This window comes from Apium graveolens, chromosome 2 (assembly GCF_009905375.1).
Source record: "Apium graveolens cultivar Ventura chromosome 2, ASM990537v1, whole genome shotgun sequence".
NCBI lineage: Eukaryota > Viridiplantae > Streptophyta > Magnoliopsida > Apiales > Apiaceae > Apium > Apium graveolens.
In genome coordinates this window covers 220,886,727-220,958,815 of record NC_133648.1, presented here as the reverse complement: position 1 = coordinate 220,958,815, position 72,089 = coordinate 220,886,727, and the positions used below count along the sequence as shown (strand labels likewise).

The following is a 72,089-nucleotide window of genomic DNA, read 5'->3' as shown; positions in this document are numbered from 1 at the left end:
TTTAGCTACAAACTTAACAGGATTTACCTTTGGCTTAGTAATCTGTTTAACAATAATTCGCTTAATTTGTTCAGTTCCTATTTCACTTTTATCATCTCCATAGCCTAAGCCCTCTTTCCAGTTTCCACTACTTAACAAATTCTGAGTTGTTCTGCTAGAGTTAGTCCAAGTCCTGATAATCTCTCTTTCCTTTTCTAACTCAATTTTTAGAGATTGATTCAATTTTAACACTTCATCTCTAACATAAAAAGCATCATCTCTTTCTTTCCGAGTTTGATGGAACATAACTAACTCTTTTTCTAAATTGTCATTCCTTTTCTTAAAAGCCAGATTTTCAGAAGTTAACCTATCACATTTTAAGGTCTGATCTCTATAGCTAATAAATATGGTTTTAAGATAAGATCTCAACTCAGTAATATCATCAGTATGAAAAGCATAAGTTATTTGAGGTACCTTTAACTCAGCAGCTTCAGAACTGCAATCAGCATTTGCCATCAAGGCATAGTTCACCTCATGTTCAGAATCTGAAGTGTCTATCCAGCTTTTCTTCTTTGTGACAAGTGCCTTGCCTTTGTCACCTTTTCCTTTCTTGCAATCAAGAGATATGTGTCATTTCTCACCACAATTGTAGCTTTTAACATTTGAGTAATCTCCTCTGTCAGACTTTCCTGCTTTGCCTTCAGATTTTCTGAATCCCTTCTTATCAGAACTTCCACTTTTCCTGGAAAACTTCTTTCCCTTTGTGAATTTCCTGTAAGCTATCTTTGTGATGCCCTTCACCATAAGAGCACACAATCTCATCATCTCTTCATCAGCATCCATCTCAGATAGACTTTCAGTTTCTGAATCCTCATCATCATCAGAACTTGATGAATCTGAATCAGACTTTGTGATGAGAGCCTTTCCTTTGCCTTTCTTTGAGGCAGCAACTTTGGGGGATTCCTCCTCAGCCTTAAGAGCAACTGTTCTTGACTTTCTCCCAAGTCTCTTGCTTCTTTGATCCATCTCAAGTTCATGAGTTTTGAGCATACCATAAATTTCATCAAGAGTAGTTTCATCAAGAGCATAGTTGTATCTTATAGTAGTTGCCTTCAAATCCCAACTTTCAGGAAGAGCTAAAAGGAATTTAAGATTAGTATCTTCAAGATCATATTCCTTATCCACCAGTGACAGATCATTCAAGAGTTTGATAGATCTGTCATATAAACCCGTTAATGACTCATCAGGTTTTGAGTCAAAGTGCTCATACTCTTGAGTGAGTATAGTCCTCCTGTTCTTCTTAATTGCATCAGTTCCCTGGCATCTTGTCTCCAAGGCATCTCATATCTCCTTTGCAGTCTTGCAGTTAATTACCCTGTTTGATATGACATTGTCAATGGCACTATGCACCAAATGCCTTACCTTTGCATCCTTGGCAATATATGAGATATCTTCAGCTGTATATTCATTTTTCTCCTTTGGTACAGTCATTGCTGGCTGGTCTGCAACTACAACAGAGAGCTTGGCTTATGTGGTCCTTCATTAATTGTGTCAAGGTATTCTGGATCTGCTTCCAGAAACATAGTCATCCTCACTTTCCATATGGGATACTCAGAAGGTTTCAGTATGGGAACCCTAATAGTCTCATATCAATTATGGATTTGAGTCTTTGGAGTTTCTTCAGTTTTGGTGGGCTTGGTTAGAGTTTGTTCTTCTTCAAACATGATTATTTTGGATCTTTACTGTATATGTGCTAACAGATAGGCTCTGATACCACTTGTTAGGTCACACACACTATAGAAGGGGGTTGAATACAGTGTATACTACAATCAAATCGAATTAAGAACACAAGTATGAAACACAGAATAATCTTATTAATAAAACAATATTGCAATGGAACTGTTCTCTCTCAATGATGAACAAATATCACGAGAGCTGCTAGGGTTACATTGAATAATATTCTCAATTAAGATAACACATCTAGTGTAAACCCTATGTTGTGTTTATATACTACACAATTACAAGATAATATTCTAATTGATATCGAATATAAGTCTGCATCCTAAAATATATCAATTACTTATCTTTTCCTCCAAGTCTTCTATTCTTCATAGAATTCTTCTCCATGCATATCCCTTCTTGTATTAGACTCAATCTTCTTTTCTTTCAATCAGCCGCCTTCCTTATTTGAAAGTCTTTTTAAGTCCTGATATTATCTCCTGATGAATATCTTCTGATATCTTAAGTTCTGATAACTTAAGTTCTGACTTCAGTATAAGTACTGATTTCCAGTTAAGTCCTAATTTGTCTTGTTAGTCAAGATCTGAAAACTAAACACAAATCACTATTAAACTTGACATCACAAATATATCTAACAGGAAGGACCCCCTCCTAATTCCATAAATTTGAAGGGTTGGACACCAAATACCTTAAGTTGTGTTCCTGTTAGAACCTTGGGCTTTGACTTGACACGCTGTAATGTTTTGGCTCCTTGTTGCCTTAATTTTTGCAAAGTTGTTATATTGCAGACGTTAACATCTAAAACTTTGAAACCTAAGCTTCAGGTGTACTTAAAACACAAATAAGGAGAGTTTATTGGCTTTCTTTGTATTTTTTCTATATTTCACTTCGTCCCACATCGAGGACTTTATAGGGTAAAAGGTTTTATAGCATTTATATAAGTAAGTGGGTTTTATGACTTAAGCAAAACTCACATAGTCTTGGCTATAACCTTGGGCTGAGATGATTATACAGGTTCAATTTTTTTGAGTCCTGAGTATCCTTGAGCTTTTGAATTATAATAATGTAAGTGCGATGCATTGATGTGCTTTTCCTTGGCGACTTGCTCTCTAAAATGAGTTGTAACATATCTTGTAATTAATAGAGATTGATGGAAGCGATGTAGTACATAAACACAGAATAGGTCACCATTATTGGTGTGCATTACTCGAGTATTTTGTTAACTAGAAGCTCTCAAGAACATACATATTTCTTGAGAGAGTTTTATAACAGTTTACACCAGAAATTATTAAACTGTTATTGATCTATTTGTTCTCATTTTCCGATATCAAATTATTTATATAATTGTATCCAACCCCCTTAAACAATCATCTTATTACTGGGTAACAAGTGGTATCAGAACAGTCTAATTTATTTTTAATTAGAAAAGATCAAGATGTCAGAAAATAAGTAAGAAAGCATGAAGATCCCAATCCTGAAGAAGGCTGATTACTCTACATGGAAAGTAAAGATGATAGCTATGTTGATATCATCAATGATGGACCACCCTATCCTACAAAGGTTATTGCAATGACAACCACTGTTCTTGAGCATTACATAAGGAAAGAAAAATCTGAATGGTCAGATGTTGAAAAAGATGCAATGCTTAAAGATGCCAAGATCGGAATTATTCTTCACAACAGTTTGAATAATGTTATGTCAAACATGGTGATTTATTACAAAACTGCAAAAGCTATATGGGATGCATTGAAAACTCAATGTCAAGGAACCCTAGAAATCAAGAAGAATAGAAGGGATGTTCTTGTTCAAGAGTATGAACAGTTTGATGCTAAGTCTGATGAAACCATTACAGACATATATGACAGATTCATGACACTGTTCAATGATCTGTCATTCATTGGAAAGGAGTATGACAAGGAGGACTCCAATCGTAAGTTTTTAAGGGCTTTACCTGAGGAATGGGATACACAGATATCCATTATCATGTATCAATATGACTTGGATCATTTTCACTGGATGAAATCTATGGAATGCTGAAAATCCATGATTTGGAAATTCAAAAAAGAAAGAACAGGAAAGGACAGATGATGAAGTCTGTTGCACTCAATGCTGAAACTCAAAATTCAAAAAAAGGGCTGGTGAGAATTCATGAAGAAGGATCCTGACAGTGATACCGATGAGAATTTTGAGATAGAGCTGAATGATCCTCAAGTAATTTAGATGGATGCAATGTTTGTAAAAGGCTTTAAAAGAATGAGGTTTGGATAGCCACATAGAAAAGGTGGTTTCAACAAGAAGTACTCTGGTGATGGCAAGGGAAATTTCAGGAAGAATAAAGGTCAGTATTTTAAGGGAAGGAAGTTTGACAAGGCCAAGGTGACATGCTACAACTACAATGAAAAGGGGCATCTGGCTATTGAATGTCCAAAGTCAAACCGGAAGGCAATCATTACCTCAAATTTAACCAAACATTGGATGGACTCATCAGGACCTGACAGTGATGATGAATTATATGCTCTAATGGTAAATCATGGAGAGGATGTGTCTCCTACTGATAAGGTACAAATAATGTTGAAAAGATTTTTGAAATCTCTGCATGTTAACTTCAAAAATAAATCTATTGAAAATGATGGTCTAGTCCTTGAGAATAGAGAGCTTAAAAAGAGAAATGATCATTTAGAAAAGGAGTTAATTTGTATGCATGAAAATGAAGCTGCATGTAAAAGGGATAAGCATAATGAAACTCAGATGCACATTAAATATGCAATGCTAGAGGAAGTTCTATAAAAAGAGAGAGAGAAGTGTTTTAAAACTTGGATGACTTCGGGCTAGAAAGTTCACAGCTTTATTATTGATAAAAACTGGAAAGAGTGTTTAGGTTATAATAAATACACTGATAAAAACATTAATAAGGTTATTACCAACACAACACCACTTAAATTTGTTGGTACTGATGAAAATATAGTCAAGTCCGTCTATGAAGTAGGGTCAACCTCTAAAAATCCTGGAAAACAAAAGAAAGTTGTGTTAAAGGCTATCAATAAGAGAGGTAAAAACATAGGTCTTCTCTCTGAAGGTCAACTAGAAATAAAAATTTATGAGGTAACTGGAAAGGCTTACAAATAAAGTGTAAAAAGAGGTAGGAATGGAAAGTAAGGTATCAATAAAGCTAGTAACTATAAGTACATTCCTGATGCTCCAAGAAATACTTGCTTTAAATGTGGAAATACTAATCATATTGCTATTGACTATAGGATCATTAAAAATAAGGTTGTTGTTAATCCTGAGTCAGATATTAGTGGTAGAAAAGTATTTTATAAACCACAGAATCCCTGTTTTCACTGTGGTAGTATTTGACATTCAATCTATACTTATAATGAGTATTAAAGTCTGTATCACAACAATTATGATTCTTTTTCCAAGTTTAATAAAAAAATTATTTCTGATAGAATTTCCAAATTGAATACTCATGCATCTTATAAAATTAAGACTGACAGGAAATTTCCTAATGGAGCAATTCCTGATGGAGTAAATCATGATGGTCAAGGTCCTGTCAGAAAATCTTCCACTGCAAAAAAACATAAGATGTCAAAAAGGACCCAACAAGTGTGGGTTATTAGAAATGCTAATTGATCTTCTTATTTCTGATTGAAGGAAACAAAAAGAATGTGCTTGTACTGGATAGTGGATGTTCTGCACATATGACTGGAAATAAATCCCTGTTATTAGAATATAAGGTGAAGGTTGGCCCAATGGTTTCTTATAGTGATAGAAATGTAGGAAAAACATTGGGATATGGTAATATTATCATTGAAAATGTCATCATCCAAGATGTAGCTCTAGTAGATGGACTGAAGCACAATCTGTTGAGCATCACTCAAAATACTGAAAGAGCATACTATGTTGTATTTTATGATACTCACTGTGAAGTAGTTCATAAAATCACAAAGAAAGTTGTTTTGATTGGATGTAGACATGAAAATATCTATGAAGCCAAACTTCATGCAAATGTTGATGGACCTGAGACTCGCTTGATAAGTAGAGCATCAGTTGATAAAAGTAGGAGCTAGCACAAAAAGCTTTCTCATCTCAGTTTCAATAATCTTAATGAATTGGTGAGGAAAGATTTGGTAAGAGGTCTACCAAATATGTACTACTCCTCTGATGGTTTTCGTGATTCCCTTCAACAAGCCAATCAAAGAAGGATTTCTTTCAAAAGCAAGTCAGAACCATCCATCAAAAAGCCATATCAAATGTTAAATTTGGATCTTTTTTGTAACACCCCCAAATCCGGGGTCGGGGATCCGGGTTGTCACGAGTTCCATTTCCCTTAATAACATCCAATCTTAATAAATAATCAACTACTCTGTACTGTGACTCCACAATAAACACACACACCACAAGTTATAGCCTCAGAGATGAATATCCAAAAATAATCACAAGTCGTTTTATTCCACAATTATATGCCAATGCACCTTAAACAGGTTTCTGAATAAATTTACATTTCTTTGCCATTATTACAATTCATAATATACATAAGTCTGGTACATCATTAGTTGAAAACTTAGCCTATTGGTAATTTCTACCTCAGCTACAGCGGCCTCAACGCTTCCAGAAAGCTGCGGAACGTTTCCTATCCGCTTGCGAATTGGGAGCTTGGTCATGTTCATCTTATTTATCTGATGTTGTGTGATGAAAGAAGAAAGCAAGGGTGAGCAACAAGCCCACCGAAATAATATGTATAACAATTTACAATATATGAGCATTCTCATAGTACTCAAGAAAGTCTTGGTTAAGAAGAAATGAACCAAGTTGATATCTTAATGCGATGAAGTCGTAAAATATTCAGTATATATATATACATATATACTTTTCAAAATATTGGAAGTCCTCTTCCATGCATAATACACGCAGAGTTCCAGTGTATAACTGTATAAAAATACCGTTGCAAGGTGATCTCATATATCTAACCATGTCTCAACATTTTTCTGAAAATCTTTGTCATGCATAAGATAATCATTTACTAGATATAAGTTTAAAAGATGAAGTTACAAGATACTCCAATATACTTATATATTTTCCAAATACTACTTGAACTACCATCGTTCAAGTTATAATTAGTTCAAAAGTTCATCACATAGATGAGACTACAAGATAATACTTGAATAGATTCAACCTTTAAAATATCATCAAAATAAAATGAAGTTATGAGATACTTCATTTGATGCAAACATCATTTTGAAAACTTGACCCTGCCAACACTCAACATCGCCCAACCGAGCCTTTCTATCGAAGTGCTCTGGGTAGTGTTGCAGAAATTATCCAATTGGAAGATGAACTCATTACGGGAGTTTGCCACGCCAAGAAGACCACTTACGATGATCAGTCGTAGTAGTATAACCCCACCATTTTCTTCATGTAGAGGAGAACTTGTCGGATTTACTTGTCAACCGAACACTGAACTCCTAAGGAATGGACCGCCTTAGCGGAACTTCCAGGCCATTTGGGCCAATATAATAAGGCTGGGCCGGCGCTACTCGACCACTTACGCCACTCCTAGTTCAGATGAAATCCATGACTCTGAAACGTAAAGCTCGTCCCCACTTTCCCCAAGTAGAAACTTGTTGATACGGCTCCATCAAGAAGTCGTATCTAGTTGGAAAGGAAAACTCACCGATATTTCCCAGGCGATGCCTGTTAATGGATTAACTTGTTCCAAGAATTTTACTTCCCGAGTGTTGGGTAAGTAATCAAAAACTCTTTTATCAAGACAACAACCTTGTTGCGAATATAAAATACACCACAGAGCCGGATCCCTCCGGTTTTGAGCGAGTATTTAAATCCCCTTTTTAAAAGGAAGATCTTAAATATAAAAATGAGTTTTGGGATCCGTTCTAACTTTTGAAAATCATTTTAATGACTTGAAAACACTTTAGAGAGTGTTTGGAATAATGCTAATTTAATAAAGTAAATAAGTCTTAATATAAAAAAATATCTGAATATTATTATTTAAATAATATTCCCATAAAGAATAATCTTTATAAAAATAATTGAAGTAGAAGTTGTAAAACTTATACTTGAAATGAATAGTAAATAATCAAAGATATACTTATACGAAAGTAATATCTTTATTTGAATATCAAAAGTAAGTTTGATTATCGAACATTATTCTTTAATAAAATAAAGAATATTAATAAATAATAAGCGGAGTCATAATACCTCGAATGAATATTATAAATAATATTCATTAAATAAAATAAAGGAGTCATACATCCTCAAATGAATATCCAAGTAATATTCAATAAATAATATAAAGGAGTCATATGTCCTCGAATTAATATTCAAGATAATATTCATTAATAAAATAAAGTTATCGAATAAACCTTATTCAATTAATAGTTTTGAAAACTATAACCATATATATATATATAAATATATATATATAAAATCTACTCGGGATCCTCGACTCCCGGTTTTAGAAAATGTTTTCACCTTTGGGTCCCTATACTAAGGGTATATGCAAATTACCGCTATTCTCTAGCATAGGTATTATCAACTGAACCAACAGATATATATGGCAAGAATACGAAATAGGCATGCATATGTACCATATCACATACTACAATATATCGCAAGAATTTGCTAATATAACCATCATGCATCTATTACAAGATAATGCATATACAAGTGTATACATCACAACAACAGTATAACGGGTAGAAAACTTGCCTGAGCGACTGAGGGTGATAAAAGGCTCGGGACGAGTCTGGTAACCTATAAACAACAAGTAAGTTGGAATTAAACCAAAGTCACTTGTAAATCTATACCTTAACTAACTTAGACTCTAACGCTTGTTTTGCGCTTACTGATTCTCTTAAGTCACTCGAGTACCCTCGGCTCCACCATTTTTAATAATTTAACCATTACGAGTTTTAAGGCGATTCCTTCGCGAGTGTCTTACCAAATGCCTAACACTCTTACCATAATTGTTTCATACACTAATTAACCCTTTTTGGTCTTTAACCTATGTTTCAAAGTAAGGCGAGGGGAAAAGTTTTGTTCGCGAAACGCCGTTACTTAATACGGTCGTTTCTCCTAAACCATACATCGGAATCAAACGAACTACATATCAAAACGAAGCTCGTAACATGAACTATCTAAACATGGCAATGGTCATAATCTAGCAGGGAGTTCTCGGGTCCAAATGTTATGAACAAAAGCAGTCTAAAGTAAATCGGACATTACGACGGCTATGTTTACGCGATTTCCCAAATTTAAACCAATTCAAAACAACCACAATTCAACTCCAATTCACAACCCAATCAAAACTCCATCCATATTACTTTACAACAGCCCCAAATCAACTCATTATAATCAATTTACTTAATCCTAAAACTTGAATTTAAACTATACTACATTCTTTAATCAAATTATAAGATTTCAACATTCCAATCTCCACAATTTCAACCCAAACTCTTAAACAAACAAGTTTCAAGCTACTCTTTACTCTAACAACCAAAATCAACCTAATATACAAATTAAAGCTAGGGTTTGGAGATGATATACCTTCCTTGAAGTGGTGTGAGTAGCTAGGAAGCCTTAGGAAGCCTTGAGGGGTCTTAGGAAAGCTTGGATCTTAAAGGAAAAGCAAGAAAAAATCAAGTTAAAAACCTTGAAATCACTATTCATTGTCTTCTTCATTGATTTATTGGAGAAGATAGAGAATGAATGGGATGCTTAAACTCATAATATAGTCATATCTATGCATAAGGAACACTAGGGAATTATCTTACCAATTTAGGAAGTTTGGATCTTGGATTTTGAAAATTTTCCCTTTGAAATTGAAAAAAAGTCGAGAGCAACCTTGGTGAAGAGAAATATTTTGTGTTTTGTTTGATGAAAATGAAATGATTGGCTTGGTGGATGAAGTTTTGTTTTTGTTTTGGTTAATTACCTTTTTAGCCTTAACTTTGTGTGGTTTTAATTCAACCACATCTCCTTCCTTCCCATGTCATGCTTATGTCATGCTCATGATGTCATCCTCCCCTCCTTGTCCTCTTCTCATTGGTTGGGTGACATCATCCTCTCTAATCTCTTTGATTAACTTCCTAATTATTTGCCTAATGACCGCTGATCTGTTATACGGTTCGCTTAACTTTCATTTTCATTTATCGTTTGAGGGATCATACCCGGGATCTTATTACTTAGGTTCCCTTAACCTTTCTCAATATATTGTATTCCTTTTATGATCCTCTCTTATAATCCTTTAATTTAAATCCTTTTTATCCTGTTACCTTATACTCAATTCTTTCCGTATCTAGTGGATTTCCGGGAAAAATCAAAGTGTTCGGAATTTGGATTCTGACGATCTTTACATACACTTATATCCCATATAAAGTACTAATAAAATCTCTGAATATCCATACCAGAACCCCTACATAGTGTGGCATGAAAAGTTTTCTCATTCAGCATAATATACAAAATCACTATTCATAAGGGTTTCAAAAATTTCCAAAATTTGGGGTTATTACAGTCTCCCCTCCTTAAAAGGATTCCGTCCCGGAATCAGATAGAAAATGAATAGGGATACTCTCTCAGCATTGCACTTTCTAACTCTCGAGTAAATTTTCCCACATTGTGGTCCTACCACCAACTCTGCCTAGTTTAATAACCCTTCTCCTAAGCACTTGTTCCTTTTCACTCTCTAACCCTTCCTGGTTGCTCCATATAGGTTACGTCGGGTTGCGTGTCTATGTGCTCATATGCCCCTATTTGTCTGGCATCCGAATTACACTTCCTTAACATTGATTCGTGAAACACGTTATGACTTGCTACATGTTCTGGGATAAGGCTAGCTCATATGCTAACCTCCCAATACTTCTTAATATATCCAAGGGTCCAACAATTGGTGGACTTAGCTTTCCTTTCTTTCCGAGTCTCATTAACCCCTTCCAAGGGAATACCTATAACAACACTAGGTCCCCTAATTCCCATTCCTTGTCCTTTCATGTCAAATCAACATACTTCTTATGTCCATCTTGGGCTACTACCAGCCGTCCTCTGATTAAATCTATTAAATCCTTGGTCGTTTGGACCACTGCTGGTCCGAGTATCTTGCGCTCTACAACTTCATCCTAACATAAGGGAGATCGACATTGTCTTCCCTCAAGGATCTCATAAGGCGATATCTCGATAATGACATATGATCTATTGTCGTAAGAAAACTCAATCCGCATTAAGTGATCATTCCAAATTCTTTCAAGTCTATTGCATCGAATTTTTATCACAGCTTCTAGCACTATAGTTTTGGTGTCTCAATACCCATTCTTTTCCAGTTCGTAATCGCTACTACCTTCCGTTCCTAATATTATACTGGTTATACTTTTGCTCGTTAGCGTTCTATAACCTTTTAATAACCACGTCAACCTTAGTATCACGAATGTGTTTCCATTCCGAATACTACCACAACTTTATTACTCCTTTTTCAGCTGTTTCTATTTCCCAAAGTTTGATCAATCATATAGAAGTAAATGAATTTGTTGAGAGATCACTATGATCATGAACACTTGTTATATCGCATAGTTAGTACAGAAGGTGGCCAGCCTTTAGTACTTGACAAGCAATTAAACAACATGTGGTATCCTACTAGGCTTCAATCACACAGATAGATAGTCATTCGGCAATACCTCCCCTTCTCGAAGGGTTGTTCTTCTCAGCTTACATGAAATGAAAAGAAGAGAAAAGAACGAATTGAAGAGAATTGTATATTCGTAAAATTTTTATTGCCATAAAATATCTGGCTTGGAATCTACCTCTGAACTATAGAGGTCTGTCATAGGAGAACAAAACATATATATTTATATCAACAATAAGTGTTATAGCATCGTATTTCACATGCCTAAATATTTTCTCTATTCCGTCCATCATTCTATGGACCCAGGCTCTTCCTCGAGCTTATACACAATCACCCTTGAAACTCCCTCGATATCCAAAATCGAATCTGGGATCTCATTCTAGACATCATCGTTACTAGAATTCTATGCTTGTACCGCAACCTTCCTCATATAGTAATATGACTCTCTTTCATAAGAGGGAATAAATATTCAATAGGTAGATACTCTACTTAATTAGTCTATCAATGATAACTTATACACCACCACGACCCGATTAGTGGTACTCAATCTCAACATTCATTCCAATACAACTCTCATGGTTGTAATCGACTCATTACTCGCAGAATCATTGTTGCATTACTATGGTCCACCACTGACCTACTGTCATCATTCACTTTCCATGAAATCTTAATATCTAACCATAAGGAGTCCATATATGTCGTATAAAATTCTTCTAAGGAGGTAACATAATCACCATTCATGATTCATGAAGAACACTCCTGATCCTGACATACATATATGACATGAAGCAGATAAAATTGCAGAAGAGTTTCAGTCAAAGCAATGATAGCAGGTTAATACCATTCTTACTCGTATGCCTTAAATAGAAGACTTAACTCAAGGGTTCGTCTAGTCCTTTTTGAAATATGGTCCTGGCTTATCTCAAGATAGTATCTTCTGAGATAGATAGCCTGCTTATGGCGATTACACGAATTAAACCTTTACCAACTACCATTACGGTTGGGTATTGCGCAGTCATCAGAAGGAATGTCAATCTTCCAAACCATAATACAACCTTCATAGCTTTAACCATCATCACTGTAATCCTTTGGCACAAGCGCCTATAATTATCCTCTTACCTTTAAAGTGTCGGCCACCTCTTTGGCCTTTCCTGATAGTAAAATTTCCTTACAGTCATTGTCATTTTAACAACCTCCAAATAAATTTTCTACCTTATTTCAATCACAGCTTATGTGAAGATGTTTTCCTTAAAATCTGATGAGTAAAAAAAATTACCATTTTTCCATAAGTTATTGCCTCAATCTTTAGAGGTTAATCACTATCACGACTGACTCTCAATCACAATTAGAACATCTTTTTATCTTAAGTCCTAATTACCCTGAACAACTTCGACCATTACTGGTTCGATCCATACCTTCTCGTGGTTTAACACGTGCCCCACTTGGCATCATTATAATTATGTCATATTTCCTTTATCAACATTTCTATTTTTGAGAATTTTGAATATTACCTTTCTCCTTGTAAAACCTCTAAGGTTATCCTTGAATCGTTCCTCCTGTATTCCCTAGATACAGGGCATATCAAGATACCATTTATTAATACCAGAATCATTGTTTATATACTTCTGAAAAAATTTCTCCACTGATTCTTAAAGGTTGTTATTACCTTAATCCTTTCCAATTCATACTGTCAAAACTCATACTATCCCTATTAAGGGTGAAATGCCAGCCTTTATGCATTCCCCTAGGATTTGTTTTAAGTTACCGATGTTCTATCCTTAATTCCACCTTTAAAAAGGTACATGCATCCTTCCATGGATAAATCAAGTCATATATCCCTGATAAGGGTGTCTTATTCAATCATTCCCACCTCGATAGTATATGCCTAATTTTCACAATAACATCTGTATTCAAAATGAGGTCAATCAATATGGCCTCCAAAAGATAACAACGGTTATCCGCTTTTCTAGCCTAATTAGGTAACGATAACAAGGATGTTCTGGAAGATATTGGTCGTGTTCAACATGAACTTCTTCTTAATAATTCCGTATTTACTTTTGTTGTTTATCTCAACAGTCATCTCAATGTTAGGATATCTTTCATACCTGGTGTCTCCCTTTCTGGGTATCAAGCCACCGGTCTTACACTTCACATTCTTGAAGGTCACTTCCTTCATCCAATTTTCCTAATTTCTTACTTCCTTGTCTCCTCAGTCTATCTGTGTCTCATTATTTATCCTTCGAATTATCTCAAGGTTTCCTCGAATCCTCCCAACTTACAGGGGATAAAACATATGTATCTCTTATACCTTCAACCATCAATTTAACTCATGGTGAATCACCCTCATCCTGACGATCACATACTTTTCTATTTCTATTACCACGAGTCTTTAGGGTTCCCTCATACCCAACTCCCTTATCATTCCTCAAACTCTCTTACCTTTATATTCCTTTCCACTTCAGTTTCCTTTTTATTTTCCTTTCTCTTATCATTATTTCATGAACCAACACAACATAAGCATTGATTTCATACATCCCGTCATTCTGGATTCGTGTCCTCAGAACGAATCTTGACAACTTTTACAACTTAGATTCATAATTCATCATACTCGTCTGCCTTTGTTCTGGCTCTAAAGCTTTTACACTATCTCCTTATCTTTGGGAATTACTTTCCCGAAAACAATTGACTGAACTTAAATCAGTTTATTATAATTTCTTGCTTCGTGCCTTCCTTGGCCTTTCACCAGCGGGTGGTCTCTCTCTTAGGAGGGTAAGTGACAAAAACAGTCTTTTGTGGTTCGTCAATCATTTAGAATCTCAAATGATTCCTATATTTCCTTTAGCCAGGCTCTTGCCTCGACTGGGTCAACTTGTTCCTTGGAACACTGAGAGCTTAGCGATTTAAAGGTCCTGAAAGAATTTCCCACTACATTGTTTCCCTCAAGGTGCTGGTTGGGAATAAAGTATAAGTTCTGTTTAGACAGGTCCATAAATTTCCGTATAGGAGTACCGTCTCGGGTCTCCTTATCTCGCTCGATTTTTGTTTTCTTAGTCTAAATATTTCTTCCTACTCCCCATAATTGGGGTCATCTTTTAATTTAAAATCCTCATTTTTCACTTTATTATATTCTGGGTTCCTTATATCTTAACTGTGACCTCCCTGATTATCACATTCAAGGTTTGACCCTAATCTTATTCCTTGTGGGGGCATATTACTTGGAAAAATTTTGAGAATCTCTGGATATTTGTCTTACTTACTTTGCTTAAGTCTTTCCCTCGTTTAGTCCTTGCACGATTGCAAATTATGAATTCTTAAGTTCGATAAACTTCATGACACTCTCTTAAGTGTTAATAGTGCAATTAACAATGTGATCTTATCACAAACAAACTGATCTGAACTGAAATTAACGGATATATACATAACCATTTGTTCGAGGGTACAACAACTGAACATATTAAAGAGAATTTCATCATTTGATCTGATCGCTTATAACCCAAAAGTACTACCATAGATAATCATCTAGTCATTAAAACTAATCATCCATAACTTAGGCTAATCCTCCAAAAGCGGTGCTGCATGCAATTCTTGTCAGATTGTTCAGACTCTGCACACTATTATGGATCAAGAAATGCGGGCACGCACGACATCCCTAACCTGCTCCATTAAAGCGGTGATGAGGTCTAGGATAGTTGCAAGTAGAGCTGGATCAATCTGACCCTCAAGATGGCCTCTAGCTGTAACACGGGTGGTAGCCTCAATCCTTTCCATGCTATGAGCTAATCCTGCCGGAAGTACCCCACCCTCAATCCTCGGTGCAGTAAGTCGATCCAACAGATCACTCCTAACATTACGGGACTCAGACAGGCCACCCAAAGTCATATGATAATTGGCGATAAGAGAAGCCTGAGTGGTAGCATCTAGCAGTCAATGGGGTGCAGGTGGCGCAGACCCAGGAGATCCAAACGGATAATCAAGCACGGTATCAGGTGACAATGGTGCAGGAGATAAAGGTGGCATTTCCTCATTATGTGTTGGGCTCTGTACAGGGGAGGGAACAGGAATCGGTGGAACCTCATGGATGTCTACAGGAACCTCTGGAAGAGGGTCTGATACTGGTATAATTGGGGTCGTGAAAGGCCCCACTCCTTCTGCCCTCATTAACCTTTGTGCCCTTGGTAACTCTTCATCCTCTATTGCCACCCTCGCGGCCATTCTTGCTCTGGTAGTCACCCTGACTACGGTCATCAATTCCTCAGCGATCCTCTCTTCATTCTCATCAGGATCCTCCATGAGATCCTCCTCAGCCACAATCCTTTCCGGAATAACATCCTCAACCGCAACATTCTCAATATGAATCTCATCCGGTCCCTCATTAGGGTACTCCATCGGATTCACAATTTGATCTCCAGCTTGTAATAAAACATCCTCATGTTGATGCTCCTGAACCTCAGGGTTCGGTGCCCCGCTGCCCCATACGAGAACGAACTATGTTACTATCACGATATTTATATGGGTTCCCATAAGGGTTTTAACTGTTCGTACTACGTTAGGTAGCCCGACTATGAACTTGGCAAGAGTTCTTATTATCTTAGTGAACTTATTATCTTTACGTCACATCATCTCTGAGATTTATAACGCTTCGCTCTGATACCACTTCTGTAACACCCCCAAATCCGGGGTCGGGGATCCGGGTTGTCACGAGTTCTATTTCCCTTAATAACACCCAATCTTAATAAATAATCAACTACTCTGTACTGTGACCCCACAATAAACACACACACCACAAGTTATAGCCTCAGAGATGAATATCCAAAAATAATCACAAGTCATTTTATTCCACAATTATATGCCAATGCACCTTAAACAGGTTTCTGAATAAATTTACATTTATATGCCATTATTACAATTCATAATATACATAAGTCTGGTACATCATTAGTTGAAAACTTAGCCTATTGGTAATTTCTACCTCAGCTACAGTGGCCTCAACGCTTCCAGAAAGCTGCGGAACGTTTCCTATCCGCTTGCGAATTGGGAGCTTGGTCCTGTTCATCTTATCTATCTGATGTTGTGTGATGAAAGAAGAAAGCAAGGGTGAGCAACAAGCCCACCGAAATAATATGTATAATAATTTACAATATATGAGCATTCTCATAGTACTCAAGAAAGTCTTGGTTAAGAAGAAATGAACCAAGTTGATATCTTAATGCGATGAAGTCGCAAAATATTCAATATATATATACATATATACTTTTCAAAATATTGGAAGTCCTCTTCCATGCATAATACACACAGAGTTCCAGTGTATAACTGTATAAAAATATCGTTGCAAGGTGATCTCATATATCTAACCTTGTCTCATCGTTTTTCTGAAAATCTTTGTCATGCATAAGATAATCATTTACTAGATATAAGTTTAAAAGATGAAGTTACAAGATACTCCAATATACTTATATCTTTTCCAAATACTACTTGAACTACCATCGTTCAAGTTATAATTAGTTCAAAAGTTCATCACATATATGAGACTACAAGATAATACTTGAATAGATTCAACCTTTAAAATATCATCAAAATAAAATGAAGTTATGAGATACTTCATTTGATGCAAACATCATTTTGAAAACTTGACCCTACCAACACTCAACAATCGCCCAACCGAGCCTTTCTATCGAAGTGCTCTGGGTAGTGTTGCAGAAATTATCCAATTGGAAGATGAACTCATTACGGGAGTTTGCCGCGCCAGGAAGACCACTTACGATGATCAGTCGTAGTAGTACAACCCCACCATTTTCTACATGTAGAGGAGAACCTGTCGGATTTACTTGTCAACCGAATACTGAACTCCTAAGGAATGGACCGCCTTAGCGGAACTTCCAGGCCATTTGGGCCAATATAATAAGGCTGGGCCGGCGCTACTCGACCACTTATGCCACTCCTAGTTCAGATGTAATCCATGACTCTGAAACGTAAAGCTCGTCCCCACTTTCCCCAAGTAGAAACTTGTTGATACGGCTCCACCAAGAAGTCGTATCTAGTTGGAAAGGAAAACTCACCGATATTTCCCAGGCGATGCCTGTTAATGGATTAACTTGTTCCAAGAATTTTACTTCCCGAGTGTTGGGTAAGTAATCAAAAACTCTTTTATCAAGACAACAACCTTGTTGCGAATATAAAATACACCACAGAGCCGGATCCCTCCGGTTTTGAGCGAGTATTTAAATCCCCTTTTTAAAAGGAAGATCTTAAATATAAAAATGAGTTTTGGGATCCGCTCTAACTTTTGAAAATCATTTTAAAGACTTGAAAACACTTTAGAGAGTGTTTGGAATAATGCTGATTTAATAAAGTAAATCAGTCTCAATATAAAGAAATATCTGAATATTATTATTTAAATAATATTCCCATAAAGAATAATCTTTATAAAAATAATTGAAGTAAAAGTTGTAAAACTTATACTTGAAATGAATAGTAAATAATCAAAGATATACTTATACGAAAGTAATATCTTTATTTGAATATCAAAAGTAAGTTTGATTATCGAACATTATTCTTTAATAAAATAAAGAATATTAATAAATAATAAGCGGAGTCATAATACCTCGAATGAATATTATAAATAATATTCATTAAATAAAATAAAGGAGTCATACATCCTCAAATGAATATCCAAGTAATATTCAATAAATAATATAAAGGAGTCATAAGTCCTCGAATGAATATTCAAGATAATATTCATTAATAAAATAAAGTTATCGAATAAACCTTATTCGATTAATAGTTTTGAAAAATATAACCATATATATATATATAAATATATATATATATAATCTGCTGGGGATCCTCGACTCCTGGTCTTAGAAAATGTTTTCACCTTTGGGTCCCTATACTAAGGGTATATACAAATTACCGCTATTCTCTAGCATAGGTATTATCAACTGAACCAACAGATATATATGGCAAGAATACGAAACAGGCATGCATATGTTAGGAATATGTGTATTAGTTTGATGATCAGTTAAGCAAAACACTTAAGTAGAAATCTAGTGTTTGTAGCCTCAACGGATAAGACCATCTTGGCTATCCGTTGAAGGAGTAGCCTTACTTAGCAATAAGTTTGGTATTGTAGCACATTTCACTCTCTGGTTTCAAGCTGTAATTCTTAGATGTTGTTAGGAAATAATCAGTCATGTTGACTACTAATGGATGTACAAATAGGAGGGCTAATTGTAAATATTTCATGCCTTGTAATTTTGTATAAGTGAAGAAGTGTCAACGGATATTGAAGACCTTCAACGGATAAGAAACAAAGCTTCAACGGATGTCTCTAATGCTTCAACGGATAATATCCATCAACGGATTAGTGCTTCAACGGATAAAGCTTCAACTGCTAGAGCATCAACGGATGAAAGCTTCAATGGATGCTCAGTCTCATAGCAGTTGATAGTGACAGTTAACAAAGCTGACAGAGGCACATGGATTGACAGAGATGTGGTAGCCTATTTCAGGAACAGCAGAAAAAGCAGCCGTTTTTAGTCTGGTTCAAAATGGAAAGTCAACAGATAATTCCATATTACACTGGATAAAAATGGAATAGAAACAAGTGGAGAACTATTTTCTTATTGTACTTTATCTTTGTCTTCACTAGTAAACTTGGTGATATATAAACCAAGTAGTGGCTAGTAATTAGATGTGAATTTTCCCTGAGCTGTTTAGAAATATCAAGAGAGAAAATCATCTAGTTTGTACTAGGAAGCGGCTGTGATTTAATTTTGAATCACAGATTTTCTGAAATAACACATCTCTGGTGGAACAACAAATCCACCAGAAAAGTTTTTAAGTTCTTTGTGTTCATTACATTTGTGTTTGAATATATATCTGTCTGCATCAGCTCCAAGCAATTCACACACATTTGATCACTCAAACACTTAGCCTTACAAACTGCTCAAAACTTGAAAAAGTTTTGAGATTTACATTCAACCCCCCTTCTGTAAATCTCATTGTTAGTCCACTGGGAATAACAATTGGTATCAGAGCAAGCTCTTAACATATAAAGAGTTTAAAGATCTATTCTGCTAACATCATCAGTGCACAGAAGAACTCTCCTGTTATCATCATGAATAGGAAGGATATTGGTGTAAAGATTCCAGTCCTAGGAAAGGATAATTATCATCACTGGAAAGTGAAGATGCATTTACATCTTCTTTCTCAAGATGAAAGCTACATCAACTGTATTGAAAATGGTCCTCACATCCCTCACAAGGTAGCCACAGCTGCTACTGCAACAGTTGCTGTTAGACAGTCTATTCCCAAGCCAAAAGCAGAATGGACTATTGAAGACATGGAAGAAATCCGCAAGGATAAGAGAGCCATGAACATTTTGTTTAATGGCTTAGATCAAGATATGTTTGACAATGTCATCAATTGCCAAACTGCAAAGGAAGTTTGGGACACTGTACAAATCATCTGTGAAGGTACTGAGCAGGTCAGAGAGAACAAAATGCAGCTTCTTATTCAACAATATGAATATTTTCACTTTGAAGAAGGTGAATCATTAAATGATACCTTCAACAGGTTTCAGAAACTGTTGAATGGATTGAAGCTGTATGGTAGAGTGTACCAAGTCAAGGATTCCAACTTAAAATTTCTTAGGTCTCTGCCAAAGGAATGGAAGCCCATGACTGTCTCTTTGAGAAACTCTCAAGATTATAAGAACTTCACACTTGAAAGATTATATGGAATTTTGAAGACTTATGAACTTGAAATGGAGCAGGATGAGTTGTTGGAAAAGAGAAAGAGAAAAGGAGGAACAGTTGCTCTTGTAGCTGACTGTGAGAAGATGGAAGCCAGGAATGAGGAGAAAACAATGCCAAGTCTCAAAGTTGGCACAAGCAAATCAGAATCAAGCAAGGGTAAAGAGCAAGTTGCTGAGGATGAAGACAATTCCAGTCAGGATGAATCTGATGATATTGAAGAACATTTGGCATTTCTGTCCAGGAGGTTTGCAAAGATGAAGTTCAGGAAAAACACAAAGTTCACTAAGCCAAACAAAAACATGGTGGACAAATCAAAGTTCAAATGTTACAACTGTGGCATTAGTGGACACTTTGCAAGTGAGTGTAGGAAGCCAAATTCTGAGAAAAAGAAATTTGAGCAAGTTGATTACAAAAAGAAGTATTTTGATTTGCTCAAACAAAAGGAAAGAGCATTTCTCACTCAAGATGATTGGGCAGCAGATGGGGCAAACGAAGATGATGATGTGGAATATGTCAACCTAGCCCTGATGGCTAATTCTGATGAAAATGAAACTAGCTCATCAAGCAACCAGGTAATTACTACTGATCTCTCTCAGCTCTCTAAACATGAATGCAATGAAGCCATAAATGATATGACCAATGAATTATATCATTTACGTGTTTCCCTTAAATCTCTAGCAAAAGAAAACACTAGGATCAAGGAAAATAATGCGTTTTTAAGTGATAGGAATGCTGTGTTAGAGGATCAGGTAATTGAGCTTGAAAAGATAAAACTTAAATGCCTGACTGTTGAGAGTGAACTAGCAGAAGCTGTTAAGAAAGTGGAAATTCTTTCTAAACAGTTAGAAAGTGAGCAAGAGGTAATCAAGGCCTGGAAAACATCTAGGGATGTCAGTGTTCAGATTGCAAAGGTCCAGGGAATTGAATCATTTTGTGAGGATGCCTGAAAGAAAAACAAAAAGAAGTTAGAATTAATTGATGGATTGTCAACGGATGTGGAATCAACGAATGATGAAAGTTATTCGTTGAAGGAAGAAAAGGAGCATCCGTTGAAGGCTCATCAATTAAAACAGGCAAGTTCTTTTAAAAATAAGTCTAAATAAAAAGAATGATTCAACTCTCAAGAACTTTGTCAAAGAAGGAGCTAGCACATCCAGAGATGTTAGTAAGGTGAATATAGGACATATGACTTTAGATCAGCTAAAAGATCGACTTAAGTTGGTTGAGGATAAGAAGGAAACTAAAAGAAAATCTAAAAGAAATGGGAAGGTAGGGATTAATAAACACAACAATTACACACCTGATAGGTATGCTCCTAGAAAAAGCTGTGTGCATTGTAAAAGTGTTAATCACCTATCTGATAATTGCAAATCTGTTAAAAATGCTCACATGCCTTCAAATCCCTCCATACCTAACATGTCTATGTCATCTCTGCATGCTATGCCTGTTATGTCTCACCAGAATCCCCATGCACATTTTGCAAACATGCCATACATTAACAATCCTTATTTTACTGCATTTAGTATGCCTCAAATGCCATACAGTATGCCTATGTGGAATAACATGCTTGCACAACATATGCCCTATCAAATTCAATCAAATGTGTTAAATGATTCTGTGACTAACCCTACACTTCAACCAACCACATCTGAGACCAAGGTTGACCCAAAGTTACCTAAGTCAAAAGATGCAGGAGGAATGAAGTCTAGGAAAAAGACTAACAAGGGTGGACCCAAGGAAACTTGGGTACCAAAATCAACTTGATTGATTTTGTTGTGTGCAGGGACAAAGAAGGAATCTATGGTACTTGGACAGTGGTTGTTCAAGACACATGACATGAGATTTCACCCTGCTCACAGAGTTTAAGGAGAGAGCTGGCCCTATCATAACCTTTGGAGATGACAGCAAAGGATTCACTATGGGATATGGCTTGATTTCAAGAGAAAATGTCATCATTGATGAAGTTGCATTGGTTGATGGTCTCAAACACAATTTATTGAGCATCAGTCAACTATGTGACAGAGGGAATACTGTTTCCTTCAATTCTGAAGCCTGTATTGTCACAAGTAAAAAGGACAATAAAGTGGTTCTAACTGGAGTTAGAAAAGGGAATGTGTACTTAGCTGATTTCAACTCTACAGATGCAGAATCCATTACTTGTCTTCTCAGCAAAGCAAGTCCAGTTGAAAGTTGGCTATGGCACAAGAAGCTGTCCCATTTGAATTTCAAGACAATGAATGATCTAGTCAAAAAGGACTTAGTTAGAGGAATGCCTCTAGTGGAATTCACAAGGGATGGACTGTGTGATGCTTGTCAGAAAGGAAAGCAAAAGAAAGTATCATGCAGTAAGAAGCTTGAATCTGCAATTGATGAACCACTGCAACTTCTACACATGGATCTTTTTGGACCAGTCAATGTATTGTCAATTTCAAGGAAAAGATACTGCCTAGTGATTGTAGATGATTTCTCAAAGTTTTCATGGGTTTATTTTCTTGGATCAAAGGATGAAGCTAGTGAAATCATCATCAATCATATCAAGCAAGTCAACAATCATCCTGATTTCAAAGTAAGGAATATTAGGAGTGACAATGGAACTGAGTTCAAGAATTCAACCATGAAGATGTTCTGTGAAGAAAATGGGATCATGCATGAGTTCTCAGCTCCAAGAACTCCACAACAAAATGGTGTGGTGGAAAGGAAGAACAGATCACTAATTGAAGCTGCAAGGACAATGTTTGAGGAGTCAAAGCTCCCAACTTATTTTTGGGCTGAGGCTGTTAACTATGCATGTTACACTCAGAATATTTCTCTAATCAATCAAGCAAAATGCATGACTCCCTATCAATTATTCAAGAGAAGAAAACCAACTTTAAACTTTCTACATGTCTTTGGTTGCAAATGCTACATCTTAAGGAATCAATCTGATCACAAAGGAAAGTTTGATGCAAAGGCTGATGAAGGAATATTTGTTGGTTATTCTGCTGGAAAATCATATAGGGTCTACAATCTAAGAACCAACATTGTCATGGAATCTGTACATGTTGTGTTTGATGATAAAAAGATTGATGGACTAACAGATGAGGGACATCATGAAGGACTCAAATTTGACAATATTGAGATATATTGTGATGATAGTGAAGATGAGAATGATGAAGAAGGCATCTCAAGAAGAAACCAGAGTCTGCCTTTGGATAATGCACAGAATACTGCATCCGTTGAAAGTCATAATTCAGCTTCCGTTGAAAGAAGCAATGCAGCATCCGTTGAAAGACAAAGTGCATCATCCGTTGAAGTTCATAACGAAGCATCCGTTGATCACAGTCTGTCAACGGATAATCAATTCACCTCATCAGTTGATAGAACTCCTAATTCCTTTCAAAGGATCAGCAACTCAGGGGGAGTTTCAACAAATCAACATTCTATCTCACATCATGACAATACTGAGGCAACCTCATCAAGGGCTAATCTACCACCTCAAAGGAAATGGACCAAGAATCATCCTTTTGAACTGATCATTGGTGATGCTACATCAAAAGTACAAAGTAGAAGGGCTACTCAAGATGAATGTCTGTATAGTAGCTTTCTATCACAGGAGGAACCTAAGCGAGTGGAAGAAGCTCTTTTGGATCCAGATTGGATTTTAGCAATGCAAGAGGAGCTAAACCAATTTGAGAGGAACAAAGTATGGAAGCTGGTACCCAAGCCAAAGAACAAGAGTTCTATTGACACAAAATGGGTATTCAGAAACAAGATGGATGAAAATGGCATTGTCATAAGGAATAAAGCCAGATTGGTTGCTAAAGGCTACTCTCAACAAGAGGGAATAGATTTTGATGAAACATTTGCTCCAGTTGCCAGACTTGAAGCCATCATAATCTTTCTAGCCTATGCAGCTAATGCCAATTTCAAAGTCTATCAGATGGATGTCAAGAGTGCATTTCTAAATGGAGAATTGGAAGAAGAAGTTTTTGTAAGCCAACCTCCAGGTTTTGAAGATCCAAATTTTCCAGACCATGTGTATTATCTGTTGAAAGCACTCTATGGACTAAAGCAAGCACCTAGAGCCTGGTATGAGACTTTGTCAAAGTTCCTTCTAGATAACCACTTCACAAGAGGTACTGTTGACAAAACTCTCTTCTTTAGAAATGTTAATGGCTCTAAGATACTTGTACAAATTTATGTAGATGATATTATATTTGGATCTACAGATGATAAACTTTGTAAAAAGTTTGCTAAATTAATGCAAAGTAAATATGAAATGAGCATGATGGGAGAGCTAACTTACTTTCTTGGTTTACAAGTTAAACAAGTTAGTGGTAGAATTTTCATTAGTCAAACTAAATATATTTATGATCTTTTAAAGAAGTTTGACTTAATGGATTGTTCACCTGCAAAAACTCCCATGGCCACTGCCACTAAGCTTGAATTAAACAAGGCTGAAAAGTCTGTGGATATTACAAGTTATAGAGGCATGGTTGGCTCACTTTTATATTTAACTGCTAGTAGACCTGATATTATGTTTTCTACTTGTCTCTGTGCTAGATTTCAAGCTGACCCTAAAGAATCTCACTTAGTGGCTATTAAAAGAATTTTCAGATATCTCAAGGGGACTCCAAATCTAGGAATTTGGTACCCTAGAGAGTCTGGTTTTGATCTAATTGGCTACTCAGATGTAGATTATGCAGGTTACAAAATAGACAGGAAAAGCATAACAGGCACCTGTCAATTTCTAGGGAACAAGCTTGTATCATGGTTCAGCAAGAAGCAGAATTTTGTTTCCACATCAACAGCTGAAGCTGAGTACATTGCAGCTGGTAGTTGCTGTGCACAAATACTATGGATGAGGAACCAGTTATTTGACTATGGTATAACTGTTGACAAAATTCCAATATTTTGTGACAACACAAGTGCCATTGCCATTACTGAAAATCCAGTGCAGCACTCAAGAACCAAGCACATTGATATCAAGTACCACTTCATTAGGGAACATGTGATGAAAGGTACAGTGGAACTTCATTTTGTTCCAAGTGAAAAGCAGATTGCAGACATATTTACCAAGCCACTTGATGAATCAACATTCACAAGATTAGTAAGTGAGTTAGGTATGCTTAACTGTTCATAATCTATGTCATCTATGTAATCTGTCTTGTAGCCTGAAATGAATTTGCTGCATGAACAAAGTTGGCTTTAATCAAGACTTATCCTGTCAACGGATATTCCCTATCCGTTGAAAGCCAAAATTGTTCTATCAACGGATATTTGTCATCCGTTGAAAGACAAATACATTTCTGGTAATTTTATCCTTCAACGGATAAAATGGTGTTGTTCATCAACGGATAACTATTTACCTTATCCGTTGATGTATCACGTCAGTGAGTCACAGCCGTTGATTCTTTTACTCAACCGTTGATACAGATATACAGTGTTGTATGTATTTGTATTTACGGTAGTTTTCAGAATTTCTACAGTTTTATTTATTCCTGAACGGCTGTCACTTACTTAAAAGTATCATTTAATTATTTTATTTATGTTTTAATTCAAGAAAGTATAAAAGCCCAATTGAATTCTTATTTTCACTTTACGCTTTCTTGCAATTATCATTCTCTTTCTCTCTCAATTCTCAAGTTTTTCTCTGCAATCTCTACTCACAACAATGGCACCAGTAGTCAAAATTATGTCTCAAACAGGATTTGTTTATGAAAAGAATAATTTCATAGTCTTGGTTGAAAAGAATGAAGCCCATTCTGATTATCACAAGATGATGGACTTCATCAAGAACTGCAAACTGAGCTATGCAATGCTGGAAGCCCCAACCATCTACTGTGAAGTGATTGAGGAAATTTGGACAACTGCAGAGTTCAACTCCACAGATATGACTATTGCCTTCTCTCTCAAAGGTAAGGACTATTGCATTAATTGTGATGATATACAATCTTGCTTTAAGTTGCCTGAGAATAATGCCATGACACCACATACTGATAAAGATGTCTCTGCAATGCTAGATTCCATAGGCTATGCTTTTGATTCTGCTAGTTTAGGTAGTATTATATGGAAAGGCCTTAGGAAAGAATGGAGTTTTCTTGGAGATGCCTTTATTAAGGTTTTCTCTGGGAAGATTAGCAATTTTGATGCTATCACTTCATCTCTTGTTAATATGCTCTATATGCTAGTTTCTGATAGGTACTTTAATTTTAGCAATTGTGTTATGCTAGAATTAGGTTCCAGATTAGGTAACAAAGCTAATAGACCACATAACATCTACTATGCTAGATTCTTTATGTTATTGGCTAACCATGTTGCTGAAGGTTTGGTTATATCCAATGAGAATAATAAACTCAAATGCTGGGCACAAGAGAAAAGGGTCCTTGCAGACCTTTTGAGAATGAACCTCAACAGTCAGGTGCCATTGGTATACTTGCCAATCATGAATGCACCACAGGTAAGTGAGGTAAATACTTCTATAACTCCTACTATTTCCAACCCCAATGTTTCTTTGCCTTCTAGTGTGGCTATGGAACCTGTGTCTTTGTCCAAACAGGCTCCTACCAAAGCCACCAAATCTAAAGTTTCCAAAGTCAAGTCAAAGAAACCTACCTCTGTTGTTTCTCAAAAGACAACAGTTGTAACAATTACCATAAACCCTGAAGGGAGTGAACAGGGTGTGAGTGGTGAGGGGAGGGGTGAACATCAAAAAGCCCCCCAGGATAAGGTGGGAGAGGTGAGTGGTACCCAAACCATCCAAGCCACAGTCTCTCAAAAGACTGTGGCGGTTCAAAAGGAGTCCAACACATCCCTAGTTGCATCCTCCCAAAAGGTTGTAACTATTGAAAATAGTCCCCAACCAGGGACACAGAACAAAAGAGGGAGGGACACTGAAGCCACACATTCACCATTTAAAGCCTTTTCAAGGAAGAAGAAGGCCAAGACCCTAGTTTCCACACAAGGGTCACACACAGCACAGATACATCCACCTGTATCTGTGCCTTCTCAAATTCAGCTTGATGTGATTCCAGCAAATATGGAATCACAGCCCCATTCTCTCAATATAGAAACACATCATTCATAAACTCTCCAACACCCTCTCTGGATGTGGATATGATATTCACATCAATTCCTGATTCTCCCTCATTAAAACTCAGGGAGGAGCCCCACTCAAAACCTGGTGATCATCATCTTTTAGATGATTTGTTGGATCATCAGCCAATTCTTTCAGATGTAGTTGCAGAATCTGTGTCACCACACTTAAAATCAATCCACACATATTCAACAATTATGTCACTTTCTATATCTACACCTTTTCCTTCTTCAACGGATATCTCTCATCCGTTGACAAGTGGTTGTTCTTCAACGGATAAGCTTAACAGCAGTTATCCATTGATACCATCAGTTTCCACTTCAACGGATATTCCCTATCCGTTGATGGTCTCTACACACTTAATAGAAACAATTCCAACTGTAGAGGACATGGCAACTGTACAATCACTTTTAGGTTTGAGGGAAGGGAGTGATCTTTTGAGTGAGAGGCTGGGTTGCTCCCAGGCAAAAGAAGAGGTTGAGAGTCACCATATGCATGCTATTTCTTCCAGCATGGCAAAAGTGAGTGAGAGGAGTGCCACCTTAGAAGGTGAGGGTGAGGGTGCGAGGGTGTGTGTGAGCCAGGGGGAGCCCCTGATGCAAGAACAGAGAGAAATTGAGAGAAAGGCAGGTACAGAAGCTATAAGGGTGGATCCAGCCATTGCTAGTGAGTTAATGAAAGTGGATGATGCAGATAAGGAAAGACAATTTCAGCAACATTACAAAGCTGTCATTGATAACATTTCCTTGGATGCTGACACTTTTACTCACCCTGTTTCAGCCTTTCAATTTTCGGCTGCTCAGGGCAATGTGGAGGCAGAACAGACACTACACATTGTACACACTTCAGAATCTCTTCTCAGAGACAAAGCTGCTGTCAACAGGCTGCCTTCTCAAGCTGGTGAGCCATCTGAAGAATTTGGAGTAAATTCTAATGATGATGACTCTAATTCTTCGAATGAGAGCATGAACTTAGGGGGAGTAGAAGGCCCAAGTTCTGCTCCTGCTCTTCCTGAATGGGCACTGGCCAAATCACCAACACCAGGAGAATTTGGTGTCACTTTGGTCAGACAAGTCATGACAATTCAGAAGGCCTTTCAGGAGACTCAAGATGCTGGTACCAAGGCAATTCTTCAAGCTCATCTGGAATCTCTACATCTCTTGCAGTTGCAGCATTACCAGCAAAATCTAAGTGTGGATGAGCTCAAGCAGGACATTGCTGATCTGAAATCCTACAATGCTGAGAAATTGGATTCAGTTATACCCTATGGTACTATGCAAGATTTGTTGGGGAGACTGAGGAAAGCATCTGATGCTGACAAGAGGCTGGCCAGATTGGAAGATAGAGTTCAAATCATTGAAGACTCTATGGTCACCATTCTTCAGAATCAACAAACTCAAACAAATCTACTCATGCAGCTGGCAAAAGCACAAGGCTTGACCCCTACCCTTGATGATAACAAAAAGGGGGAGAATAAAGGGGAAGGGGAAGGAGAGCCATCTACAACAGTCCAGATTTTTCAAGTGCTAGTTCCTGTCATCACAACTTCTCCACCAATTCAAGTCAAAGGAAAGCTAGATGGAATTGATCTAATCCAGATAGCAGCAGCTGAATTGCAAGTCAAAGAGCAAAGGAAGAAGATTGATGAAAAGATGCAACTAATATTTGGTTCTACAACTTCTCAATCACAATCTGTGAAGCATAGCACAAAAGTGGAATCAATTATTATGGAGCTCAAGCCAGTAGGGAGGCATAAGGATGGAGAAACTTCTTCCAAAGATCTGCAACCTATGGTTCTCAAGCCCAACAACAGCTTCAACAAGGACTCTACAAAGAACCCTCTAAGCCTTGCTTAAATGAAAGGAGTGGATTTTCCTCTTCCAAAGCCTGATGAAGACAAGCTTTTGGGTAGAAGTATCATAAAGCTCAAAGAGAACATGGATGAGGCTGTAAGGAGGAACATGGCTGTTATCTTTAGAGAGGGAAAGAGCATCTATGTGATGCAAGGACATCCCAAATTCTCAATAGCCAAGAGGGAAGAAACCAAGAGGTTGAAGGAAGAAGCCAAACAGCTAAAGGCTAACAAAAGAGCACAAGCAAAGCTTGAAAAACAGCTAAAGTTAAGTCAGGCTGAAGAACAGAAAGAAATTGAAGACAAAGGTGAAGATAGAGCTATGGGGGACATGGTTGGTACTGAGATGGAGGAAAGAAGTAAGGAAGAATGGCAGAAAGGGAATAGAAAGAAGGTCAATGCAAAGAGAAAGATGGTAGATGAGACTGAAGAAAACCAATCAATATCCAAACCACTACCCTCTATTCCTAAACCCATTGTGCCTGACCCCTTCATAAACATTCATGGTGAACCAATCATTCCTAAGGAGGAACCAATTGATTGGGACACCATCAAATTGCCCACCTTCCTAACCTCTTTTACACCATCAAAGAAGCAGAAAAGAAGAATCAAATCAACACCCCCTAAAGCCTCAATCAAATTCACACAGAAGCCTAAGCCTAAACCTCAAACCTCTAAAGATGATTATGTTCACATCTGTGACATAAAAGAATTTTCAGACATTGAACTCTATCTGGATGAGCTGGAGGATGTAAGGGGAATAGCTGCCTACAGACAGCTACCAGAAAGACTAGTGTTCAAATACAAAGGAGCTGGGGAAAGAACATGGCCTCTTCACAGAATTCTGAATGAAGGCTACTCTACCTTGATTAGAGTCTACTCAGCCATACAAAAGTATTATGGCTTTACCAGGACTTCCAGGACTGAGATTCTCAACAAGATTGCCAACATAAGGAAAACTTGGAGGGAGCCCAATGCCTTGCCTAGAACTTTACTCATTCAAGAGAGAGGTATTACAATTCACAAATCACCTCATTGGTTGATGGAGTTCAGAGACAACAAAGGAGTCAGAAGATTTTTCAAAATTGAAGATCAGCTAAAGATTGCCAGTAATGAAACTCTCAAGGATATGCAGTCTAAGTTAGATATCAATGAAGAAGATGAAGCTGAATTCTACAGACAACTTCAACTTCAAATAGAGGAGAATGACAGGAGGCTAGGAAAGAAAACCAGGGATCAAAGGAAAAGAAAGTAATTTGCTCAGGCTAAAGGAGCACCCTTGGAAATAATGTATTTCTTCAATTTCATCTTAGCATATACACTTTTGTAGCACTTTCGAATTTTGGCTTTGTTACAGTTTATATATTTGTTAAGTGTTTTGTTATCATCAAGCTAAACCCAAATTTATGACTACAGTTCTAGTAGACATAAATAGGGGGAGATTGTTAGGAATATGTGTATTAGTTTGATGATCAGTTAAGCAAAACACTTAAGTAGAAATCTAGTATTTGTAGCCTCAACGGATAAGACCATCTTGGCTATCTGTTGAAGGAGTAGCCTTACTTAGCAATAAGTTTGGTATTGTAGCACATTTCACTCTCTGGTTTCAAGCTGTAATTCTTAGATGTTGTTAGGAAATAATCAGTCATGTTGACTACTAATGGATGTACAAATAGGAGGGCTAATTATAAATATTTCATGCCTTGTAATTTTGTATAAGTGAAGAAGTGTCAACGGATATTGAAGACCTTCAACGGATAAGAAACAAAGCTTCAACGGATGTCTCTAATGCTTCAACGGATAATATCCATCAACGGATAAGTGCTTCAACGGATAAAGCTTCAACTGCTAGAGCATCAACGGATAAAGCCATCAACGGATGAAAGCTTCAACGGATGCTCAGTCTCATAGCAGTTGATAGTGACAGTTAACAAAGCTGACAGAGGCACATGGATTGACAGAGATGTGGTAGCCTATTTCAGGAACAGCAGAAAAAGCAGTCGTTTTTAGTCTGGTTCAAAGTGGAAAGTCAACAGATAATTCCATATTACACTGGATAAAAATGGAATAGAAACAAGTGGAGAACTATTTTCTTATTGTACTTTATCTTTGTCTTCACTTGTAAACTTGGTGATATATAAACCAAGTAGTGGATAGTAATTAGATGTGAATTTTCCCTGAGCTGTTTAGAAATATCAAGAGAGAAAATCATCTAGTTTGTACTAGGAAGCAGCTGTGATTTAATTTTGAATCACAGATTTTCTGAAATAACACATCTCTGGTGGAACAACAAATCCACCAGAAAAGTTTTTAAGTTCTTTGTGTTCATTACATTTGTGTTTGAATATATATCTGTCTGCATCAGCTCCAAGCAATTCACACACATTTGATCACTCAAACACTTAGCCTTACAAACTACTCAAAACTTGAAAAAGTTTTGAGATTTACATTCAACCCCCCTTCTGTAAATCTCATTGTTAGTCCACTGGGAATAACAGCATATGTACCATATCACATGCTACAATATATCGCAAGAATTTACTAATATAACCATCATGCATCTATTACAAGATAATGCATATACAAGTGTATACATCACAACAACAGTATAACGGGTAGAAAACTTGCCTGAGCGACTGAGGGTGATAAAAGGCTCGGGACGAGTCTGGTAACCTATAAACAACAAGTAAGTTGGAATTAAACCAAAGTCACTTGTTAATCTATACCTTAACTAACTTAGACTCTAACGCTTGTTTTGCGCTTACTGATTCTCTTAAGTCACTCGAGTACCCTCGGCTCCACCATTTTTAATAATTTAACCATTACGAGTTTTAAGGCGATTCCTTCGCGAGTGTCTTATCAACTGCCTAGCACTCTTACCATAATTGTTTCATACACTAATTAACCCTTTTTGGTCTTTAACCTATGTTTCAAAGTAAGGCGAGGGGAAAAGTTTTGTTCGCGAAACGCCGTTACTTAAAACGGTCGTTTCTCCTAAACCGTACATCGGAATCAAACGAACTACATATCAAAACGAAGCTCGTAACATGAACTATCTAAACATGGCAATGGTCATAATCTAGCAGGGAGTTCTCGGGTCCAAATGTTATGAACAAAAGCAGTCTAAAGTAAATCGGACATTACGACGGCTATGTTTACGCGATTTCCCAAATTTAAACCAATTCAAAACAACCACAATTCAACTCCAATTCACAACCCAATCAAAACTCCATCCATATTACTTTTCAACAGCCCCAAATCAACTCATTATAATCAATTTACTTAATCCTAAAACTTGAATTTAAACTATACTACATTCTTTAATCAAATCTTAAGATTTCAACATTCTAATCTCCACCATTTCAACCCAAACTCTTAAACAAACAAGTTTCAAGCTACTCTTTACTCTAACAACCAAAATCAACCTAATATAAAAATTAAAGCTAGGGTTTGGAGATGATATACCTTCCTTGAAGTGGTGTGAGTAGCTCGGAAGCCTTAGGAAGCCTTGATGGGTCTTAGGAAAGCTTGGATCTTAAAGGAAAAGCAAGAAAAAATCAAGTTAAAAACCTTGAAATCACTATTCATTGTCTTCTTCATTGATTTATTGGAGAAGATAGAGAATGAATGGGATGCTTAAACTCATAATATAGCCATATCTATGTATAAGGAACACTAGGGAATTATCTTACCAATTTAGGAAGTTTGGATCTTGGATTTTGAAAATTTTCCCTTTGAAATTGAAAAAAAGCCGAGAGCAACCTTGGTGAAGAGAAATATTTTGTGTTTTGTTTGATGAAAATGAAATGATTGGCTTGGTGGATGAAGTTTTGTTTTTGTTTTGGTTAATTACCTTTTTAGCCTTAACTTTGTGTGGTTTTAATTCAACCACATCTCCTTCCTTCCCATGTCATGCTTATGGCATGCTCATGATGTCATCCTCCCCTCCTTGTCCTCTTCTCATTGGTTGGGTGACATCATCCTCTCTAATCCCTTTGATTAACTTCCTAATTGTTTGCCTAATGACCGCTGATCTGTTATACGGTTCGCTTAACTTTCGTTTTCGTTTATCGTTTGAGGGATCATACCCGGGATCTTATTACTTAGGTTCCCTTAACCTTTCTCAATATATTGTATTCCTTTTATGATCCTCTCTTATAATCCTTTAATTTAAATCCTTTTTATCCTGTTACCTTATACTCAATTCTTTCCGTATCTAGTGGATTTCCGGGAAAAATCAAAGTGTTCGGAATTTGGATTCTGACGATCTTTACATACACTTATATCCCATATAAAGTACTAATAAAATCTCAGAATATCCATACCAGAACCCCTACATAGTGTGGTATGAAAAGTTTTCTCATTCAGCATAATCTGCAAAATCACAATTCATAAGGGTTTCAAAAATTTCCAAAAATTGGGGTTATTACATTTTTGGCCCTGTTAACATCATGTCTATCAACAAGAAAAGGTACACCCCAGTTGTTGTTGATGAGCTTACCAGATTTATATGGATATTTTTCTTGCACAGAGAAAATGAGAATCCAGATATTCTACTGGATCATATGAGACCAATTGAAAATGGTTCCAAACACAAAGTGTAAATACTCAAGAGTAATAATGGAAATGAATTTAAAAATTCCAAGATGGATGAACTGTGTAGATATAAAGAAATTTCTAAACAATTCTCAGCTCCAGGAACACCTCAACAAAATGGAGTTGTGGAAAGGAAAAATAGAACATTAATTGAAGCTGGAAGAACAATGCATGTGGAAGCCAATTTCCTAACTTACTTTTGGGCTGAAGCTGTCAATACTTCTTGTTATACTCAAAATTTAACTCTCGTTAACAGGAATGGGTAAACTCCTTATCAGATGATCAAGGAAAAGAAGTCAAACTTAAAGCATCTTCACATTTTTGGATGTAAATGCTTTGTACTAAGAACACATCCTGAAATGCTTGGAAAATTTGACAAAAATTAAAGCTGATGAGGGTATTTTTGTTGGAAATCTATCTTCAAGAGCCTATAAAGTCTTCAATATGAGAACAAGAAATATTGTTGAATCTATTCATGTTTCCTTTGATGACAAGCAATTTCATGGCTTTAAAGAAGACACTCATGAAGAACTAGTGTTTTCATATCAAAAGGCCAAGTCATGAAATGACTCAAATCCTGATGATGGATCAAATCCTAATGATGGGTTAAATCCTGAAGATATGTCAAATCCTGATGATACTGATCCTGATCTAGAGTTGGTTATGAAGATGCACATGTTGAGGGGGAGCAACATCAACACACAGACAGTTATAACTCTAGTGAATCAGATGTCGATGATACCGATCATTCCGAAAATGCTGAATCAACTAGGAATTCTTCAAGTCAGACAAATTCAACAAATGATAGTTCATCAGGAGGAGATCATTAACTGAACATCAAGATCAATTTTGTGAATAGTCCACAAATAGAAGCTCTACTCAGTCAGGAACTGAGAGCACTGAAATAGGGGGAGCTTCACATGACAATGATTTCAGTGATGCATTCAATGCAGGGGGAGCATCAGGTAATGGGACTGAACTACCAAAAGCAATTAAATGGATAAAAGATCATACACATGATCTTATTATTGGAGATCCTGATGCTGGTGTTCAAATAAGAAGTGCAACTGAGCATGAATGCCTTTATCACGATTTTCTTTCTAATGAAGTGCTAAAGAAAGAGGAGGATGCACTCAAGGATGCTGATTGGATTATAGCCATGCATGAAGAGTTGAATGAATTTGAGAGAAATGAAGTATGGAAACTTGTACCAAGACCAAAGAACAAGTCAGTAGTTGGTACAAAATGGGTTTTCAGAAACAAGATAGATTCATATGGCACTATTATCAGGAACAAAGCTATACTTGTTGCAAAGGTATATTCACAATAAGAAGGCATTGATTATGATGAAATATTTGCTCATGTGGCAAGACTAGAAGATATCATAATTTTCTTAGCTTATGCTGCTCATAAGAAATTCAAGGTCTTTCAAATGGATGTCAAAAGTGCCTTTGAATGGAAAACTAGAAGAAGAAGTGCATGTTGAGCAATCACCTGGATTCATTGATCCAAAATTTCCTAATCATGTCTACAGACTTGATAAAGCATTGTATAGACTTAAACAAGCACCAAGGGCCTGGTATGAAACACTTGCCAAATTTCTGATTGAAAGTGGTTTCAAGAGAGGTACAATTGATAAAACCTTATTTTACATTAATAAGGGTAAATACTTGCTTTTGGTGAAAATTTATGTTGATGCTATAATCTTTGGGTCCACTAACAACAAGCTATGCAATAAATTTTCAGATTTTATAAAGTCAAGGTATCAAATGAGCATGTGGGGGTTTTGAGCTACTTTCTAGGATTACAAGTCACACAGACTGATGAGGGTATCTTTATAAATCAGTCTAAGTACACAAAAAGTCTTTTGAATAGATTCAACATGCAAGAAAGTACCACAGCTGCTACCCCAATGGCCTTTTCTACTAAGTTGGACCCTGATCAAGGTAATGAAATTGATAACACTGCTTATAGATGTATGATTGGTTCATTACTGTATCTAACTGTATGTAGATCAAATATTATGTAAGCAACCTATTTGTGTGCAAGATTTCATGCCAAGCCTAGAGAACCTCATTTGATTTCTATGAAAAAAAATACTACGATACTTGAAGGGAACTCAATCTCTTGGTTTGTGGTATACAAGAGAATCAAATTTTAGTCTGGTAAGCGTTTCAGATGATGATTTTGTAGGCTGCAAAATTGACTGGAAAAGTACTTCAGGTGGTTGTCAGTATTTAGGTGGAAGACTTGTGACATGCAAAGCAAGAAATATAAATCTATCTGTACTTCTACAGTTGAAGCTGAGTATATAGATGCAGGAAGTTGCTGTGCTCGGATTCTTTGGATGACGAATCATCTTTTGGACTATGAATTGTCTTACTCAAAAATTCCTATTTATTGTGACAGTTAAAGTTCCATAGCTATGATAGAAAATCAAGTTCATCACTCTCTCACAAAACACATCAGTATCAGATATCACTTTATCAGGGAATATATCATGGAAGGAAAAATTGAGCTTCATTTTTTTCCAACTGATCAACAAATTGCTGACATCTTCACCAAGGCATTACCAGAATCAACTTTTACAATGCTCATACATAAACTTTGAATGGTTAGCTATGAAAAGAAGTAATCAGTCAAATCCTGATTCGACCACTCAGATCTGACAAAGAAAGGTCATATCCTGACACACCATGTCATGCCAAGGTGAGTCAAATCCTGATATGGACAATCATATCCTGACTAGGTAAGACAAATCCTGATGAGGTAATTGAATCATGATAAGCTCAAATACTGGCTGTGCGTATTTTTGTGATTTTGGACAAATATTTTTCTTAATTGATACTTGATTTAATTCAGTATATTTGAGAGTAATTTTTGTGATTAATTTGAGAGTCGTTTGTAACTGAAAATAATGTGTTAAGGTAATTACTAGTTTATAGGCACAGTAACACACAACTGTTCCTTAAAGTAGTGCACTATTAACTAGTTTTACATATTATCTGGTCTACTAATAATGCCATCCAATTAGTTGTTTCCTTGTGTAAGTTATATTCCTGTGTAATTAAATTACTATCAGTTTTACACAAAACTAATCATATTCAAAATATACACAATACACACAATTTGTTCACTTTCTTCTTTCTCTCTACAAACTTTTCGAATTATTTTTTCTCTGTAAAACCCTAAATCTCAAAAATGGAAAATACAGATTATGTTTCCAAGATTGTCTCTACTAAGTACATTCTTTATTATCGTACTTTTGCTGCTAATAATTTAAAAGCACCATTGTCTCATACTGACATTCACTCTGATTTTCATATGGTTCAAAATTTTCTTGAACATAGTGATATTGCCTTTGCTTTAACATCTCCTACAAAAGTTTGGTATAAGCAGATTATGCAGATTTGGACTACTGCATGGATTGATTCCAACAAGGGAACCATCATCTTTACTAATGATGACAAAGAGTATGAGATTATAGCTGAAATGGTAGAAAAAGCTTTGGGTCTTCCAGTTTTGGGTCATAAAACTGTGGTTGTAACATCACAAACACACTGTTTGATTTCATCAGGAATATAGGACACAATACAGAGTTCACAAAGGCTAGAGAGTTGTTCAGGATCAAGCTGAGAAAAGAATAGAACTTCTATTTTGATTGCATCATGTGTTTTTCTCAATAACGTATCCAACTTTGATGCATTGCCTCTGGTTTCTCTGTAAATTGGGTATTCTTTGATATATGGTCATGTTTTTAATTATGGCAATACTATTTTTGCAAATTCTGATAGCTAGGTTAAGTGACAAAGATGGTGTCATAGGCTATACTAGGTTTTTGTAATTGATTTTTACATATCTTTTGCCTGATGTTTCTTTTGATGCTGATGAGTTAGTGTTAATTTTCCAAATTACATCAAAATCTATGTATGACTTGGCAAAAAAAGATAAATTTACAGGCAGGACTGTTCTACCTATGAAGATGTAGCAGCTCCTGTAATGGGTAATGCCACATAGATATTTTGTGTTAAATCTTGATATTATGGGACATGGCACATCACACTCTGTTCCTGACCCCAAGTATCCTTGTTTCTAAACTCTCTACCAAACACACGGCCACCTATGATTATTCCCAAAAGGAATCAATTGTAAAATATACACAAATAGATGGAACTAATGTGTCAGGAGGAAAATCAAGTTCAAGGTTTGTCTCACCTACACCAACTGAAAAGGAGGTACAAGGTGGAGAAAGGAGAGTGTTTGGCCCTAAGAAAAACACACCATCAGGCTTAAGGTTAGACAGGCACTTGCAGAAAAGAAGAAGAAAATAAGAGAAGGAATGAGTGCTGTAATTGAAGAATCAGATACTGACAGTGATGAAACTTTTATTGTTTTTAAATTAAATGTAAAACCAGTGGAGGCTACTAGTATAAAAGAACAGGAACATGCTGAAGTTGGGGAAGCTGTTCCAAAGAAAAAAAGAAAATTGGTGAAACTAGCTGACAAGCTTCAAGCTAAGAAAAAAAAATCATGATGCAAACTCAGCTACATGCAAATCCTGATCAATCAAGTTTATATCTTGACAAAGTGAAATCATTTTTTCCTGATATAGTGATATCAGTTCCTGACAACACATCAAATTTTGACTCACCTCCATCCAAATTTACTGAAGTATCAGATGAAAGGATGAGGAAGGTAGCAAACGATGTTGTTCTTGATATTCATGGCAAGAGAAAGGCTAAAGTTAAGGTTGTCTTCATGAAAAAGAAGTCAAAACTGCAGACTCCACAGAAAGAGCACATCACACAAGAACCACTCTCTCAAAGTGAGGGTGCAACTGTTAAGGCTCATGTCCCACAAGAACCACTGTATCAAAGTGAAAGTGCAGACAAATCAATTCCAAGGACAAAACCTGACATTGCTCAAGGTGGTCCTGATTCTGTGGAAGATGATATACAAGACCATGTTCAACAAAAGGAAGCTCATCAGGAGCACTTGGCCTAGATAGATTTAGTTATTAATGATCCAATATTTGAGGGAAGCACACAAGAACCTTCAAATCAAAGGGTTGAAGAAGCTTCAAAGCCTCTAGTCACATAAGAACCATTAGTTCAAAGTACCGATGCAAACAAAGCTGCAATTCCTGACTCTCAGTCAAATCCTGACGCTGGTTATCCTGATCCTGATGTAGCCAATCCTGACGCATCAAATCCTGATCCTGATGTTGACTTGGTTGATATTCAGAAAAACACTGGAGCTATCTTGTTGACTCATCTATCTGTTCTACCAATGGGTCCAAGCACCGAAGTTACAACTTCTACTCATTCATCTATTTTATCTGTTAGTATGATTATAAATAGACCTTTGTATGAGGATACCCCTATTTATATGACTACATGCCACTCTTCTTATCTCAGTCTTATTTCTTCTTTTGTGAGTAAACTGAGTCTTTCTAGTGAGACTGATAGAAAAAATTTAGAAAAAATTGAAATTTTCTGAGAGGCAGGCTCCTATACTGGAAAAAGAATAGGTAGAATTGAGTGGCAAAAGTGAGAAAAATATTACTCTTAAAAGTAATATATGTATGAGAAGTGATGAGATCACTTTAAAAGAATAGAGAGACTTAGGTGTTACTTATTTTCTTGTTCAAGGTTCATCACAGGGTATTGGTCTTCCTGATCTAAAATTCAAAGGCAAAATTGAAGATCAAGTTTCTGACATTCCTGATGTTCCTGAATTGTTTAGTAGTGATTTTGATTCTGATGGTGATGATCCCGATGAAGCTTAGCTTAAAGCTGCACTAGAAGCTTCTAAACATTCCAATTTTGGGTCGTCATCTAGAGATGTTGCTCTAAATGATCATAGGTCTCATGAATGGAATCATTCCTGGAGGATTGCAACTGAAAGAATCTCTTATGATACAGCTTAGAATCTAGTGGATCATATTGTTAACTCTATTGCGAATCCTGAGCTCAAAAATGCTATGAAGGCTATTGTTGTGTTGGTTAAAGGGATGCATTCTTCTCTCTCCTCACTCAAAGATTCAAGTACTGATTTGAAAGAGTAAGTTGCTGATCTTTATGTGACCATCAAGGGTAGCAACAAGCACATTGGCTTAGTCAAGAGGATGATGAATGTGGAATCTAATCAGGAGCTGATGAATAAAAGACTAAGTGTTATTGAGGCCAACCAAAAAGCTACAAATCAAAATATGGATGTTATTTTCTCCTTGTTACAGGGTCTTGATACCAAGAAGGAGGAGATAGTAGCTCAGACAAAATATAAACCTGAATCAGTATTGAGGAAGGATGATGCCAATCTTGATGATGATGGTGGAAACCAAAGCACAGGGACCTCTGATGCTGTGGTGGTACAATTTAGGACTGGAATTTAAACTAAACTCAAACCACATAGTCAACTCATGTCTCCAAAGATGGTAGGAGGACTGTAAGAACTAAGACAGTGACTCACTCTCATATACTGATGGAAAAATAAACCGTATCTGCAATTCCTGATGCAGATGAAGTGATTATGACAATCCTGATCATGCTCAAAAGTTCTACAGGACTTACAAGACAAAGGCTGGTGAGATTGTCACTCTCTATCACAAAGATAAAAGAGTTGAGGAGTTGTTTGACAGAATAGTTCTCACTCATTTGGCTGAAGAATTTTCTGACATGTCACAAGAAAAAATGTTAAAACAATAGGAAGAAATTCTAGGTCAATTGCAGGCTGAAACTGCAGGTTCATATAGAGGAAGAGGAAGGACTAGAGGACCTAGAAGTGGTAGGAGAGGTGGTAGAGGAAGGACTCAACAGTCAAGTCAATCCATTATTCCCTCTCAAAGAAGGAAAATGTCTTGTGGAGTCACGATTGAAGAAATTCCTGAGACATCTCAGTCTCAGGTTCCAAAAAATCTTATTGATCCCCAATTTCTTAATCCTAAACCTAGAAGAAATGTAATAAGACTGATAAATCTTGACATTGATGTGGAAAGTGAAGATTCAGAAGGAGCTACAAATTGAAGCAGCTCATGACAACACAAATACTGAGAAGTCAAATCCTGACACAGGAAATCCTGACACTATTAATCCTGACAGTTCAGTTCCTGATCCTAACACAAGGTCAAATCCTGATGTTGCTAAAGATGGAGAAAAAGCTTTTCTGGATCAACTGAATATTTAAATCTTATCTGCCTTTGTTGATTCTCACAATGCTGAAGTTGATGAAGAACAAAGAAGTCAGGAAGCCAGAATCAGATATACATTGAACAAGGCAAATACTGAATTCAACAATATACTTTGGAGGTCTGGAAGGGAGAGTTTAAGAATTACAAATCCTAAAGAGATTGAGAAAATAGAGAAAAAAATGACTTAATTTCCTAAAAGGCTAGATTATAAATGGAAGAAAATTGATGAGGTAAAATGTGCTGGAAGCCTAAACTTTGTCCTGGGGAAATAAGGGAGGAAAGACAAGTTGAGCCTGCTGTGGAAAATAGACAAAGTATACCTTCATGGTTAAGATAAGCTAAAGCTCTCAGGTTGTCAGGACCACACACAATAGCTGGAATTGGGCATCATGAGGCTGGATCTATGAACTCAAGAATGGTAAATTTTACACTAGCTGATGGACCTGGTCAAGAAATTACAGTTGATCATCTTAACAGGCTTGAAGCTGTGAAAATTATCATTGACAAACATAATGGCTTAGAACCAAAAGAGAAGATAATGTTAATGCTGCAAGAAGATCAAGTCCAAGTACTTTCTTATGATGAGCTGATGATGATGTCAACCAAAGAGCTGAAATATAACAATTATCTATTGATGGTTGAAAATCAAGCTTCTCAGGATTGGTCAGATTTAATCTTTTATGCCATCAGAAGAAGGATCTTAGACAGAGGCTTTGAGTACTTTGGACATTACATTCCAATGTATATGAACAGAAGCCATCAAAAAGTGAATATCAGAAGAAGTATAACTGTCTTTAAAACTGTACTTACTCCAAGGTGACTCTAAATCCTGATGGTCTGAGAACCTGTTATATATTACTTGATGAGCTTATGATTGAAAGGACTTCAATTGGAAATCTGAGAGCTGTCATATATCAGTTATCTGAGGAACCTGATTATGAAAAAAAAATTGAAGAATAGCATAAAGCATCTGCTAGAAAAGAAGATTGATGAAAGGGTCAAGGCATTTGTACAGAGATACCCAAGGGTTTATCAAGAACCATAAAAATTGTTATCAATAACTGAGTATACTCTACAACTTTCTACTTTACATTTTGTTTTCCTATTTTTGGCATCAGACAGTGGAATTTATGCATTTTCTACAAAGCATAAATTGGGGAAGATTGTTAGAAGAAACTGTCCAAGTTAGAATCAGGATTTGCTGGGAATCAGGATCTACCGTCAGTCAGGATCGGCATGCATTCAAGATCTGCATCAGGATTTGTCAAGCCATCAGAATATGACTTGGTGTCAGTATTATGGGGTAAATCAGGATTAGCTGATTTACACAGTCTGAGTAATTGTGGAGTGATTTATTTTTGGTTCCTGATTTATAGAATCGAAGCTGTTAATTTAGATATGTATAGAATTAAGATAATTATCATTATAACATATCTCGTAATTGATAGAGATTGATAAAAGCTGTGTAGTATATAAACACAGAATAAGTCACCATTATTGATGTGCATTACTCGAGTATTTTGTAACATAGCACCTCTCATGAACATTAATATTTCTTAAGAAACTTTTGTAACAGTTTATATCAGAAATTAATAAACTGTTATTGATTCTATTTGTTCTTACTTTCTGATATCGAATTATTTAGATAATTGTATTAAACCCCCCTTAAATAATATCTTATTACTGGGTAACATTTTCTGAAAAGTGTCTCCCTATATATGTATTAAAATTTATACACTAAATTTTAAAAAAATAATAACTTAGGGATCGTTTGTTCAAGATGTGATATCGGGTTAGAATTAGGAATCGGGTTAAGCTGGTATGAGTCTGAGGTATCATATCTTATGTCATGTGTTTGGTTGAATACTGGAATGAACATTTTTAATTTAAAATATTTTAAGTCAATAATTTTAATTTAATTAAATATTATATTTTAATATTTTGTTGTTCATATATTTATTTTGGTATTAAATAATTACATTTAAATGCTTCGACAGAAATTAAAATAGTAGTTATAAAGTTGATTCTCATACCGCTCTCTTATACCCACCTCCCATCTCGGTATAAAAAATCCATACCTTGGGGAATTGAGGAATGGGTATTAATTTTTTTTACTGAACCAAATATCAGGTATAAGTTTGAAATGACTGAAACTCATACCTGATTCCGGAATTTAGCGAACCAAACGACCCCTTATAATTTTTTCTTAAAAATGCAATGCTATTTTTGATGACATTTTTATAATTTGAAACCAAATATCAAAAATTTCATGTTCAATACTTGTATTTAAATGTATATGCCCCGTAGTTCTAAATTTGAAATTAAGAATGATTTTATGCATCTAAATACATCATTAAATAACTACGAATAAGATGCATATTAGTGTGATTTAAAATAAAATTTAGGAAAAAGTGATAAAATTTAGATAAATTACAAAATATTTGATTCCAAAATATATTTGACACTCAAATTTTATTTTAGCTTGAGAGTTTTTGATACCAAATTATATCACTTGGTCTTCGTTTGGTCTTCGTGGGGTCTCAAAGTATATTTCTCTCGAGCTTGTTGTAACTGTTGTTATTACAGAATTTTGTATAAAAATTTATACAGGATTACGTGATACTCCCTCCATCCCTAAAAACGTTTTCTATTTGTGTTGCACACGTTTGTCAATGCATACTTTTGATTGTTAATATCTTTAAATTCGTATTAGTATTAAATATAAAAATTTCACTATATTAAATTACTGATAAATACGAATCCAACGAGATCACTCATGACTATGTTTGATATTATAGATTAGACGTAAATTAGTAGTCAATCATTTACCATGAACAGTACCGAAAATCAAAAGAGGAAGAAGAAAATGGGACGAAGGGAGTAATTGGTATGTGATGTTTTAATTGGGTTTGTTAATATAAATATAGGGAGTACATTTTAATTAAAACCCATCGTATATCATTATGTACAAAATTTTGTACACAATTTCATATACCAAGCATTTTCCAATATATTATGGCAAAGTACCTAACACTATTCATACACTCAAAAAACTTGTCTAAATATGCCATTATATACAACCTTACCTTGGAGTAGTATTTTAATATCTCATATGAACTGTCAAGAGATAAAACAAATAAATCTTGAAATGCTACCTTGATTTCCTATTCTTGCAAGTTTGCTTCTTACTATTAGATATCTCTTTCATTCTTTTTCTACAATTTTTCCAAGAATTGATACATATCGCACTTTCAAGAAGCCATTAGAATTCAAAAGAACTGAGGGATATTGCATCATGTTTTAGTGAATATGCAACAGAAGTGGTCTCTGATGAATCTTGTTCTGCATTTACTATCCATTCATGTATCTCTCCAACTTTGATCCCGTCAGTTCAAATTGCAGTCACTTGTCTATACAAAACTATACTTTCCAATCACAACCCTCTTTGGATCACAGTCACTTGGTGCAAAACCAACATCTCACAGGGCTTAAACATTAGTTTTGGTGATGACTCTTCCCCAACATTTAAACTCAATCCGAATTCGCGCTTATTTGGGAGGAAGGAAGGCAATAAATTTATAGAATTAAACAACTCCAAGTGTGAAATCATCTGGGATTTATCTACAGCGCAATATAAAACCGGTCCAGAGCCTTTCCAAGGATATTACATATTGATCATGGTTGATTCAGAACTTGGCCTTATCCTCGGAGACATGGCACAAGAAATAGCAGCCAGGAAAATCAAGAATGGCACGCATTTGGCTAAATTCACATTAGTTTCTAGAAAAGAACATTACTCTGGCAATACACATTATTCGACCAAGGCTAAATTCTGCGAAAGTGGGATCTCCCACGACATTGCAATCCGGTGTAATGGCGATCATGAAGGCCTGAAGTAGCCAGTGCTATCTGTTTGTATAGACAAGAAAATGGTCATGAGGGTAAAAAGACTGCACTTGAATTTTAGGGGTAATCAGTCCATTTTTATAGATGGTATGATGGTTGATCTTTTTTGGGATGTTCATGATTGGTTCTTCAAACCGGGCTCTGGTTCCGCCGTGTTTATGTTCAAGACGAGAAGTGGAATGGATAGCAGGCTGTGGTTAGAGGAGAGATTGATGCACAAAGATGTGGAAGAAAAACTTGAGTTTTCTTTGTTGATATATGCTTGTGACAGCAGGTAGAGAAACATGTCATGTTAATTTAACTATCTTTATAGCAGTACTCGTTGCAAAAGATTTATACTTAACATATAGATTTTATTACACTCTAATAAATCTTTGTGCCATGGCCCATAATCAGTTCTAATAAATTTCAATAATAATATGTTATTGTTTTACACAGAGAAACTCCGATAAAGCTCAAAGCCTCAAATTATATAATGATCAATGTACATTTACAGGCTATTCTTGTCACATATATATACAAATAAAAGAACATTACAAAAATGTAACAGATGAAAACTAAAAAACAAATCAAAATACCATAAACAACTTTGTGAAGATCATCCACAACAGGGGTTGGTCCCCTTATTTGAGAATTGGGTTGAGAACGTCGAACTTGACATAACTTGACGACTTTGTTGCAGTAACAAGTAAAACGAAAAATTTGAAAACAATGCAACCTTCACCTAAGAAAATCAGGTTCAAACTCTAATGGGATTAGTGTGGTCCGAGAAGACAGAAAATAGAACCACCACCTCTGATGGACTTACAAGAAAATAAACGATTCAATAAATGCATCTAAATCCAACAAACATCTCTATTAAAGTTTCGTACTGCCAAAGGTTCTGGGTTAACTGGCTGCCTTTGACAAGATTCAATGGAGGGAATCTATGTTTTTGCTCAACTCCTCCAACTTTTTCATCCTCACCCTCTCACTTTCACTCACCATCTGCAAATTTTTACAGAAGCAATAATGATATTTATAAGTAACAAAAAGAAGGCTGCAAATTTACGACATTCTGAAGTGAAGTTCTAATATTTGCAAGTTTCAACATGTTTTAGCAATTTGTGCGATTTATAGACAAATATAAGGTTTAGCCGAAGACACTCTTAAACTCGACGTCATAATCACACAAGCATTTTTCTTTTAATTTGTGTTTGTATTTAGTGTTTAAAGGCACAAGAAGCATGAAGATCACCTCCATTAGTTTGGTTACTAGTTGAGCTTTTTCCTTGTTCTTTTCTGTAAATGCCTCAAGTGCTTCTTTGTATTCTTTTTCCTGTAATGTAAAAAGCATTTTCGACTGATTCAGGCAAGTACAATTCTATGATAAGGCTTTGAGAGTTAAACATGAAGATCTTAATCCAAAGAATGCATTGGACTTGATTAATAGAGATGGTATTTGACCTTTTTCAGGCAGCTTTGTCCTAGTGGCCTTAATTCTCTGTTAACCACATCAATCCTTTTACGTAAAAATGCAACTTCCTTTCTCCTTGGATCCGCAAGACCTTCAAGCTCCTGCATACTTGATTATTATTATTAAGACATAGTATGATACACATATGAGGTCATTTCCTATTGTTCTTCAAAATCACGGGCTACGTGAGAGTTGATAACTTAGTTTCAGAGGACCAGTAGAAATTCCAAACCTCAACAGCATAAAGCATAGGTATAATTGTACGCACATAATAAGCTATTCTCATAATATACCCGAAGGTTATATGAGAGCTCACAACTTAACGGTTGGATCCCATGTTTTGCCGTATGATGACAGCCATAATACTCTGTCGTGATTAACATCGCATTACGTCTAATGTAGTATTAAGATCACATCTTAAGTAAATTTGTTGTAACTAAAGATATTGTAATAAAACTGTTATTTGAATTTTGTCCATGTCGGAATGTCACGTATTGTTGCTTGAAAGAAAATGTGCATGTAAATTTCATATAGTATTAAAGAACTGTCATATCCTTCAACTTACTTGGCGAATTTCAGCCAATCGCTTGGTTTCTTCCTCAACTCGTCCCAATTGTGCTTGTACCTTCTTACTGACCTCCATCTTCTTTTTCTTGATTTCTTCTTCCATAGTCCGAAATGCAGACAAGGCTGACATGTCTTCCTTGTTGTCTTCGGCCATAGGACTACTATTGTAACCGATCAATCGTACCATCTGGGAATTTTGTTGCTCCAACACTGGTTTCGTGGTCGCCATTGATCAACCCTTGATCCGCTCTCTTGAATGATCTCTTTATCTTTTCTCTTCTTTGGCTTTAAACTTTGCAATGATTATTCTCTTTTCCCTGTTATAGATCCTTAAACAATGCTGCAAGAGTTGTTTATATGGCTTTATACTAGCCAGGTACTAAACTAGTGCCTTTACAACAAATCTTGAGCAAATATGAAAAGACCAAAATGCCTAATCTCTGCAAGCATTAGCTCATTAATCAACCTCTAGACTTTGGTAATAACACATAATAACAAGTATACTTCATCAATTAATTTTATCAACCATGTAGGCTAACAACCTTTGAAATGGGGTTTTTTTCCTATGTTTCTTGAATATTACTCCCTCCGTCCCTTAATACGTTTCCTATTTTGACTTTTTACATTCTTTACGGTAAGCGATTGACTATTACTACTAATTTACATCTAATCTATAAAAGCAAATATAGTCATGAGTGATCTCGTTGGATTTGTATTTATGAATACTTTAATACAGTAAAATTTTTATATTTAATACTATTACGAAATTAAAGATATTAACAATTAAAAATGTGTATTGACAAACATGTCTAACACAAATGAGAAAAGTTTTTAGGGACAGAGGGAGTATATGTAAAATATTGGTTGGGAAACCTGGTTAATCCAATCAAATCATGTTTTGTTTCATTTAAGATTTAGTTAAGGTTGGAGTTTTGGAAATACGTATAAATATGGTTGGAAGGTCCTAAGAAAGTGTTGGTAAAGCTTGTATTTCCACGAAGTAAGAGTACTTGGTGTGTCTGTAAAAAGAGGAAAAAAGGGTGTGCTTGGTTTGCAAGACTTGTGGAGAAGTAAATAGTAATGGATGAGAGTCGTAGAGGCCAAGACAAGGCAGGAAATTGAGTGCATAACAGCAAAAACTGTCCACCTTATCGTAATATATTACTCTTCTTAGCTTAGCGAGCATTGCTAGAATTTTCCCTACTCTCACCGTAAAAAAAAAATATACTCAATGCTTATCTATCTCACTATCTATCTATATCTATACTATCTATACTATACTATTATAAGCGAAACATGGTTTCGTTTGGTCGGTTGGTTACCACCTGCCTAAAAAATATGTTAACACTTTTCAAAAAATATTTAAACAAAATATTATTTAATCAAAATAAATAAATCATGTATCTCACATAGCTACAAACTGACTCAACTTCTTTCTTAGTAGTAAATCAAACACTTCCAAATAGATTGCAGAAGAAGAAAAGACTTTTTAAAATTTTAACTATTGAAATTTTGAATCCTTCAATAATATATAATACATAAAAAATAATACGTAAATATTTTAATTTTATTAATTTCGATAATATATAACCATTATTTTTATAATTAAGTTTTACGAAATAACAAAATAATAAAATAAAAATATTATAATCAGTTCGTGCATCGCACGGGTTATAGGCACGGGTATAGGCTAGTATTATTATAAGCAAAACATAGAATAATTTGGTTCGTTGGTTAACACCTTCCAAAAATGATTATTAATAATTTCCAAAAAAATAAAAAAAAATATATATAATTAATTTAGAAACACGTTAATTCCGTTTAATTAAAGGTAAAATTACATATCGTACATAACTATCAACACTTGCACACTCCCATCATAACTAAAACTCTACTAATAAGTCTTAGCAAAAACCATCCATATATTTCGCATGTTATTAATTAATGTTATGAATTAATATATAATAATTCAAATAAGTTACTATTATCAACCTCTTCGGTCTTTACTATATTTCTTATATTTACTTTACATAAGACATCTATACTATATTATTATAAGCAAAACATAGGATAATTTGATTGGTTGGTTAACATCTTCCAAAAAAGATTATTAACACTTTCCAAAAAAATAAAAAATATATATATATTATTAATTTAGAAATACGTTAATTCCGTTTAATTAAAGGTAAAATTACATATTGTACATAACTGCCAACACTTGCACACTCCCATCATAACCAAAACTCTACTAATAAGTCTTAGCAAAAATCATCCATATATTTCGCATGTTATTTATAAACTAGCATGAAAATCCGTGCGAGGCACGGGTCATGTTCTAGTATAAATTTTAAATTTTCGAGATTATGTGGTGTGTGCGATATTCATTATTTGGTGGTGAATATGTTGTATTTTAACTATATAATTACCTAGTTATAAATGAAAACTATCCATATATAATTGAAATATTTTTGTTTTGCGGAATGAGTAGTGTAGATACTTAATAGTTTACAAGATTGTGCACAATGTTTATAAACCGACTTACTTGTATTTTTGGTCCATATTTGCAAAGAGTCACGTAGATAACAAAACTGTGGACAAAAAATTTCTTTATGTACCCAATTCATAAAAGTAGAGTTTTTTTCCAGCTTTCATAGTTTCATCTATACATAACAGTTCTTGTGTGAAATATTTATTGGTACATGATGTGATTTTGCTTTGAAATGTATATTGGTACATGATGGTCTATATGTCAAATTTCCTTCTTTATAATTGTGTTGATGTGTCCCTGATGTTCTTCATCGATTCAACATATGTGGGAATGTTGTTTGCAATTCACTAAAGGTATGCGCTACTTTATACTCTAATCTAACTTACTTATTTTATTTTAAATCATAAAGTAATATAATATAATTTGAATAAATAAATATAAAAAAATACTGTGTTTAAATATTTTTGATAAGTTATAATAATTAAAATACCAAATATTTCTATAATACGCGACACGCGCACACACGTATCACGTGTATGAATGGAAATATAAGATTAGATGGGCGCGTGATCTGATTTTCATATGTAGTAGTTTATTATTATTATTTAACACTACTTTGAAATATAGTCCATCTATATATTATGTATAATTTATTCATACTATAATGTGAAATAATATACTATAATCCGAATTAAGATATGTAAAACTAAAATTATGATAAAAAATTGTTAATAAATCATAACAATAATACCAAATATTATTTCATTCACGCGACACACATACACATACATATCATGTCTATGATTGAAAACACAAGTAACGTAATTTTCAGTGCAATTATTTATGTATAGTAAATTTTTACTATTATTTTATTTTTACACTAAATTAAATAATTTAGAATTGTATAAAGAGACCTTATATGATACATAATATATAACAATCTGAATCAATAAGTATACAAATTTGATCAATATTAAAATATGTTAATAGAAACACAATAATTAAACTATCAAAAATTTTTCCATTCATGCGATATGCACACTATTATAATTTGTGATATAAAACACAAATGAGTGATTTTCAATTGGTAAGAAAATGTCTAAATTAGTATATGTACTCAATTTTGAAAACCCTAAATATTAATTATATTTTATAAAAGTAAGCACAATGATAAATTTGTCATTATATTTTAATTCATGCGACACTCATACACACATATAATTTGCATGATTAAAAACACATGTGAGTGTTTGGTCTAGTGGTAGGAGATGTGCAATCTAGTGTATAGATTCAAGTTCGAATCCATTTAAATAATTTTTTTTTTAAAAAAATGTAAGTCTAATGAAAATTTAGACATTTTAAACTGAATAAATTATCTTAATATTTATATGGAATAAAATGTCTCTTGAACAAATAGCCCCGTGTTGGGCTATCACGGGTCATTATCTAATAATGTTTTAGAATACATAGCGTATAATTTAAAAAAATTTAGTTTGTGCCGATTTTGTTAGAAATAAAGTATATAGCCCCCTAATAATTTAAAATAAAGTGTACGAAAAATATCAATGGAAACAGTTTAGTCTCAATCATTTTCTAGCCCGTTGACTAAATTCGAAAGTAAAAAAATACATTTTAGCTTGATAAATCTCTGACATCATTTGTGAAAAACGGTCAAATTTTGAGTATTTTTTAGAAATTAAGTGACATTCTGATGCTGAGTTCAGAATAAGCTCAAATATATTAGTCCAAATAAAAATTTGAAATAGTTTTACCCGTAAGTACACATAATAGTACTCAGTTTATCTTATTATTGTTGACTTTTATAACTTTACAGTCAATTTCATTAAATGACTAAAGTAAAAAATATAAAAAAAAATGATTAAAATTTGGAGAAAAATACCCCAAAGTACGTATTTAAAAGAGTTTTATGAGCATGTAGTGTATTTTTAATAGTCTAATTTTTTAATCAAATTCTGTAATCATAAAAATACCAATGCATCTAGGAGCATTAAGCCCTGAAAATATTCGTTAGTCACAATATATATAATTCCAAATATTAACTTCTTCAAGACACACAATCATATCTAATATGTATATGATTAATAATATATATATGGTCGTGACTTAGTGGTATTATGTTGTGTATAATATTTTTAAGACCGGGTTCCATTCCCACTAAAAGCATGGCAAATGTAATAAAAGACATATAATTAAAAATTATTCATTAGTCACAGTAAATATAATCCTAAATATTAACTTTTTCAAGACACACAAGTATGTCTAATATCTATATGATTAACAACTCATATGATTTACTACATTAGTGGTATGCTGTTGTATAGAGTATTTGCAAAACCATGTTCGATTCCCACCAAAAGCAATTTTTTATAAATGGTAACTATAAGGGCAATTTAGACTTTTCAAGTTAAATAAAATGACTCACAATTTAAATTAAATAAAATATCTCACCAATTCCCTATGTTGGGCTAAGCATAGCAAATGTAAAAAAAGATAGATAATTAAAAATTATTAATTAATCACAGTAGATATAATACTAAATATTAATTTCTTCAAGACACACAAGCATATCTAGTATGTATATGATTGACAACTCATATGATTTAGTACCTTAATGGTATACTCTTGTATAAAGTATTTACAAGACCAGGGTTAGATTCCCACCAAAAGCATTTTTTATAAATGGTAACTATAAGGGCAATTTAGACATTTCAACCTCTTCAGTCTTTACTATATTTCTTATATTTACTTTACATGAGACATGTCTACATAGCTGCTCTTCATAAAGAAAAAAAGGAGTACACTTATTAAGTGGGAATATATAAACGAATTTTACATCTATACGAATTAAAGGGAAAATGAAAAACTCAATTGTTGAGAATATATATACCCTTTATAAGACTATAACAACTATAAAAATTGTTAAATGAAGTTTTTAGCAAGAAAAAACTACAAATTTTAAGAAAATAAAAAGTTTTGTTATTAACTTTTTTAATCTCTTAAGATAGAATAAAAAAACATAATTTTAAATCAGAAATAACACAAAAGGCAATTATAGTTGAAAGATAAATAAATTTAAATAAAAAAATTAAATATATATAAAAAATAAATTATTTTACACTTGACTAGGTAGCTCGTGCATCGTACGGGTTATATAGGCTAGTATTGACTAATAGCCGGAGAGCAGATATTCTTCACTCACTTGCCGCACCGCGCACCAAATTCTTGGGAATTCTTGGGTGCACGGGGATTCTTGGGGATTATTTCTCTCATCCATGAGTGAGACAAGATAATATATATGATTGAACATTTAATCAATTAATTATGCTAAAATATATCAGTTCGATTATCAAGTTTTTTAATGATAATGTACTAGTAATGAACTTATGTAGTTCATTATTTAGTTTAATTTGACTGAAACTCCTGAAAAATATATAAAAAATATATTTTTAATGTATTAATGTTTGACAAATCTTCGTACCCGAATCCCCATATTTTAAGATTTGCCAAATTTCCGTATCCTCGTACCACACACCCGCACTCATGCTTACTATACTAAGAGCATATGCACCCATGAATGACTTGATTCATCAATTCATTGATAAAATTGATGGAGTCAATTACTATTCATAATAAATCAACTTTTTAACTCAACTTTTATGCAGCCATATAGCTCAATCAATACATGAATTACTATTTGCTGGACTTAAAAACAGATTTTCAAGAGAGAGAATGGAAGAAAGAGATGAACAAAATCTTAAAATACTATTAAAAACATGTTAGTTTTGTTGTGAATAGTAATTGAAGTCTGTTGATGACTCCATCAAAAATCAAAGGAGAGCTTGATGAATTGATGGAGCATCACAAATTGCTGATGTCAATATACTGATGATGTCAATATACTCCCGATGCATAAAGATTATGTTAAACTCCATTGATTCATTTCATGAATCAAAGTTTTGATATTCCCGGTGCATATGTTCTAATAGTGAACCACAAAAACCAATACATGCTCTGTTTTGGATTTGGAAAATATAGCATAAAATCTGACACATCTATACTATCTATACTATATACTATACTATAATAACCGGAATGGGATATAATTTGATATACCCATTTTTTAATTGGTTTGGTTATCCCCATTTATGACCGTTGGATTTTTTAATCAAGTGATCGGTACCGTTATATTCAAATGCTAAAAGAATATACACTACTCATGCTCCCATGTTCGAACCCCGCCAGCAACAAAGATTTATATTATTATTTATACACTACTAAAACTCCCAAGTTCGAATCTCACCAACATCAAATATTTATATTATTATTTATACACTATCCAAATTCAGGTTCGAATCCCGCCAACAACAAATATTTATATTATTATTTATAAATATATTAATAAGATAATGATCCAAAAAATTATTATAATTTTAAATAATATAAAAATATTAATGAAGACTCGTGCATCGCGCCGATAGTATGCCTAAATATATATGATATGAGCTAAATAATTTGGACTCTGAATCTAATAATACCTGTACACCAACAGTGCCTGCAAGACCGTCTATACATGCCCAAAATTATAAAAATGCAAGAATTTTATTTATGAACTTTTATATGGCTGCTGATATATAAATCAAGCTTATGTGGCTGATATGCAACATGATTACGATGATATAAATTCACGTGTTCTGTTTTCATTTTGGTCTCCTGTACAGAAGCCAATTGAGTAATACAAATTTGTATGTTAAGAAAGCGTAAATTGGATTAATAAACGCATGGTGGTGCATTGAGTACATCTGTACATGCATTTTCTTCTGTAAGAGTGACCCTGGATCTTGTAGCCGTCTCCAATGAAGAAACAAATTCATTTTAATGGGAAAATATAATAATCAAATACTGAACCTTTATGAGCTTTTTCTAATTTGTCAACCGAGACTTGGTATAACCTCAAATAATTTCACTATATGGAGATGTTCTCGTAAATTTTCTCCCTCGAATATTACATTTTCAAATAATTTTATATGCTTGATGGATCATAAACAATCATAAAATCAAACATTCCTAATCTATTCTTTTGTGTCAGGCGAATCTGTTCAATTTTGAATTCTAATACAAAATTCTCACTCACCAATTGTCAACTCCTTTGAAACTTTTTACAGATTTGGTTAGTTCTCTTATCAACAATCCGTGAAAAACAAATATAGTTACATGTGCGTGCGTGTAAAAAAAATAATCGAATAACAGGAAAAAGAAACGGAGACAGTAAGTGTATTGTCAAGGATATAAAAATCCGAGTCTAGTGTGAAACTGTCTCCTTAAAACTTATTAACCCTCACCGTATGCAAAAAGCTACCCAGAATAAAACGGATTGTAGTGGCGATGTCGAAGGTCAGCACTCTCAGCGAATTTGAAAGCGAGTAAGAAACTATCACGGGTTAGAGGGTAGGTGTTTAAGGATGGCTGTGTATTTGTGTGTTTAACCATAACACCCTAGAGGTGTTTATATAGGGAGGAAAAACTTGTGCGCTACACAATTATCATAATTAATTAAAATGCATTAATTAATTAGGTTGGTAGGTCAGTGGTCAATTAATTATAATTAATTAATTAATTCGACCGACATAAAAATAAAAAATGTAAGTCAATTTTATTTGAGCTCAGGCCCTGCGGAAAATAAAAATCAGCAAAACTAGTACGGCTTTATTCCGACCAATTTTCTGCTACATTTGTGTCCGCACGTCGCACACGCGGGCAAGCTCGAAGGCTTCGCAAGTCTCAGATTGCCCCTCGAAAGCCCACAATTGCACCCCCCTGCGGGCCCGCGTAGGTGATGGAGCAACACATAAACAACACAAGTGAACACTACATATGTGTGTTTCTATATAAAGCTAAGGAAATCTCTTTTCCTTTCCAATGTGGGACTTAAGGTTTTATAACATATTTTCCACTCTTAAGGGACCATCTTTGGATAATCATATCTCACTCATCTCTTAATCATTTTGAGTGATTCAAAGTGCCTCGGAAAGCTCTCGTGAAGGAGAACACATTCCAAGCGTCACTCGTTGCACACACGCAACAACCAACCACTCAAGCGCGGCCCAAAATGACTCGATAATGTGGGGGATAATACCCATATTTTCTAACAATCCCCCGCATGGGTGAGATTGATATTCCCGTAGCACACATCAGACAGACAGACACGGAGTTTGACTTGGTGATAGTTTCTTCGATCAGATATAGCATACGATTGGTAGAGAATGCTCCTTGAACCTTCGCTCGAGTAAGCATACCGACTTTACTGATAGACAGTAGACGTGCTTGTCCTTGAACTGTTCGACCGTTTGTGTAAACGATGATATACTTATCACTATATCTTTTCTGACTCGTTCATCTCTCATGGGTATGCCCATTTTGACCATGGAACATCATCCTAGTTCTGCAAGAGTTTCTAAAGAATTGTGCCTCACAATTCTCCTTTGAAGCGGCCCCACTTCTCTCCCACATAGGTGATCTTTATCTTATATAGTAACCCGTGTTTACTCAACTGAATTCCATGCGTTCACTTCTGAACTTCATGTATTCATCAAAGATCATTAAAAGCTCAAAAACTTAAGCTCGTACCTTACGGGTCTCACTGTTTCTCATCATTGGAACAGGTCAGGGGTTACCCCCATAGTGATTTGGTCATCATGATTTAGTTGTCCCATTGAACCAAGTTCTTGGGATGTCCAGTTAGCAATGGTTGGGTTTCCACCATGATGCCGTTAAGCAATAGGCTTAAGACCAATCCTTCTCGATGATTTCTCAACCACTTCTCTTGATAACCCTTTGGTTAGCGGATCCGCGATATTATCCTTTGACATTATATAGTCAATGGTGATAATTCCGGTTGAGATTAATTGTCTAATAGAACTATGTCGTCGTATATGACGGGATTTTCCATTATACATAGTGCTCTGTGCTCTGCCAATATCGGATTGACTATCACAGTATATCCCTATTACAGTCACAGGATTTGGCCATCTTGGAATATCCTCCAGAAATTGGCGTAGATATGCAGCCTCTTTAGAGCATTTATCTAGTGCCACGAACTCAGCTTCTACCGTGGAATGATTTATCACCGTTTGTTTGGAGGATTTCCATGATACTGCCGCTCCAGCTAGTGTATATACGTAGCCACTCGTAGACTTTAGTGTATTCTTGCTAGATATCCAGTTTGTGTCAGTATATCCCTCTAATACTGCTAGATATCTGCCATAGTGCAATCCATAGTCTCGAGTTCCCCTCAAATACCTCAGTACTCTTATGATTGCTTTCCAGTGATCAGCTCCCGGGTAACTCGTAAATTTACTCAATATGCTAATTGAGTATGCAATATCTGGTCTTGTACAACTCATAAGGTACATCAGACTTCTGATTATTCTCGAGTATTCCACTTGGGAGACTCCTACACCTTTATTCTTGGATAGATGTAAAGTCATATCCACATGTGTCCTAACTTTCTCAATGTCATCCTTAAGAAACTTTTCTAGGATCTTGTCAATGTAATGAGGTTGACTTAGTGCGAGACCCTCTGATGTTCTAGAAATTTAAATTCCTAGAATAACATTTGCTAGTCCCATGTCTTTCATGTCGAATCTCGATTTCAACATGTTCTTAGTAGATTTGATCACTTTATCATTGCTTCCGGCAATAAGTAGATCATCTACATATAATGTCATCATAAAATAACCGCTGTCATTTTCCTTGACATAGCATCTCTCATTTTTCTTGTAATAGACACAACTATCGTATTCATTGATTTTGAAGCCATTTGCCATCACGATCTCATCAATTTTTTCATGCCATTTCATAGGCGCTTACTTTAAACCATATAGTGATTTCACTAATTTACAGACTTTTCTCTCTTGTCCAGGGACAACAAACCCTTCAGGTTGTTCCATATAGATTTCCTCATCTATATCCCCATTTAGAAAAGCTGTTTTCACATCCATTTGATGTAGTTTTAGATTTCGCATTGCAGTGATAGCAAACATCATCCTTATGGATGTTATTCTCGTTACAGGAGAATATGTATCGAAGTAATCAAGGCCTTTCTGTTGCTTTTATCCTTTGATTACAAGTCTGGCCTTATACTTATCGATAGTGCCATTGGTTTTCAACTTTTTCTTGAACACCCACTTGCTACCTAATGGTTTACAACCGGTTGGTAAATCTACTAATTCCCAAGTATGATTCTGCATAATCGAATCAACTTCATTCTTGATGGTCTCTTTTCACATAGGCCCATCTGGTGAGGTAACCGCTTCCTTATAGGTTTTTAGATCACCTTCTTCGAGAAAATAGGTCATAAAATGAGACCCATATGATTTTTCCGTACGTTGTCTATTGTTCTCTCTCACAAACCCCACATTTTCGTCTTCACTTTCTTCACTTTCATTATTATCATCTATAGACACATGAGTTCGTTTAGACGTCGTAGGTTGTTCGTTTCCTGGATTATATGGAAACGTTGTCCCAAAGAATGAGGCGTTCCTTGATTCCATAATGGTATTATTTTGAATATCAGGAATGTTAGATTCATGAACAAGAAACCGATATGCAGTGTTATGTGGAGGATATCCGATGAAGATACAATCCACAGTCTTTGGACCAATCTTCACCTTTTTAGGTGTAGGGATTAGTACCTTTGCAAGGCACCCCCACACTTTCAAGTGTTAATAACTTGGTTTCTTTTTCTTCCATAATTCATAAGGACTTGCATCCTTATTCTTGCGTATCGTAATATTTAAGATATTATTTACGCTTAAGATGGCTTCCCCCCACATCGACTGCGGAAGTCCAGAACTTAACAACATCGCATTCATCATCTCTTTAAGAGTGCGATTCTTCCTCTCAGCCACACCATTTGACTGAGGGGAGTACGATGCAGTGACCTCATGGATTATACCATGTTGTGAACAGAATTTCCCAAAGGGTTCAACAACCTCCATGATCACTTCGTATCATTTTGATTTTCTCAGATTGTTGTGTCTCAACTTCTTCCTTATAGATTTTAAATTTATCTATAGCTTCGTCTTTGCTTTTCAGCAAATATATATAGCAGTATTTTGTACAGTCATCTATGAATGTAATAAAATACTTGTTTGCTCCTCTTGTTGGAGCAAATTTTAAATCACATATATCGCTATGTATTAGGTCTAGCACTTTGGTGTTACTTTCCACACGTTTAAATGACGATCTCGTTAATTTTGCCTCAACATAAGTATGACACTTATGCTTTAAATCAATTGTTAATCTTGGTATGTATTCTTTTACACTTAACCTTCGTAAAGTGTCATAATTAACATATTCTAATCTAGCATGCCATAAATTAGGAGACTCAAGCAAGTAAGCAGAAGAATTCTTCATTTCATTATCGTCCTTAATAGACATATCATTGAGCTTAAAAATCCCATCAGTTACATATCCCTTACCTACAAACATACCACTATTAGACAAAATAACTTTATCTGACTCTATTACAATGTGAAAACCATGCTTATTCAATATAGAACCAGACACCAGGTTCTTGCAAATATCAGGCACAAAAAGTACATTCTTCAAAGTAAGATTCTTTCCAGAGGTCATCTTCAGAATCACCGTGCCTTCTCTTTCAATCGTAGAAGTTGCAGAGTTTCCCATGTAGAGCTTCTCACCAGCATTAGAAACTTTGAGACTAGAGAAAATCGCCTTGTCCGAGCAAACATGCATTGTAGCTCCAGTATCAATCCACCATTCCCTTGGATTTGAGCCAACTAGGTTTACTTCAAAGATTGTAGCACATAGGTCTATGCCACTCATCTCCTTGGACACATCATCAATCATGTTTGCTTCCTTCTTCTTGTTGGGCTTCTTGCAATCGGCAGACCTATGACCCATTTTATCACAGTTGTAGCACTTTCCTTGAAACTTCGACGACTTTAAAATTCCTCCTTTAGGTGTCAGCTTTCCCCTTTCCCAAAATTGTTCTTCTTGGGCTTGGAGCTCTGGTGCTCCACCACGTTCACCTTTTCAGTGGCAACATTGATTTTCCTCTCGGATCCTCTATTGTCTTCTTCGATACGAAGTCTAACGATAGGATCCTCCATAGACATCTCCTTACGCTTGTGCTTAAGGTAGTTCTTGAAATCTTTCCAACCAGACGACAACTTTTCAATCACAGCAGCAACTTGGAAGGACTAACTTATGACCATCCCCTCAGGATGAATATCATGGATGATCACTTATAGTTCTTGCACCTGACTGACCACAGTCTTAGAATACACCATCTTGTAATCAAGAAAGCGACCAACAATCCACTTATTTTCCCCAACGTCCTCGGTTTTATATTTATGGTCAAGTGATTCCCATAAGACCTTAGCTGATGATTTCGAGTAATATATATTATACAATGAATCAGCCAAACAATTTAGCACATAGTTCTGACAGATATAGTCGGCGTGCTTCCAGGCATCCGCAGCATACACAGTCTGCACATCACTCTCAGCAGTGAGCAATGGTACTTCTTCATTGAGATATTGATCAAGGTTCAGTGTGATCAGATAAAACAACATCTTTTGCTTCCAGTATTTGAAGTTCGATCCATTGAACTTCTCAGGTTTCTCAACATGTGCAGCAGGCACAGCAGGATGAGTAGGCGCTACAGGTGTGACAGTCGTAACAGGTGTCTGTATTGTCGTTGTTTATACACCAGTATTCTGTCCAAGAGGCACCTGGCACTGTCCAACGACAGTATGTCCCCAAGGCGTTCTTCCCCAAGGCACATGTCCCGGAGGCACATGTCCCGGAGGCCCACGTCCAACCGTCGGCTGACCCCCATCAGGTACCAGTACCGTTGCGTTAGGGTTTAGCGGCTGCTGGTTATCCCCATTAGATGTTATAATTTGTGCGTTCGGATCAACAAAAATGTTACCATTCATACTGTTCACGTTCTCCATCAATCTGTTAAACAAAAACCACGTAAGACAGATTTGTCAGTCACAGATTAAAAATAATAAGTTTTAAGATTGTTACCAACAATCTGTGCAGAAACAAATATAATTATAGGTGTGTGCGTGCAAAACAAATAATCGAATAACAGGGAAAATGAAGGGAGACAGGAAGTGTATTGCGAAGGATATAAAAATCCGAGTCTAGTGCGAAACTGTCTCCTTAAAGGTTATTAGCCCTCACCGTATTGTGCGAGCAAAAAGCCTCCCAGGATAAAACGGATTGCAGTAGCGACGTCGAAGGTCAGCACTCTCAGCGAGCTTGAAAGCGAGTAAGAAACTATCACGTGTTAGAGGGTAGGTGTTTAAGGACGGCTGTGTATTTGTGTGTTTAACCCTAACGCCCTAGAGGTGTTTATATAGAGAGGAAAAATGTATGCGCTACACAATTACCATAATTAATTAAAACGCGTTAATAAATTAGGTCGGTGATCAATTAATTATAATTAATTAATTAATTCGACCGACAAAAAAAATAAAAAAACGTAAGTCAATTTATTTGAGCTCAGGCACAGCGGAAAATAAAAATCAGCAAAACTAGTCCGGCTTTATTCGGGCCAATTTTCTGCTACATCCGTGTTCGCACCTCACACACGAGGGCAAGCTCGAAGGCTTCGCAAGCCTCGGATTACCCCTCGAAAGCCCACAATTTGCACCTGTTGCGCGCCCGCGTAGGTGATGGAGCAACACATAGACAACACAAGTGAAAACTACATATATGTGTTGTTATATAAAGTTAAGGAAATCTTTTTTGCTTTCCAATGTGGGACTTAAGATTTTATAACATATTTTCGACTCCCGAGGGACCATTTTTGGATAATCATATCTCACTTATGTATTAATCATTTTTGAGTGATTCAGAGTGTCTCAAAAAACTCTCGCGAAGGAGAACACATTGCAAGCGTCACTCGTTACACATACGCAACAACCAACCACTCAAGCGCGACTCAAAATGACTCGATAATATGGGGTGTAATATCCATAGTTTCTAACAAATTCAATACATGCTTGAGTTATAATAATTATTATTAATAATGTTAACAAAAATAGTAATATAGGTGCCCCTCTGATGAGGTTTGATTATATTGGACCTAAATCATATCAAATATTAATATTATATAAAAGTACCATATTAATATTATATAAAACACATTTTTTCAAATATATTTGAACAAGAAAAATATTATAATGCCGTTGCGAATCTCGTGTTTTGTAGAGGGAGGTATCCTCTCAAATCGTCTGCATCTATTTTTTTTATTATATCATATTTTTTAATTACTCCCTCCGTCCCAATTTATCTATCTTGTTTGATTTTTTATGGTCAAATTTACCCAATTTTGACCGAAAATTTTAAATAGTATAATATCGAAAATACTTATAAAATTTATATCATTAGGAAGTATGTTTAATCTACTTTTATATGTATATTTTACCCAATTTTTATTTACGGTCAAATTTGAGTCAATTTGAGTATCAAAAGTCAAACAAGACAGATAAATTGGGACGGAGGGAGTAATAAATATTAAAAATTATAATTAACTTATATTTATAAACATTCTTTTAAATCAAATTAATATCTTAATATTTTTCTAAAATTTCATAAATATTAAAAATAACAATTATCTTATATTATTTTAATTTTGTTAATTTAAAATATTATCTTATTATTATCTTAATATTTGTCTTCAAATAAGATTATCATATTAATAATATATAATAGCACATTTGTAAAATATATTAAAAAATATAGATAAATGTTATAAGACCAATCCTAAGAGCAGTTTAGTAAATCCATTTTTCTAATTTTCTTAAATTTTTGAATTTAGGAATTAAAAAAATATAATTATTATTAAACTTTCTTCTTAAATCAAACTATCATAATAATATTATTCTAAAATTTTGTAAATTTTAAAAGTTACAATTACCTTTTAATCTTTTAAATTTTCCTCCTCAAGCTACCATCTTAATATTCTTGTAATATTTTTTTTCAAGTCAGATTACCATATTAATATTATATAAAAATACATTTTTTGAAACATGTTTAACTAGAGTTAAGTTCTATGGAGACCGCCTTTTTGTTGGAAACTTGGAGACCACTTATGTTCTGCAACTAAAATCTTGCATAAAAACATTGTAAAACGTATTATTTTACAGAACTTGTTCCGCAAAGATCATTATTTTATTCAAAATTTTCAATATCATATATATACTGCATGTAAAACATTACAAAATGTTTTTCTCTACGAAATATGTTTAGTTTGTAGAACATTTCTTTAACTTGCACTTATTAAACTTAAAGGATTTTCAACAATTTAAATGAATTAGAGATATTAGTAGAATATAATTCACAAAATAATAATTTTTAAAGTGTTTTGATTGCAGAACATATGTGATCTCCGAGGTCAGCGGTCTCCACATAACTTTGCTCTATTTAACTAATATAGAGAAATATTTTGCTCTATTTAACTAATATAGAGAAATATTTTGCTCTATTTAACTAATATAGAGAAATATTATAAAACTGTCCTGAAATGACACTTAGTAAACTAGTAGATCATATAAGATTTAATCATATTTTTTAAAGTTGTATCACCTAAATAAAATATTTTTTTTAAAAAAATCCAAGTTCAAAATGATTTTTAAAAACTTATCATTATTTTTTAAAAATAAATTATAAAAATATGTTTTTTATTTTTATTTGTAAATATATTACTTTAATTATTTTTTTGCCAATTTTTTTTCTATAATTCGATACAACTAGATGCAATCTCAACCGATTTCTGTAATTTCATCCGATTAAATGCAAACTCGGACGTAACCATAAGCAACTTCAAATACAATAACAAAAAACTCTCGATTCAACTGTTTGCATATCTGGTTGATTTTAATTATACCGAAAAAATCCCAAAATTTTGTCATTTTTTTGGTAATTTTCTCCGAATACAAATCTTAAATCTCTATTTTTTTTGTGGGAAAATCTCTAAATTTTAATTTAACACAAAAGTAAAAAATTTAATACAAGTAGATTAGTGCAGATTCGGCAATACATCCGCAAGTGAAAAGAAAATGGAAAAAATGGAAACAAGTGAAACGCGCCCACGCGCCACCGACCACCACGGCGGAAACCTAACAATAGAGCTCCCAATCGGCGAACTTGTGGGCGCTAACTTCAACCTAGAAAACGCAGTGTGCAGCCACGGACTATTCATGATGGCACCAAACAAGTGGGACCCACACTCAAAAACACTGGAGCGTCCATTGCATCTCGGAGATTACAATTCTCCGTCGGTAAATGTACATATATTGCATCCACAACACACTCCTAATGCTCTTCAGCTGCGTGTTTTCGATGTCGAATTTCTTTCCAATCACCAGCAACAATCACTTATGGTTACTTCTCAATTCGATATCATTGTTTTTTTTTATTGTCAATTGTTTGTATAATTGTACCTAAACTCGTGCAGTAAAAATTGTTACAATATAACATGATTAATATTGTTATGATTATATATATATTTTCTAACTAAGCCCTTCCGTTTGTTAAGATGTTATGATTATATATATATATATATATATATATATATATATATATATATATATATATATATATATATATATATATATATATATATATATATATATATTCTAACTAAGCCCTTCCGTTTGTTAAGATGATATGGGAGCAATTTGTATGTTACTACGGTCATAGACAGATAGACTTTGTGCCTCGACTTCATTTTGCCTCAAGACCCGTCACATACACTTGACATTATCAACACCAACCACTTATTTTAGGCCAAAAGTTTACATTTTTTTTAAATATATGTCAAATCCGACAATTGCATACATCTACCTGACTCTAGGTAACAAAGAGCATTATTATGATTGCCTTACTTATGGACATATGTTGTTTTTCGTTGGATGAATGAAAATGGAAGAAATAGAATGAAATTTGAACTATAGTATGCGTGGTGGTTCATATTTTTCTTTCTTTCCTCCATTTCATTCATAACAACCTAAGATAGAGCTGAAATACCCCACTTATGGAGGAGTGCACTATTCCTTCCTATGTCCATTTATTACCCATAATCTATCATAGCAAATTTGGTCTCACTAATCTTTTTTCGAATATTTTCTGAAAAATCCATTAATTTTTATTAATTAAACTCGTTCCATTTTATTCTCCCCATCAAGTACAACATAATAGGTACTTTGACTTGGTTAATTTAGTTAATCAAAATGATATGTCTATTTCTTTTTAGTCGTTTTTAGAATTCAATCAGTTCAGAAATTGTGCAAAGTAGCCCAACTACAACTATTTTGTAGGTGTGTAGCTCAAATTAGCACAAGTGTCCACATGTCTGTGCGGTTGGTTGGACAATAACTGGATTTTTTTATTGAAAGTCTTTCATTTTAAGAATCTGATTTTGCTAATCAGTTGACTAGTCATATTGCAGAAGGGCATGTTTACTTATTTTCTACCATTTTCTTAACTTAGTTGGGTTTTTTTATTAAATTTCTTAGGATCAAGTGAGGTGAATGCTTCGACTGAGTCAAGAAGAGGAGCATAATGTGAGGGAGTTCCAGGAGATGTATAGCGAGGCAAAAAAGAAGGGCTTTGGGCGACTTTTTAGGTCTCCAACATTGTTTGAAGATATGGTTAAGTGCATACTCCTATGCAATTGCCAGTAAGTATCCCTTGGTGCTTTGGTTGCTTGAAATAGTCTTCGTTTTGTCAGCTAATTGTGTAAATATAATTTCTAATTGTGTTGTTTTACACTTGTAGTTTTACAGCCGAGTTTTTATGTTCAATTTTAAAAAACTGGGAGTGAGTTCTTGATAGAAACCACGAATAAGAGCAAGTCCATCAGACTAGCTATTTAAGCTCTTAACTAGAAATTTAAGGAATGAGAACTGAATGAGTGCTCCAACAGTCTCCTAGAGTTTCCTTAAATAGTTAAGATCATTTATCCACTAATTATTTTTAAGGAAGATACTTCTCTTTTTATGGATACCCAACAAATATTTTATTAATAAACTATAAAGACCACTATCACTTTCTCTCTTATATATTGTATCTTATTGATAAGATGCACTTTTAATCATACTTGTTAAGGCGTAAAGGCGGTGCTAGGCGCTAGCCTAGCTAGCCTAACTGCCTAGGTGGTTAGGCGCTCGCATAGGCGACCATTAGATGGATTATACTTTTGGCAATATATATTGGTTTTTTTTATACACATATATTTATATATTATAATAAAATAGAATACTATAGTTATACTACTGAAGTATTGTACACAAATTACAGACAAATGGATTTACTATGTATATGTGCGTGTGCGTGTGCGTGTGCGTGTGGTTGTGGGTGTTTGTTAAGATTATATGAATAATAACTTGAAAATAATACCGAATCAATTCTTTGATAGGAGATGATTCGTTCTCCTTTTTCCTCTTTAGATTGTTGGAGATGAGGTTTTACTGATGAGTTTTGACGGATATAATGTTTACAACACAATATAGGTCCATTATAACTCAAATATGGATGAATCTGGTCAAAAGTTATTTGGGCATGGTTGACTTGAAACTAGGCGGAAATAAGACGGACTAAGCGGAAATAAGACGGAATTAGGCGGGGAAATAAGACGGAATAGGCAGACTAGGCGGACTTAGACGGACTTAGGCAGACCTAGGCGTCGCCTACCCCTTAAAAACAAAGGCGGGTTGGACGCCTTTCAGTTTTTTGCCGCCTAGGTGACTAGGCGACGCCTAGACGTGGCCTAGGCGATGCCTTGACAACTATGCTTTTAATAATATAATATTAAATAAGGAAGTAGTATAATGGGTATTGTTGGAGACAAACATACTTATCCATGTCTTAAATTACTAAGAGCCAATTTTTTTCTATTATATTTAAGGATTGAACTGGGAGACTGTTGATAGAGTAAATTTTAGGGAAGTATATGGATAAAGATAGAACATACTAACAGAAATTATTAGAAATAGAAATGAGAAAAAGGAGAGGGATATGTTAAATAGAGAAATGAAAATATATCAAATATGTGATGTTGTCTTCTACTACATGCTTCTATCATTAAGATTAAGAAATGTCACTTGAGCAACAATAATATTATAACTTGATTAATCAAAACCATGGTGGAGCATACTTATTAGCGTAACCATAGGCTTCTCCTATAAGATCCCTTTCCATTCTCTAGCTACTGAATAATTTGTGCAACCAGAATAATGTGTAGCCTCTTAAATATGACACTTTAACCACAAAATCACCTTGTCCCATATGAAATTTTAGATATTATTACACTTTAACATTGTTCACGCTTGAAAGTTGAACCTTTGCTTGTTATTATAAACTGAACCACAAATTGTGAAGAAGTAGATAACTGTAGAATTAGGATGTGAATTTATAAACAAAGAATTAAGAATTTGGCTTAGCACAACCCACATCGCCCATAACCCCATACCAAGGTACTAGACAAGCTTCCCTAGCCCAGATGAGTAAGTCACTTTCTTAAAATCACCTTTAAAGCAAAAATGCATATCTAGTGTACTTCGATATTTCTCTGTATAGATATATAGCTTAGTAGAGTTAATGACAAAGGCTGAAAGTGGGTTGGTGTATATCATTTGTCCAAGTACAAAGAATTTGAAGTTCAGTAGAATACTCAAATTAATAAAATAGTAGAGGGCAAAAAGTGTGAAATCTGAACTTATTAATTCCTACATCACCGAAACATCTAAACAGCTTACGAAAGAGACACATATCTTTAATGAGCTAACTAAGTTGATTCCTTTTCTCAATCTACTGTAGGTGGTCAAGGACTTTGAGCATGGCTAGAGCATTATGCGAACTTCAGATGGAAGTCAAGTGCCCTCTATCCACTTCGTCAGTTCATGAAGCTGGTGATTTTTCAGCGTCCAGGATTCCAGTAGCGGAGATTAACCATTTTCTTCTAAGGACACCTGTAGGAAAAGAGGTAAAGAGACGGAATGGAACTCAAAGGGATTCTTTAGTTTCTGCAATCAGCATTGCGGAGGTTGAAAAAGAAATGGAAAAAGTTGTTTCCTTCAATTTAGATTATGCGGAACTTTCAGGCACTGATAGGATAAAAAAACGAGGCACAAATTCCTCTACAAAAAAAGATAATAAGTTCCATATGCTATCTGATGATTCTCCTAAATTAGCTGAATCACCTAGAGTAAATCTGAACTTAATTTCTGATGCTAAGACATCAGAAATAACCTATCATTACTCAAGTAATTGCACTGGAAATTTTCCTAGCCTAGCAGAGTTAGCAAGCTTGGATGAACAGATCTTGGCAACTCGCTGCAAGCTTGGTTACAGAGCGAAGCGCATAATTAGTCTTGCTCGATCTATTGTCGAAGGAAGGATTCAACTTCGACAACTGGAGGAAGCCTGCAGCAGACCAAGCTTATCTATTTACAATAAGCTAGCTGACCAGCTGAAAGAAATTGAAGGATTTGGTCCATATACATGCGCCAACGTGCTCATGTGCATGGGGTTTTACCATGTGGTCCCATCTGATTCCGAAACTATTAGGCATATTAAACAGGTAGGTTTGCCTCTTTATATGTCTTCATATACATTGGATTAGATGATGCTTTGAAAGGCTTAGTACTTACAGGTGAATCTTCAGCACAGGTTCACAAGAGAAAGTCTAACATTCAAACAATTGGACGAGATGTTGAAGTTATTTATGGAAAATTTGCACCATATCAGTACTTGGTATACTGGTATGTAATATGGTATTTTCCTGGTTTGTTGCTGGTCCTTCATCAAATGTATAGAATAAATAAGCTTTCTGTTTTTTCCTTAACCAGGTCGGAAGTGTGGTCCTTCTATGAGGAAAGGTTTGGAAGGCTGAGCGAAATGATTCAGTCCGACTATAAACTTATAACTGCCACTAATTTAATGCCTAAATCCCCTGGAAAACAGAAGACGAATTAATGCCTAAATCCCCTGGAAAACAGAAGACGAATAAAAGAATTAAGTCATTGTAATGTGAAAGTCTTAGATGATCTGGGTGAGCTGAGCATGGACGTCAATTGCTTTATTTTTAAGTGTTGACATGATCTCCTAGCGCGGATTACTAGGGATGGGCATACTTCCTAGAAGGTAACTTAGTGCTGTAAACTTCAAGGCTTTAGGCAGTTGTCTTATGTTAGTCACATATGCATTACCTGTCTAGCAAATTTTTACCATGTTATTTTGCGGTATGATTCTCTGTCAGTAAGATGTGTGCGAGATTTTTTTTAGTCAATCCAATATTTTTGTTGGTGAAAAGTATAGTCCAATATTTATGTGACTATAGTTTTAAAATTTCGTATCAAGCGTGTTTCTCACGATAAATATACAATTTTCCGAGTTTTCGTAAAATAATATTACCAAGTTCGGTTATATATATATATATGGAGCTACTCTAATAAAAACCAATATTAGAATAAAAACTAGAAATTAAATATTTTTTCTAAAAAATTGCTTCGAAAAATTACACATATGGTATACAAATGGATCGTTTAGAGATGGCGAAAAATACAGTGAAGTCGGATTTTAAAAAAAAATATCGTTTGATGGGAAAGTTCAAATTAAAAACGAAGGGGAAAAGCTGAAATTGTGTGTGGGAGGTTGCAAATTTATTTGGGTGTAGTGCTTTTAGGGGATCATTAGATTAGATTGATCTAATGGCTTAGATTAGTTTCTATTTTTATTTAAATTTTGGTTTCTATTTGATCATTCCCATATATATATATATATATATCTACTCCAATAGAAACCAATTTTAGAATAAATTCTAGAAATTAAATAATCTTTTTTTAAAATTACTTTGAAATATATTATATATAATATGCAAATCGATCATTGAGAGAGGTAGAAAAATATAGTGAAGTCGAATATTTTTAAAAAAATTACCGTTTGACGGGAAAAATCAAATTAAAAACGGAGGGGAAAAGCTGAAATTATGTGCAGGAGGGTGCAGATTAGTTAGGTTTGGTGCTTTTAGCGGCCCATTATATTAGATTGATCTAATGACTTAGATTAGTTTTTAGTTTCCATTTTAATTTTAGTTTCTATTTGATCACGTGCGCGCGCGCGCACACATATATATATATATATATATATATATATATTATTTTACTTGCGTATAAATATTTTATGTAGATCTCATTTTTTAATTTAAAAAGAAAATAAAAAAGATGTCAAAATTAACCACCCAGTTATTTATACTATTATAAGCAGAACACCATCTATTTGGTAGTCGGTTGTTCGGTACAATTATTTGGTACGACAAATAACAACCGTCAGATCTAAAGTCAGATAGATGAGAACCGTTGGATGCAATAATAAAATATTATTATATTAATATTTAAACTGCTCTCATGAATTCAAGGTTCGAACTCCGTCAACAGCTTATTATATTTAAACTTTTATATTCTTTATTTTAACAATTTCTGCAGGTTCAGGGCTCGAGTCCCGTGAACAACATATTATATTATATTATTTATTTTCAGTAAAGTCTCAAATTATCACAAAACATTTATTATTATAACTTATTATGTTTTTCAATTTATCTATACTATACTATTTCAGTACAGTTGTTTGGTACGATAAATAACAACCGTCAGTCTAAAGTCAGATAGATAAGAACCATTTAATGCAATAATAAAATATTATTGTATTAATATTTAAACTGCTCTCAGGGATTTAGGGTTCGAACCCCGTTAACAGCTTATTATATTTAAACTTTTATATTCTTTATTTTAACAATTTCTACAGGTTCAGGGCTCGAGTCCCGTGAACAACATATTATATTATATTATTTATTTTCAGTCAAGTTTCAAATTATCGCAAAATATTTATTATTATAACTTATTATGTTTTTCAATTTATTTTTCAACTATTGAAACTATATATCAAAATATAATAATTTTAAGTTATAGTTATATTATTAAAAATAATTCAAATGTTTAAAGTAATCCGTACATGGCACGGGTCATACGCTAGTATTTATAAAATGTAAAATTGCTTCTAGTTAGAAATGCTGAACTAAAAACATATAATCCCACTACAATATATGACAAACCTGACGCTTTGTTCTTGTTACTTCATCATCATCAGCTTCTCATTACCCTAAGATGACGCTCCAGATTTTTCCAAAACCCTTCACTGGGCTACTGGTCATCGTATCAATATATCAAATACCTCATCCATTTCAAAAAATCATCATCAGTAATCGTAATTGCCTGAAAGTTCATATATTTGATGCATCAAATATGGAAAATATAAACCACCATCAGATCACTTTATATACAAAATAAAAATGAATGGAATCTTTAAGTACTTAAAAATCAATCAAGAACAGTCTAATTTGACTTTTAACACCGACTTAACTTAATTTCTTAAAATAATATGTTATAAGTAATCTTATTAATACAATAAATTAGCTAACCAATTATATATATATATATTATGTATATAAGTAGATCATATTATAACAAATTAATGGAGCAAAAGTTCAAGTTACAAAAACCTAATAATAAAATATCAATGATTTTCCCGAACAGAAAAGACATTCTTCATCTAGAAAGAGTAGTTATGTCATGTGCGCCAGTAAACACTTGAAGGAAGTTGTTGCAGCAATGTTTAGTGGGAAATATTTTGATGAAAGCTACAAAATTCTCTGAAGACTTCTGTAAATCATGACTAATTAGTTTTTTTTGGCAATTAGGTCAAACATCATTAGCAAACACCAAAAATTAATCCATATATAAAAATAATATCAAATCTCCATCTACATTATAGTAAAATAAAGTACAGTTTACGTTATGATATCTTATGTATCAAGCTCTCTTTTAAGAGCTTACGTCATCAAATTTATGTGTCAAGTTATTATCAATTTTGCTGATGTTATCTTCCACTAACAATCATCTCCTCATTTTAATTTACTTTCAACCTCTTTCTTTCATTTATTACCTCTACTAATTCTCTCTTTTACCTATTTCTCATTTCTCTCCTACCTATTTCTCATTCTCTTTCTTCCTCATTTTTATATTCTTAAAATATTTTCATTTTAAGTTTCTGTGTTTATAATTTTATTCTACTCTCATTATTGTGTATTAAAAATATTATATTAATATATATATAATTCAAATTAAGCTATTTCAAAATATTTTTTTTTTTAAAATAATTATAATATAAACGGGTATGGGACCGGGAACTAATCTATTTAAAACTAACAAAAGAGCCTATACTTATGACTGCGCCTATCTATCAGTTCCAAAATTTCCTACTTGGACGATATGTCTAAGATTTTATCCGTCGCCTGTTCAACTCCTGTTAGCATTTCCTTAAGATTTCAGGACCAAACAAATTTAGTACCATACCTTTCTAGATTGGGTATTGTTATGCCACGTTTTGGCATGACAAATACTTTTTAATAATTCTATAATTTGTTAATTATTAATTATGATTAATAATTAATTGCTTAAAACACCAGTTATCCTCTCCCCGAAACGCGGAAAGAATCAATCTCAATAAATCAATAACAAAAAAATATCTCTCAACGATATTCTTCAAATCAGGAGATATCACAACGCTCAGATTAAATCAGATAAAATCGGTAATTACCACATTAACACAACTTATCCCTGAAGTCTCTTAGGGATAAGCTCAAATTTCACAGAACTGCGTAGGCTTGATCCAATATAAATTGGTACACAGGCATCTTGGTAAAGAGATCCGATACAACGAGACAAATCGAGA

General features: G+C 34.7%; 3 protein-coding genes across 6 annotated transcripts; 2 read left to right on the top strand and 1 right to left on the bottom strand.

Moving 5' to 3' along the window:
* The first annotated feature begins 3,216 nt into the window (after nt 1-3,216).
* Nucleotides 3,217-3,756, top strand: LOC141697050 (uncharacterized). The gene has a single exon (XM_074501241.1). The coding sequence runs from the start codon at nt 3,217-3,219 to the stop codon at nt 3,754-3,756; it is 540 nt and encodes a 179-aa protein (XP_074357342.1).
* A 41,415-nt stretch (nt 3,757-45,171) lies between these two features.
* LOC141706170 (uncharacterized) lies at nt 45,172-47,184 on the bottom strand. Its single transcript, XM_074508986.1, has 4 exons — nt 46,749-47,184; nt 46,174-46,284; nt 45,965-46,045; nt 45,172-45,714 (listed from the first exon to the last, which is right to left on the bottom strand). The coding sequence occupies exons 1-4, from the start codon at nt 46,977-46,979 to the stop codon at nt 45,640-45,642; spliced, it is 498 nt and encodes a 165-aa protein (XP_074365087.1). The 5' UTR covers nt 46,980-47,184; the 3' UTR covers nt 45,172-45,639.
* Nucleotides 47,185-63,247: 16,063 nt separating this feature from the next.
* On the top strand, nt 63,248-68,603 carry LOC141706169 (uncharacterized). 4 transcript variants are annotated; one of them, XM_074508985.1, is made up of 5 exons: nt 63,248-63,682; nt 64,817-64,980; nt 67,119-67,881; nt 67,966-68,062; nt 68,150-68,603. In XM_074508985.1, the coding sequence occupies exons 2-5, from the start codon at nt 64,832-64,834 to the stop codon at nt 68,191-68,193; spliced, it is 1,053 nt and encodes a 350-aa protein (XP_074365086.1). In that variant the 5' UTR covers nt 63,248-63,682; nt 64,817-64,831; the 3' UTR covers nt 68,194-68,603. The 4 variants fall into 4 exon arrangements, with proteins under 4 accessions (XP_074365086.1, XP_074365085.1, XP_074365084.1 ...); XM_074508984.1 differs by having other exon boundaries at nt 67,954-68,062; XM_074508983.1 differs by having other exon boundaries at nt 63,249-63,580; nt 67,971-68,062.
* Nucleotides 68,604-72,089: the final 3,486 nt, after the last annotated feature.

What these genes read in the sequence shown, in the direction of transcription:
- LOC141697050 (XM_074501241.1), top strand. Translation starts at nt 3,217, where the DNA reads ATGGAAAGTAAAGATGATAGCTATGTTGATATCATCAATGATGGACCA.
- LOC141706170 (XM_074508986.1), bottom strand. Translation starts at nt 46,979, where the DNA reads ATGGCGACCACGAAACCAGTGTTGGAGCAACAAAATTCCCAGATGGTA. An exon ending in GATTGGCTGAAATTCGCCAA is followed by an intron (nt 46,285 to 46,748) that starts GTAAGTTGAAGG and finishes TCAAGTATGCAG; the next exon opens with GAGCTTGAAGGTCTTGCGGA. An exon ending in GACAAAGCTGCCTGAAAAAG is followed by an intron (nt 46,046 to 46,173) that starts GTCAAATACCAT and finishes TTTACATTACAG; the next exon opens with GAAAAAGAATACAAAGAAGC.
- LOC141706169 (XM_074508983.1), top strand. Translation starts at nt 64,832, where the DNA reads ATGCTTCGACTGAGTCAAGAAGAGGAGCATAATGTGAGGGAGTTCCAG. An exon ending in ATACTCCTATGCAATTGCCA is followed by an intron (nt 64,981 to 67,118) that starts GTAAGTATCCCT and finishes AATCTACTGTAG; the next exon opens with GTGGTCAAGGACTTTGAGCA. An exon ending in TATCAGTACTTGGTATACTG is followed by an intron (nt 68,063 to 68,149) that starts GTATGTAATATG and finishes TTCCTTAACCAG; the next exon opens with GTCGGAAGTGTGGTCCTTCT.